This window comes from Notamacropus eugenii, chromosome 2 (assembly GCF_028372415.1).
Source record: "Notamacropus eugenii isolate mMacEug1 chromosome 2, mMacEug1.pri_v2, whole genome shotgun sequence".
NCBI lineage: Eukaryota > Metazoa > Chordata > Mammalia > Diprotodontia > Macropodidae > Notamacropus > Notamacropus eugenii.
This window is the reverse complement of record NC_092873.1, coordinates 10,974,233-11,046,321: the sequence shown is the minus strand read 5'-3', so window position 1 is coordinate 11,046,321 and position 72,089 is coordinate 10,974,233. Positions and strand designations below refer to the sequence as shown.

The 72,089-nt window shown below is 35.9% G+C and overlaps 2 protein-coding genes across 2 annotated transcripts; both read left to right on the top strand.

Moving 5' to 3' along the window:
* The first annotated feature begins 24,738 nt into the window (after positions 1-24,738).
* On the top strand, positions 24,739-44,821 carry LOC140522496 (ankyrin repeat domain-containing protein 26-like). The gene is made up of 12 exons (XM_072637920.1): positions 24,739-24,814; positions 25,456-25,484; positions 25,569-25,650; positions 25,755-25,799; positions 27,918-27,967; positions 28,663-28,801; positions 30,735-30,948; positions 32,489-32,669; positions 34,283-34,426; positions 36,742-36,963; positions 40,023-40,172; positions 43,671-44,821. Exons 1-12 carry the CDS (start codon positions 24,739-24,741, stop codon positions 44,619-44,621), a joined length of 2,283 nt encoding a protein of 760 aa, XP_072494021.1. The 3' UTR covers positions 44,622-44,821.
* A 1,465-nt stretch (positions 44,822-46,286) lies between these two features.
* LOC140522494 (uncharacterized) lies at positions 46,287-67,793 on the top strand. The gene is made up of 7 exons (XM_072637919.1): positions 46,287-46,380; positions 46,936-47,117; positions 50,769-51,575; positions 54,089-54,238; positions 57,705-58,502; positions 61,023-61,172; positions 67,638-67,793. Exons 1-7 carry the CDS (start codon positions 46,287-46,289, stop codon positions 67,752-67,754), a joined length of 2,298 nt encoding a protein of 765 aa, XP_072494020.1. The 3' UTR covers positions 67,755-67,793.
* The last annotated feature ends 4,296 nt before the right edge of the window (positions 67,794-72,089 follow it).

The window sequence follows — 72,089 nt, the reverse complement described above, 5'->3', positions numbered from 1 at the left end:
AGGAAATCATGTGGTATGAGATGAAAAGTGGAATTCAGAAGACTGTGAAATCAATAGGACTGAAAAGTCCAAAAAAGCATGTAGCAAAAGAATCATTCTTTTGGAATTCAAAAGGATCTTGGAGGTGAAAGAGGTATTCGTGCATCAGGGTGCTGAGGAACAGATAGATTATGGATAGGTAGCAGAAATGGGGAAGTATAATTAAGCAAGAAGAAGAGCATGACTGAAGTTGTGGAGATGCAAAGCAACACGGTGAGATCATTACGAATAAATTAGAGAATATTAATAAGATTATTCATCTAATTAATTTAATTCTCAATGTCCGTTGGCATGCACAAGTTATATATTTACAAATTATGAAGAAATATCATTTTTCTCTTATTCAAGTGGTTTGATTAGAAGTAAGCAACTTCCACTTCACAGAACTGTTATGGGGATTAAATGAGAAAATAAAGATTAAGGAATTTCCAAATATAAAGTGATGGAAATGACTTAGTCAGTACTGTTACTTGGAAAACCACCTCATTCTTTGCATAAGGATAGAAAAACAAAACTGTCAAACACCTAAAGAGTGAATATAATTATCCCAATTGAAGAGTAGAAATGGTGGAGTTTATCAATCTTGTTTTATGTCCATTTGAACGACAGACGCAGTGTTCAGATAATAATGGTAAAAACTGAAGTTACATTGAAAACACTTTCCATTAATCAATGAGCAACTATTGACTTTTTGAATACATACGTTGCATTTATTTTGATGTATTTCCTTCTGCAGTTTTGTTTCATATCTCCCAAATTATTTCCAAAAAGTGATTTACCCTCTAGTTAAGCTTCTGTCCTGGATGTTTTTTTGAATGAGTAAGTTCTAGTTGAAGCTTTCTTACTGTAACCTAATAGAAATATGTTCGCATTGTTTCTATTAATTAGTTCATAAATTCATATCAGCTTATATAAGAAGAATAAACCTTAAAAATTAACAGATATAAATATTATGACATGCAACATAATTTCATTAATGTATTCACACTTTTGGTAGATTTAGAACTAGAAATATTCTCAGGGACTAGTGAATACAACCACCTCATTTTGCAGATGAGAAAAGCTACACCACAGAGGCCAAATGAGTTACGCACGGCCATAACGGTTGCAATTAATAGAGAAATGAAGTGCAATTTGGCTCCTGAGATTACAAAGCTCTTTTGACTATACCACCCATCCTTCATTCAGCATGGATCAAAGGCTATCTTCCTACATTCTCGGTATACTCCTCATAAAGTCATGCATTCAGCCCTATTTCCCCATTACCACTTTCTGAGATTTACAACACCTCCAGGGCCACCTAGGGGCTAAAATTTGTTTTAGTGCAATTCACAAGGAAGATGGGGCAATGGAAAGGAAGAATTTATAGGTTCCTATTCTACATAGAAACTTTAGGGTTTCCTCTTTCCATTTTTCAAAAAAGTAGAGTACTTTATTTGAATAAGGACATCTATTGTAAAAATTGCGTTTTCTTTACTCCCATAGTTTTCCCTGAAGGATGAACATGTGCACTGATATGCTAGTCAAGCTTGGTAAAAACACATGAACAGATTGATTTGGATTTCTGGAAGCCAAAAGAAAAAAAAAAGAAAAAAGAAAAGAAAAACAGAAAAAAAGATCATTCGCTATCATTCACATCTTGAACTGTCCTTGGCAAACATACAATTCAATTCCTTTTTCTGCTAGAATAGGAAGTACGCTCTTGGCTGCAGTCAATAGGCAGAAAAAGGGGAAAATATGTTAATTCCACCACTTAAGTAAAGGGAAATCATTTCATTTCATTTCATGCCCTAATGTAGCAAAACTGCATACATACGTGTGTGTATTTACACACAACACAAATACACAGTTGTATTTTTATAGATATATACAGATATGCTATAAAATCCTATTTATTTCACTATAGAATAAATTATTGTACATATTATTAATAGCAAATAAAACTGAAAAGCAAAAGAAATTAATATTTTTCCATCATTAGATAAAATTAAGTATCATGTAAAAAAAAATTTAACTAAAGTCTAGGAAGTTTTAGAAAGGAAACATAAACTAAAGGAAGCCAATATAAAATTGTGAAAGGAAAAATTGGCATAATGAATTGAATGCCTAAAAACAAATTAAGTTCTAGCATGAAATCATGAGATTCAATCACATGATCGTATATATTAAAATTAAATATATATATTATTATACGAAACTTTTTTTACCCAGCACAATTTGTTGTAGTCTGGCCTCCCACTGCATGTGCGAAGAAATCTCAAATAATAAGAACTGCTATCATACCACAAAAGACTAACCATCTTCAAAAAATAAAAGGCAATCATCCAAGAAACTACAATTGTGTGCATTTAGCAAGAAGTGTTAGTAAAACAGAGAAAAAATAGTGAGATAAAAATATGGAGTGGCAATGCAAAGAACATTTTTTAATTGGAAATATTAATGTAGAAAAAATACTTATCCTTAATGCAGAATCATAATATCTTTGAACAGCATCACCGTCCAAAATTTTAAAGGGACATAGTGGACAGCATTTGGAATAACATTAAAAATATGATCCAGGGATTAATATTTCTAAAATTATTTCCAAGTGTTTGGAATTAAACATAGATCGACTGATAAATATTTTCAAGTAATTATGAAAAGTGTAACTATATTATTCCACACAATCAAAATTCAGATGTACCATTTCAATTATTCCATAATTGCTAGCATAATTTTTCAGGATTTTCTTCAGGTATAGCATTTCATGTAATTTATTCCATGGCAGAATTAAAATGGAAAAGTAGGCATATTATTAGAGACATCAATTCATCAGTATTTATGCACAAGGGATTAACCCTACGTGTATTTATGAAAGCCACATTTCATGGGCTACATAATTTCATTATCAAAAAGAGTCATCTTATTTGAAAGATGATTTTTAAATTTTATTTTCATACTTTTCTTTTTAATTTTATTTTTATTCTATCAGTTTCATATTTGAAATTATTTCCATTTAGTTATTTAAATATCTATATTCTATTACATTCTGTTTAATTATTTTTTTCTTATAATGATTAGGTTCATATTTTATTACACAGTGCTACATTATTATTTTAGTAGCATATTCATCGTATTATTGTTTCTCATTCTCCTTTCCTACATATCAGTATTTTTTCCATGAAAGGTAGTATCATCTGCAGACTGAAAATTCAAATCTTCTTTTATCTTGATCAAAATTACTTTGATTTTCATTTTAAAAAGAAAATGCTTATCAAACTATGACAAATAAGGAGCTATCTCTTTTTCTGCTTTCCCATTTTCATATTTGCACATTTGTTCTCTTAAGGGATTATATTCACTGATTACCTCTTTATTTCTCTCTTCTACCATAAAAATTTGTTTTTCAGTATCAACACGAACTTTGCTGAAGACATCAATACATTCTACCTGGTCATCACTCCATACCTTTTCTTGAATGATGCCTTTGTTTTGCGTATCTTCAAGCTGTTGTTGAAGTAATATATTTTCACTCCAGATGTAAGCTAATCTTTCTTGGATAGATTTATGTTTGACAATATATTTGTTCAGTTTTTCTTTTTACACTTGCTTTGTGTGTTCAAGTTTCTTTGCGTTTATGTTGGGCCTGTTTTACTTCTCTCTGTGTGCTTTCCAAAATGGCTATCGTTTCTCTAAGGTAGTCATGTACATGGTACAGCTCATTTTTTTACACTGTTGCCTTTACTTTTAGGTGTAGAGAGCTCTTGACAAAGGACACAATTGCCTTTCCCTAACCTAGACAAGTTATGGTTTAGTTTGTCCTGTAAATGAAGTCACTCATCTCTTTCTCCCTGAAAGGTATGTCCAAAGGCTAGTTTCGATGTCTCACTTTGTTCATGACCTCAATAGTAGAAGGGGTGGTATGATTTCATTTCTGTCTCTAGCCTTTCCTATTTTTCTTTGTTGCATTCTCTACCTTAGTGTTCAACACTACATTCTCAGCTGTCCGAACATTTACTTGTCCACTCTACTGGGATATGATTTTTGTTACTGCTCCTTCATTCAGTTGTAATTCCTCTTGAAGCCCATATTTCTTTTCTTTTCAAACCTCAGTTTCTTCTGGATCTTGATTTTCTTTTGCATGATCTTTAATTTTTACTGTATTTAGCTCCAGTTTGAGCATAGCAACTTTGTACTGTAGGGTTCCAATTTTGTCCAGCAGATATTTTTCTTTTTCATTACTATCATTCGGGACCTGAATACAATTAAAAGGGGAAAAAATGCTATTCAAGATTAAATTGTATATTCTGAGTTTTCCTTAGTAATTCAAAACAAACTCCAAGGGGCCAAGAAGCATACGGAGAAAAAGTAAATCGAGGGAGTTGCACGTATTTCACATTTCGGTCAGACTCAGGTTTCCCAAAGAATAGGTCTTCAAGGTGCTTCATCAATCTGAAGATGTGGGTTGGATTTTTAGGCCTGTAAAACTGTCTGCCTTTCAGCATATTTCATTTCCTTTGCTCTATCGATGGGACACCACACTGATTCATCCTACAGTAATGACAAAGGTAACAATACCTACTATTTGCACAGGCATAGTAGGGTTCTGTGCAAATGACTTTCATTGCATTATCTCACTTCAGACTGGCAACACACTTATGAGGGCAATATTCATATTGTTCAATTCATTTTACAGAATCGAACTTAGGTGAGGAGAACTTGTTAAATGTTCCCCCCCCCCCGCCCATATCATCACACTCAGTAGGTTTTAGTAGCAGTATTTCAATCTAGGGCTCTTCATACTCGAAGTCTAACACTCTTTTGCAAAAGTTATTTTCCTCTTAGGTGTTGAAGATAAGAATTTGTCCTATATTTAGAGTCATTATTCTGGTACAATCATCTTAGCTGCAAACCAATGAAATGATGACTGTCTTAAACTTTCCTAATACACGTCTTGAGAAACAGCTCTTTTCTGGGAGAACTGTAGCATTTTCATTTTATCATTGATTTAAAACTTTTAGAAGTTTTCTAGTCTGAACATCTCTTTTAAGGATGGGAAAAGTGAGACCCGCAGTGTGGTCAGTAGATTGTAACCTAAACTTCCTTTACCATCAAATTTCAAAAGAATAGTGGAAGAATTATTGAGTTCAAAGTATAAAAATTTGATGTTGCAGTGCCATCAGTTCAAGCAAACTGGGCCCCATTCAGGATAGGTGGAAAAGCTATCTCAAAATGCTTAGAAGATCCATTCTATGAGATTCCTTCTATAAAGTCACGAGGAGAGCATGAATAGGGAGCACTCCAGTACCCAGGCGGCAAAGGACTACTAAGGGCTAAATGATTTACTTGCTAAATGATTTACTTCCAATCGATTTTGGATAAAAGAAATGCAAAATCCTAAATCTGGCATTTGAGGAACTTGATTTTTTATCATACAGAGCAATGATGAATGTCAATTACTGAATCATTGTAATGGAAGGAGCCTTATTTTAGAAATCTAACTGAAAGTTATTCCTGTTACAAATCCTTATGTTCCTTCTCTTTCATGGAACATGTGTGAGACAACATCGTGAAATCGATCAAATTATTATCATGCATTTTATCACTCTTTCCCTCTGCCTATGAAAGCAGAAACGGATGAAATCAATTAATGAAGGAAGGAAAGAAATTTGTTTGAGATATCACCTTCTATTGGTTGCATTCCTTCCTCCCTGTAGGTATTAGTGACACTGATGAGCTGCCCCTTTCTGATTCTCAGAAAGGGCAGAGGTGCTCCTTTTGTCTTCCTTCCCTTCTAAAGACCCCGTCCTTTTTCTTTCCCCTTCCTCTTCTTACTGCTTCTGAGCCTAGTTAGGTTCCATACTTAACTGAGTATGTTCTTCCTTTCTTGAATCATATCTAATGAGAGCAAAGTAAAAACAATGCTCATCTCCCTCCCTTCTTTCCCTTTACAGTCATATATTTTTGTGTCTCTTTAAGTGGAGTAATTTACAGTTTTCTGCGTCCTCCTTTGCCCTTCTCCCATTGCAATCTTTTTGTGATACTTAATTCCTTTTTTTGTCACATCTGTTAGTTTATACCCACAGCCTCTGTCTATGTCATTATAAAGATAAAATTTTCAAGATTTTTAAATGTCAGAATAAAGATAAAATGGTCAAGATTGTGAAGAGTATTGTTGTCCCACATAGGTATGTCAACAGTTTTCTCTTATTGAATAAGCTGATATTTTTTTAAAATGTGTTTTTCTTGTTTATTTTTTCATACTTCCCTTGAGTCTTGTATTTGAAGGTCAAATTTCCCATCAATCTCTGCCCTTTCATCAGGAAGATCTGGAAGTCCCTTCTTTCATTTAATATCCATCTCCTTTACTGAAAGATCACCCTCATTTTTGCTGGGTACCTGACCCTTGGATATAGTCCAACCTTCTTTGCCTTACAGAATAGCATATCCCAAAGCCTCTGACCTTTTAATGTAGAAGTTCCAAGGACCTTCGTGATCCTGACTGTAATTCCATGGTATTTGAACTGCTTCTTTCTGAATGCATGCAGTATGTTCTCATTCACCTGATAATTCTGGAATTTGACTACAATGTTCCTTGCAGTTTCAAATTTGAGATCTCTTTTAGGAAGTGATGGGTGGATATTTTTGATGACTAGGAGAAGGAAGTGGAAGAGGAGGTGGAGGAGGAGGAGGAGACAAAGAAGAATGTGACCTCAGCAGATCATATTAAGGAATGGGAAAGATGTTTACATTTAAATTACCATTACCGAAGGAGGAGAATAAAAAGGAGGAGAGCAAAGAGAAGAAGGAGGGGGAGGAGAGAGAGAGAGGGAAAGGGAAAGTGAGCGAAAAAGTTAAAGGTAAAGGAAGAGGGAGAGGGATAAGAAAAGGGGAAAAGAAGTAGAAGAAACAGAAGAAGAAGAAGAAGAAGAAGAAGAAGAAGAAGAAGAAGATGATGATGATGATGTTGATGATGAAGAAGTAGAAGAAGAAGAAGAAGAAGAAGAAGAAGAAGAAGAAGAAGAAGAACAAAAAGGAGAAAAAGGAGGAGGAGGAGGAGTAGAAGGAGGCAAAGTAGAAGGGAGAGGAGGAGGAGGAGGAGAAAAGGACATCATCTTGTGAGTATCCGTTATTGTTGTATTCAGAAGTCCAGTGATCATGGACCTGAATGAACAGAATGAATGTTAGTAGTGCAGAGTACAAATTTCACATCATGAATGGAAAGCTGCAGAGGAAAAAAAGGGGAAAAGCCAAAGACCATGTGGTCATAGCTGTTTGTATTCCCCTTTGCAAGTACTTCCTGAGGTAACATCAATAAAGATCGCCAATCTGCTCTGCATTATATGTACCTTCAAAACCAAGGCAGCTTTCATGATCTATTCTAATGGAAGTCTGCAACAGGACGATACAAACAAATACAGAGAATGAAAATATCCCTGTCGGAAGAGACATTATAAATTCCAGAGTCCAACCTTGCAGTCAATGTAAGAATTGTGTCTGTAGTAGTCACACATAGTCAGACAGTGTCTCCTGAAGGAACTTGTCTCACAACCAATCCATTCCATTGCCATAAATTTTCATTTTTCTTATAAAAGTCACAACTAGGCACCTTTCATCACTGATTTGACCAATCTGTTCTAGAGATACCCAAGTCAGCACAGCAGCTCTTCACGGATCTGAAATTAGACATCATGCCGTCCCTCAACTGTCTTATTCATTCTTAGTTCATCCATATCACTTGTCTCTGAATTGAGTTCAGCCTTCTCCAGTCATCCTGATTCATATATGGCCAAAGAACCCTGGTGGTTCTGGAGGAGAAAGTGAAGCTGGTGACTTTGCACAGCCATTCCTTATTGAAATCCAATTCAGTGGTAAGCCGTGTCATCATCTTCTTCAAGTTCTATTGCTCCTCAAGAATAAAGGAGATACCAAAGCCTGTGAGTAGCTCACTTTAGCTCAATAGGGACCCAGCTGAGCAGTTCTAGTTGGGCTACTCAGCTCGTCCTGTCCTCTCTCCTCTTTTTCTCCCCGACATAGGGTATCACCTCTTTCCTGTAGGGGGTTCTGCCCAAAGAAAGGTGAGATTTCATGACTCAAACCTACATAGTTACCGGACATTTACTGGTTGGATTCGCTTCTTAACGATAATGCCTTCAACTCAATTCACTCTGCCTCTGATTAAGTGAACTATAGGTCGCTGACGAAGTACCACTTAATGAGTATTTTTTGGCCATCCTGGCTTCAGAGTGAATGTAAATAATAATTGTTTCTCTTCAGGAGAGAAGAGAGTTGAATTTTTTTTTTTAATTTCCATTAAAGGAGATATCCTTTGATTTACCTTTTAAACAGGCTTCTTCACTGAACTGGCATTGCCTCACTCAAAGTGAGAATTTGAAAAGACATTTATTTCAAACGAACAAGTTTCCTCGGCACACGCTGGGTCATCTCCAGTCATGCTGATCGATATGTAGCCAGTGGACTCAGATGGCTCCAGAGGAGAAAATCAAGCTGGTGGCTTTGCACAGCCCTCCCTCCAATCCAGTTGAAGTATAAGTCATGTTGTCTTCTTACTGAGGTCAAGGTCCTCTATCAGAAGGAAGGACAAACCATAATCACAACTCTTAACTTATCAATATTCCTCTTAATATGTAGCCCCCATTATTATCATAGTCTTGTGGATGGGGACCCTGCAGCCCAGAGGTGAATGGAACTGTTAACTTGCGAGATTTAAACTGTATTATTCTATTACCGTAGCCTTTCTTATGATCAGCTAAAACGAACATCACTTTTTCCAAGAAACTGCTGCAACCCACTCTTCCCCTACCCTTACTTAGGACATATCTAGGGCAATGATAATTTTGCAGAAGCTAGGCTTGAACCCAGGGCTTCCTGTCTAAGGCCAGCTCCACCCTCCCCGTGCCAGGCAGCCTGTCCCTGAGGAATCATTGCCCTCCTCTCCTGAAGGTCAGAAGGGAAAAGGAAGAATGAGAGCAAAGAGGAACCTAGGCTACCAGACATCAGAGTAGTAACATGCTACTCGTTTTCAGTCGGGGCGTCAACGAATTCTTAAAGCCTTGTAGACCCTTGGCGGGCTATGGAGAATCACCTCTTCCTTTTACAGACGCAGAAACTGAGGCTGGGAGAGGAGGTGCTTTCCCAAGTGAAACAACAGAGCCAGTCCGGAGTTCGACATTCGAATCCAAGTCCTCTGAATCCAGCTGCTCCAGCTTTCCCATTAGGTCTCCTCCACCCCTTCACAGCCCCGCCCCTATGCATCCTGTCCCAGCGCGAGACCCGGCAGAACCTCTAGCAGGGGAAGCAGCCAGCCTTGGGCCCAGCCACCCTCGCGATCATGACCTTTGGAGCCTTCCAGCAGAGAGTTAATGGACCTGGCACGTGAGCACTCGTGCAGGCTTAATCTTTCCCGTTGGGCGCGTGCGCATGCCTTGAGCGTCTGTCAAGCTCACGCGCACTTCGGTCTCCCTCGAGGCGTTGCTAGGGCTCCAAGCATCTCCAGGATCGATTCCTTTCTAACTGTTGCCCTGTTTGGACGCAGTTTCCTTGGAGTCTCTGACTATCGAAGTGTTTTGGAGAGTAAGCGAGCTCCCGGAGAAGGCTGAGGGTCTCCAAGTGAGTTCTCCAGACCATCTCTGAAGCCCGCCCTCAGGATGAGGAAGATTTTCAAAATCTTGAGAAGGAGAGAGCGGTCTCCATCTGGCTCCTCCTCTCCCAGGAGAGACAGCGAGGTCCGACCCTTGGTCCCAGGTGCCGGTTATGTCATCAGAATGAAGGACCTCGGGAAGATCCATAAAGCTGCCTCCTTCGGGGATGTGGCCAGGGTGCAGCACCTGCTGCTGCTGGGCCAGGCACACGTGGACGATCTGGATAAAGAGAAGCGGTGAGAGGGCGCTGGGGGTGAGAGAAGGGATGGCCCCCCCCAGGAACAGTGTAAGACACCCCCTCCTTCACCCTCCCTCCACGAGTCTGCATGTGCCTTGGCTAATCCTTGGAAAACTTGTCCTTTGAGCACCTGGGCCAGAGCAGGCGCAGGCTCTGCCTCCTGGAGATTGGATCCCAAGTTCTGAGTGCTGGTGACCCCTGACCCTCCTGCCTGCCCATTTTTAATGGAGGGGAAACTCCTTCCTTTTACTTGTAGTCTGCTTCCAGCTGACTTACTCTTTCTCAGTGACGTGGTGGGAGCAAATGCTGCTCTCTTCCAGTGAAATGTTCTTCTGAGTCTGCTATTTATTTCCCAGACGTTTTTGTTCATCATATCCGGTCAGAAGAACTAATGCACATTGTAGATGTCCTCGGGTGAGAAGGGTGGCCACTTATATTTATTTGGGCAGCGATTTCGATTTCAGGCGGAGTAACAATAATGCATTTTATGTTACAAGTATAGTACCTAATAAGAGTACAATTTTGATTTTCGTAATTACCAAGCATTGACTTAGCTCTCATTTTCATAGCACACCTCTACACCTGGCTTCTGCAAATGGCCATCCAGATGTTGTGTCTCTCTTAGTAGAGAGAAAATGCAAAATAAACCTGCGTGACAAGAACTATCAGACATCTTTAATGAAGGTATGCCCTAGTTAACCTTGCTGGTCTATAGAATGCGTTTGGAGTAAGAAAATGTGCTTTACTAAATTATTTAAATATCACTAATGATGTTTTAGTATACTAAATACTTTTTAGAGTATTGATTGTCTCTTTCTCTACATTCCATTCACAGGCAGTACAGTGTCAGCAGGAGGAGTGTGCAAGGATCCTGCTGGATTATGGTGCAGACCCTGCTCTGATGGATACCCATGACAACACTGCACTTCACTATGCTGCCTCTGGACTTAACACAGCCATAGCAGCAAAGCTGCTTAGACATACAATAGACATGGAAGCAAAAAACAAGGTAGAAGTCTACCTCTTGTGTGAGAAAATATTTTCTGAGATCAAATGTGTAAATCAGGTATTTTCCAATGCACATTATATTCTTGGAAGCATTTCTTTAATGCAAGTATCTTAAAATCCATCTCTAGTCAAAGTTCATTGGCCTTGGGAATTTTCTGATGGCCAGGCAAAACGGGGAGGAGACTCCATTCACAACGGAACTCTTAATGAGGAACTTCCCTCGACTGCTTTGGACCAGGGCCTGTTCTAAGATTTAATCTTCGAGTAGGGTTGTTAACCTGGGATCCATTAATTTCAAAAAAAATCACCATTTATTTTATAGTTCTTTCAATGTTATTGGCTTCCTTTGCATTCTCTGTATTTTAGGTATTTAAAAGCATTATTCTGGAAAGGGGTGCATGACACACACACACAAAAAGTTATGAAAACGTGACTTAGGGAATGGTTTGTAATGGTGAAATGTGAAGTGACTTCCCAGGCTCACCTAGCCACTCTAAGTGTCTCAGCAGCAGGCCTTGAATCTCTGTTTCACTGATTTTGAGTTTGGCTCTCCATTCAGTCCACCACATCTATCTCTCTAGAATTTTCTTTGCATGCTATATTAGGTCTGGTACCCAGAATTCAAAGGTTCCATCAAATATCTGTCTGCAATACTTTACATATAAACCTTTACCTATGATAGTACAATGTTAATTGGTCAAGAAGAAATGTCATAATGTTTTAAAAAATATTCTGTTAAAAATTTGTTCAGCATAAAACTGCAGACAGACATTTTACAAGAACAAATTCTTAAGTGTATGTAGGTGTGTTTTTTTTTTTCTATTTCCTACACGCTATGCCGTTTCCTTTCTAGACTTATTGAGTATCTCCTGATTTTTAAGAAAAGGTTTGACTCTTCGTCACTGCTGCTCAAGAAAGAAAATAAAAATCAAAATATACATTAGGAGGGTTGTGAAGGGAGGGAAAATATCAAGAGAATGACTTTCTTCAAGGTTCAGCCACCTTAAGGCAAGATTTTCTTGAGTTTTGAGGCTGGTTGTAACACACTTCAGGGGAAAGGATGAAGAGAACTAGGCAACTTGAAAACTGACCAGAACTTAGTTGTAGCTTGGCCAAGTACTGGGGAAATAAGGGTGACTGCACGCAGACGATCATTGATCATGACATGAAGACAGAGGAAAGGAAGGTACCCCTAAAAGATTAGGAAAATCTCTTACACATCCTGGTTTTCTACGTCCTGATCACAAATTAATAACTGGAAGCAATCCCAGAGGCTATCTAACTTCATTCCCTCATTTTACATGTGAGGAAATTAAGGCCCAAAGAAGTGAAATAATTTACTTACGGTCACATGGAAATTAACTAACAGAAGCTGGATTTATGCCCTGCTCTTCTCATTCCAGAGTTCCATTGTAGCCTACTTCCTTAGCATGTCATTAGCAAGTTCACAGGATGTTCACAACATGCCTTCAACTGAATTCTATCATATAAACAATTCTTGCATACCTTAACTTGATCTTTAATATGATTTTGCAGGAAGGCTGCACACCACTTTTGCTTGCAGTTAAAGAAAATAACCGAGATATGGTAGATCTTTTCTTAAAGAATGGAGCAAATGTGAATACATCGGATAGGCTTGACAGGTACGGTAATTAAAGCTTCCAAGAAAAAAAGAGGTAACTGTTATTAGAGGAATAAGAACAACTTCAATCAGGGAACTCTTAGTGAGCAACAATAATTGAAATTGTTCATCACTGAGAAAGGGTGACAATGTGCACAAACATCAATTATGAAAAGGGCTACTATTTATGCTTCTGCAGCAGAGAAAGCCATTCATGTGGGCATGCCATCCACCATCAATTAGTGATTTATTTTCTCAGGTTTCATTGTTTGATTTTCAATGACTTAAGATCATCACATAGCTGTTTTGTGTACTCGTGATGCAATTGATTCTCTACATGAAATAATCTTCATGTCAATCATGAGAATTGATGTGTGTAATTTTTCCTTCTTCTTCCTTTCATTGTTCTTAAGGATATGTGCACTGACAAATACAAATCAATACAATAATAAGATGACTGACTTTCATGATCCTGTGACCTTATCACTGTGAATATTTATGCCACTGGCTGAGATTTTAGTCCTTCCATACTTTCTTATGCTACAGGATTTTTGTCCTAATACCAGAAATTCCACATAGAGGATCCAAGAAAGGCATTGAAGCCTTCTCCTGGTTCTTTTAATATTTGAGGACGATGGAAGCACTTACATTGTCACATTTTCTCTCTTTTATTCTTTTAAAATTTATTTATTTTTACTTTTCAATTTTTTGCAGTTTTCAAATTTTGAGTTCAAATTGCTCTTCTTCCTGGGCCTCCCCCTTTCCCAGGATGTTATGCAAACTGATATAGGCTGTACATGTACAATCATATTCAACCTATTTCTACACTGCTCATGTTTGACAGAAGTAGCAGAATAAAAGAGGAAAATCTGAAGACAGAAAAAACAAAAAACCAAAAGGGAGAGAAAATAGTATGCTTCCACCTCCATTCAGACTCCATAATTGTTTCTCTGGATGTGAATAACATTTTCTGTCATGAGACTTTTTCCCCCGGTTTTCTCAGCATTTTTTGTCAACTAGTGAATTCAGAAGCTGGAATCTTTGGATTTCTCATATAGAAGATTACTGTAGTCATTGACCCTGGTTCTTTGATACCAAACATATTCCACTAATCCTACACTCTGTTTCTCAGCCTGTCCCAAGTGGCTTTGATGATTGTCGATTTATACAATAGAATTTTATATATGGTAGAGATAGATCACCTTCACTTGTATTATTTTTGATTAATTCCCTTGGTATTCTGGACCTTTTGTTCATCCCGATGAATTTTATTTTTTAATTTCTATACAATAATTTTGGTAGTTTGATTGGTATGGCACTGAGTAAGATATTACTTTTGGTAGAATTGTCATTTGTATCATATTAACTTGGCCTACCAATGAATAACTGATATTTTTTAGATTATTCAGATCTGACTTGATTTGAGTGAAAAACGTTTTGTAATTGTGTTCATTGTTGGTTGGTTTGTATTGGAAGAGAGATTCCCAAGTATTTTATATTGTCACAATTCTCTTTCATCGCTCAATTCTTTGCACACTTTTCCTTCTACCTCTCTTATATGATTTTAATTTCCTTTCTGAGCTCTTCCATGAGCTCTCTCTGGGATTGAGCTCACTTCTCTTTTTGCTTTGCGATTTTGCCTATACGTGTTTTGGCGTCATTCTCCTTCTCTGAATTTTTTTCCTCCACATTCTTTGTGGCCACAATAACTTCCTATGGTCATTTTTTCCAATGACTTTTTGCTCGTCTTTTTTCCCCCTTTCTTTTCAATTTGAGCTCTGCTCACAATGTGGAAAGGGCACTGTTTCAGAATTTTGTAGCAGGGTCTCCAGGTCCTGGCTGTTTACCTGGTGCTGCAATGTTTTGCTGACTCGTGTGGGAGCCCTCTTTTACGGTGGTTTGCTCGGGGGATGGGAGTGGGAATGAAAGGCACTGCTGCAGATAGTAGGGTTCTGGCAGCTTACCTGATGCTGTCCCGGAGTTCTACTGCTGATGTTTGTCATGTGCTACGACTGGTGGAGTGTTCTTGAGTTTCCCTAGATGTACCCTGAAGTTCTTGGCATTGTAACCATTGGTGGCTGCCTGTTTCCTTAATCACCTGTAGGGATAGACCCTACCTGTTTGGCTGAGTCTATTCTGAGGCATGTCAGTTCTTAGAACTGGAGTCTGCCCACTCCCTATACTGGGACTCCGAATCTACCATTGCTTTGTTGAGATGAGGCTTGCTGCTGCCCTGTTGGGATACTTCCTGTCCTGGAGTATGCTCCCTTTTACCTAAGTGAGAAAGAACTTCCCTGTCAATCTTCCAAGGTTTGGGGGCTCTAAGATTGTTTCACCCTATACCTTTGATGGTTCTGCTGTGGCAGGATTTGTTTGAGGGCAGTATTTTATGGTTGTTTCGAGGTGAATATTGGAGAGTTATGGCGATTTACTGCTTACTCCATCATCTTGGATCGCAAAACTAAAAATAATCTTTTAAAAAACAAACCTAATATTTTAAAAGATAGGATAATATTAAGAGCTAATACTATATTTCATAACTCCATCAGTTTCAATCTTTCCCATAATCCTTTATTCCGCGCCACCCCCAAATATATTGTACTCGTTCCTTTTGCTATGTTTGGTATTGAGATTTTGGATCAGAGAAAAACATTTAAACAGAATCAACATTTCTACCTGCCATAAAGAGTTTATTAACACTTGAATATACCTTAAAATATCCATAATTTCCCCATATAATATATTTACATTACATGGATATTTTTGACACTACTTCCACCTTCCACAGAGTTAGCCTATTATATCGGTTATCACTGCGTGAGTGTTCACCCTTCCTTGCAGAGGAAGACCATGCCATCAGGGCAATACTGCCATGACTTGCAATTGACTTTATTTTGAGCGAGGGAGGGCTGTGCAGGTTGCCAGCCTCACATCTCCTCCAGAACCATCTGAATCCAGTGACCAGATATTCATCAGGATGACTGGAGATGACCCAGGATGAGACAATTAGGGTTAAGTGACTAGGCCAAGGTCACACACCTAGTGAGTGTCAAGTATCTGAGGTGAGATTTGAGCTCAGGTCCTCCTGACTCCTGCACTCGTGCTCTATGCACTGCACCACCTCGCTGCCCCATGAGTTATCACGAAGTAATCAAGGAACAGCACACCTCTACGTGACATTACTGATATACCTACAATACTGCCTTAGGCAGAAAGACAGTGAATTATTCAACATAACACAAACTCGGAACTTCAGAAGATCTCTGTTTTCACGATTTTGGATATTTTCTCTACTAGTGCAGCTTGTAATCACACTAACTCTTTATCAACTGCCTTCATGGGTTAATGGGCCTTCCTGAAATCCAATGGTCCTAGCTATCTGGTGATGAACCTTTCTTCAGTTACATGAGCTTGTCCATAAACATTACTTTCAAAGAGCCTCCACTTTCCTTTCAAGGCTAGTAAACAAGTGGAAACTTGGTGTAGGCTCCCTTGAAAGTTCTTCACTTTTGTACACAAGTTACTCTGATGCACTACCTTCTTGTTGTCATGAAAATCTTGAATTGGACAGTTCCTGCTAGAACTCTAAGAGGACAAAAAATACCCCTCTCAATCCTGTCTTTCCTTCTTTTCCTAACTGCCATTTTTCATGCTGCATATAAGCACAAAAAGTACTCATCCCTCACGAAGTATTCATGTTGCACATGCGTATAACCTCATATATGAGATATCCTCTTGTTGCAACATATCGAGAGAAATCTAATTACGTGTGACTCCTTTAAATTCTGAAATGTCGATGGTTTCTTTGTTATTCTAGAACAGCCCTGATGATTGCTGCCCGTTGTAAACCAACAGGTGTAGTCAGTCTTCTTCTTCAATATGATATTGATCTCTCTTGCCGAGATGCATTTGGACAGACAGCTGAGGAACATGCTGCTTTCAGTGGTCATTCCATGTAAGTATCAACGTTTTAATTCTAATAATTTGTATGGAATTGCATTTAAAATCATTTCTCCTCTATACAAAGGAGACTGTCTGGGACTTTCATAGTTGCATAATATGGCAAGCATCTGGCAAGCATACTTCAAGGCACTGTGAAGAAGTTGGTCCAAAGGCCAATTTCGGTTATCCAAGTTCAGGAGGACATAAGCATGAGACGAGTTACAAAGTAGAGTCAGGGTATGTGAGATCAGATTTTTCAGAAGTAAGGATAACGAGGATGATAGGTGCCATTTTTATAGTTCTATAAGGTTTTCCAATGTTTTCCATACATTTTAGTATTTGATCATCCCAAAAGTTCACTTCACAAAAATTTATTTATAAAGTCTGCTTTAAAGACACGGTTTTTTTTTCCTGTTTGTTTCTTAATCTTTGCTGATACCTCCAGTTATAGTAGATTTAAAGTTAGTTTTAGGAAAAGCCACATGATATGTTGGACACCTGAAAGTGAGTGACAGCTAAAGAGAATAAGTAATAAATATAATAATCAACATCAAAATTTACAATGAGGCAGTTTGGTCAGGGGAAAGAGTGCTCTAATTGGAATCAGAGGACCTGAGGAAAAATGATGCCTCTCACTTTATGGATCACCCTGGAGAACTGTTAACCTTTTCTGGAACTCAGTTACTTAATCTAGAAAATAAAGTGTTTGGAGTAGATGATCTAAAGCTCTGAATCTATACTTCTCTATTACTGTGACTCTGAGTACATGTATACTAGGTTTAGGCTGAATAATTAGCTATACCCTACAGACTTTATCAAAAGAATAACAACAATTTTGCTGATAATCTGATTATTAAAGTCTAAGGTATGCAGAGACCCGGTACGTATAATTTTATCTTGGTTGATGTAGAAATATTTTGTTTTATCTTTTACTTTGTACATAGTCATTACGAACTAATTTATCAATATGGACAACAGAAGGCACTTAATCAGCCCCTTTCACTCCAAATCAGCAGTTTGGAAAGGGCTGCTGATTCCAGATTTACCGTGACTGGACCTGCCAACGATCAGGAAGGTAAGAGTGACAAATTAAAAAAAATAGCTAATTTTAAAAAATAATGAAAGAGCAATCTTTAATTTCATATATATTAAATATTTATGTATATAAATATATGTATATATGTTCTATTTCCATTTTATACTTTTAAAGGGTAGGAATTGGTCTATTTTTGGTTATTTACTTAATTATCCTTGTAGGTTGATTATCCTGAACAAAACAGCCTCAAGGTATTTTGTGTTATTAATGTCTGCTTTCTCCAAAAATTTCTTTAAGCAAGTTACAATAACAATTATCAGATTTCTCCATTGTTCTAAATGTAATTAATGAAATCATGTGAAAAATTTTGAACATATTTCACATGTATTATATGTAGTGATATTAGTTATTTTTGATGCTAAAACATGGGAAAAATAAGTACGTAAACGTCTCCTGTAACTGTAGCATGTTCACACACAGAGGCACACCGACACAGATGGGCTCATCTAATATTTGGACATATAAAGGCAGAACGGTAAAACAGCTGGAGAGCAAAGCCTTCTTCCTTTTTGGAAGTCTATGAAAATCACTTATCCAAGCTTTGGAAATGGATACATTTTAAACGTTTCCAACATTTCTAAATGTTCATAAAGCTTTCAGTTCAGAGATACCAAAGAGGATGCAAAAGACACAGAAGTTAGGGGGAACAGGGGACAAAGGTTTGAAAGGTAATACATATATGTTCCTAGATTTTTGGTAGATATTTGCACATGTGCCCACTTCCAACATCATCCTAGGAACACTTCCAATCTCCTGATTCAGGCCGTTAAACTTTCAAAGAGAAGAGATTTTTCTGAGTGGTTGCCTAATATTGAATCCTGCCAGCTGGGCCATTGGGAATCTCAATGACCTGGGCTTGCAATAATAACTTCATCCCGTATTTATGAGTTTTCTGTTTCAAATCAATTTACCCTTTACCTTGTGAGAAAAGCAGTGTGGGTATTCTGTTTACTTCCATTTGAATGGTGATGAAACTAAGGAGCAGTTAGCTTAGATGCCTTGCTCATGCCAACAGAGCTCAAAAGAAAGTGTGATCATGCGCATATTACACTACAGATCTGAAAGAGATGAGCTATGTAAATCGTTCCTTAAAAGAAATAAGAAATCACAATGGCACAAGAAACAGTATTTAATTTTAAGTATATCTAGTACAGTCTAAAATCACATCCTTTTCAGAAAACATTCCTTGCTTATAGCTTGTCAGGTGATGAATGAACTTCATTTTTCTTCGTTTTCTTCGTTTGTAAAATAGTATATCTCTAGCTACATACATGCAAATAGAATGAACTTTTAAGATTAAAAATGTCAAGTTGTATTCCTCAATTTCTATTATGTTATCTAGAGAAAGAAATTTAATCAAATTTTTTGAAATTCCAAATCAAATTGTAATAAAAATAATTGTACTTAGGAAACTCAATGAAGGTGGAATGTCTATGAATTTCATCAAACAAGAAAATTTATAGTCTACAAGACGGAAATAAATATAGGGAAAACTGAAAGGATTGTTACTGATAGAACTATTCATAAGTAGGTTTGTGACAGATATCTGAATGCAGACACTGACTTTATGAAATATATAATAACCAGAATCATTTTCTATAGAAACCCAAATCAGAGTGTAAGCGCAACCATAGTAAGGTTAGAATTTTAAAAGCTTCAAACAACTAGGGATAGGAATAGGAAGAAAAAAATTTCTTTTTTTAAATATATTTTTATTAAATATGTATGCTTTCCTTGAAATTCTGTACCATAAGACATTTATTTGTTCTATCTCATTTATGTTCATCCAAGAATTAGTAAAATTTGTTATCTGATACACGAGTGTGGCAGTACAGCATAGCTTCATGCAGCATTAGACAAAATTGGTGATGACTTTTTTGAACTTGAGGAGTCACTGAGCTGTGACCATGAACCTCAAATCTTCATTGTTTTGAGGGGAAGATGAGAGTAGTAATAAAGTGAGGACATATTTTCTTGAGTTTTATTAGTAGTGAACCCTTTGCGTACACATTTTCTTATAAATCATATTGGCAAAGGAAACCAGGCTCTTATCATGAAGTATGAGTGTGATAGAGTTCCGATCCTGGGGCCTGGTAGTCATTTTTCGTTCCCTGAAGCAACATCTTCCTTCCTTGTAATTATTTCTTGTTTTCTTTTGTTCACATTAATTGAGAATAAGCCCAAATTATTTGTCAGAGAAATTCGAAATTTTCTGGTTTTCTGGCATTTTGACAAATTATTGTATTCTGGGGTGGAGCATTCCCTAATCAGTAATTCTCATTTCTTTGATATTTTAATTCAGGGTTATGGTAGCAAAGTCACAAATTATCCCAAAACATTGCAATCCAAAAGTCTTTTTTCTCTCTCTCCCTGATGATTGATATTCAGTTTTCTTTTCATGAAGCCATTACTTTAATTGAGTAATGTCATCTTGTTGCACAACTCTTCATGGGTAATACAAATTGGAAATGCTGACAAATAAAAGTTGTCCTTCCCAAGTCAGACAGTGCTGTAGTGTAGCTAGATAAGACAGGCAGGATTTAGGACTAAGTGATCTAGTCCTGGCTCTGCCAGGTATTGTGTTGAATTAAGAAATCCAGTGCTCTTGTTAATTACTTTTCTCTTCTTGTCCTTAGCTTTAGGAAACAATGAGATGAATTTCAGTTTAATGAGTGGGTTATATAAATGTCTGCCTCAGGATACAAGCCCATATCACACAATTCTTTTTGGTGATAAAGACAAGACTTGTATTTCCGTTGGCATGAATTATCTCCTTCTGCAAGTGCAGGTTAGCACCTTCTGTGAAACTTCGGGTGGCAGAGAATTGACTTGAGCACTGAAAGGTGAAGGGATATATTAATTTTCACGTAGGCAATATCACAATCAAAGGTGCAACAATAATCCTATATACAAAAACTTGCACAGTAGTACCTGTTTCTTGATGCATTTACCTTTGTGCTCCCCTCCAGAAGGGCTCTAGAGCACGGCCCCATATTTCAGCGTACCAGAGGACCTGACTTTGACTATACATACATACATATTTATGTATGTGTGTGTATCTATGTATACGTGTACATATACATATATATCAATAATTGAAAATTCCCAAAGTTAATAAAAAGTTTTGCATATGTTCATTGATGCAACCAATTCCTCTTGTCAAACTAATTGTAAATACTTAATAAACAAGAAACCCCTGCTAAAAAAAAGCTTTGAATTTAGTAATATATTGTGGACTGATGAATAGTAAAGGTAATTATATAGTTTTGTATATTAAACAACATCTTAAGACGTTTTTGGACTGATATATAGTAAAGTCATTTAATATTTCAAAATAGACAATGGCTGATGTAGGAATTTAAAGATGTAAAATTTCTTCCTCTAAGGACATGAACGAATTGGGCATGCAGGTGAAAAAGCCAGAACAAGAAAAAATTGAAAATCCCCAAGTAAATCCCCAATCAGAAAGACTGAAAACCAGAAGAGAGATTAATAAAATGGAAATTAAGAAAACTATTGAAGTCATAAATGAAACTCAAAGTTGGTTTTATGAAAAACCACAAAATTGAGAAACCTTTGAGCCATTTGATAAAAAAAAAAAACAAAACCAAAGAAGAAAAGCAAATTACACTATCAAAGATGAAAAGGGTTGAAGTCACCTACAATGAGCCGGAAATTAAAACATTAACTAGAAATTACTTTGCCCAACTGTATGCCCATAAATTCGACAATCTAAAGGAGATGGATGACTATTTTAAAAAATGTGAATTGCCCAGATTAACAAAAGAGGAAGTTGAGTAGTTACATAACCCTGTCTCGGAAAAAAGAAATTGAACAAGCCATCCATGAACTCCCTAGGAAAAAATCTCCAAGGTTGGATGGATTAACAAGTGAATTCTATCACACATTTAAGGAACAGTTACTTCCAATATTATATCGAGTATTTGGGAAAATTGGCAAAGGAGTCCTCTCAAAGTCGTTTTATGATGCAAATATCGTTGTGATACCTAAACCAGGAAGGGCCAAAACAGAAAAAGGAAATCCTGGACCAATTTCTCTAATGAATATTGGTGCAAAAATTTTAAAAAAGATTTTAGCAAAAAAAAAAAAAATACAGCAACTTACCTTGAAAAGAATGGTTCATTATTAGGAAAACTATTAACATTATTGATCATGTCAAAAACTAACAGAAACCACATGATTATCTCAAAAGATGCAGAAAATCCTTGGACAATATACAACACCCATTCCTATTGAAAAGACTGGAGAGCATAGGAGTAGATGGAACTTCCCATAAAATAATAAAACAATAAGTAGTATCTACCGAAAACCTTCAGCAAGCATCATATGCAAGGGAGATAAGCTAGATGTACTTGCAAGAAGACCAGGGGTGAAACAAGGATGTCCATTATCACCCATGTTATACAATATGGTACTAGAAATATTAGTGGTAGCAATAGGAGAAGAAAAAGAAAAGGATGGAATTAGAATAGGCAAAGAAGAAACTAAGCTATCTCACTTTGCAAATGATATGATGATATACTTAGAGAATGCCAGAGGCTCTAGTAAAAAACTACTTGAAATGATAAATCATAAACAACTTGGCAAAGTTTCAGGTTGCAAAATGAACAGATCTTCTGCATTTCTATATATTATTAACAAAGCTCAAGAGCAAGAGATAGAAAGAACAATTCCTTGTAAAGCTAGGTTAGACACTATAAAATATTTAGGAGTCTACCTGCCAAGAGAAATCCAGGGATTATCTGAATACAATTACAAAACCGTTTTTGCACAAATAAAGACAGGTCTAAGTAAGCGGAAAAACACTAGTTGCTCATGGCTAGGCCAAGCCAATGTTAAAAAAACATGACAATTCTACCTAAGTTAATTTACTTATTCAGTGCCATAACAATCAGATTATCAGACAATTATTTTCTATAGCTAGACAAAATAAGATCAAAATTCGTCGGGAAGAGAAAAAGGCCCAGAATATCAAGCGAACTAATGAAGAGAAATACCAGGGAAGGTGACCTTGATCTACCAGATCCCAAATTTCATTATAAAGCAACAATCATTAAAACCTCTTGATACGGGCCAAGAAACAGAAGGGCAGACCGGTCGTATAGCTTACATCCTTCCGACGCAGTGGTCAAAGAATATAGCAATCTACACTTCGAGAAAGCCAAGGAACCCAGTTTCTGGGATAAGGACTCACTACTGGACAATAATTGCTGTGACAACTGGATAACATTGTGGTGGAAACTAGGGTTAGAGCATTGCCCAAAACCGTACACAGGAATAAATTCCAAATGGATACATGCTATAGGAATAAAGATTGATACTATAAATAAATTAATGGAGCAAGGAATAGTCTATTTTTCAGATTTATGAAGAAGGGAAGAATTTTTGACTAAACAGGAGGTGGAAAGCATTATGAAATTCAAAATGGAAAATGTTGATTCCATTAAACTGAAAAGCTTTCTACAACCAAACCCAATGCAACGAAGATTAGGAGGAAAGGAGAAACCTGGGAAACAATTTTTGCAATTAGCGTCTGTGATAAAGGCCTCATTTCTAAAGTAGATGGAGAAGTGAGTCAAATGTACAAGAATAGAAGTCAATCCCCAGCCCATTACCGGTCAAAGGTTATGAATAGGCAGTTTTCAGAGGAAGAAATAAAAGCTGTCTAGAGTGATATAAAAAAAAGCTCTCAAGAACTTTTGATTAGAGAGATGAAATTCAAACCAACTCTGAGATACCACATCACAGCCATCAGGTTGGGTAACATGAGAAAATAGGAAGATGATGCATGTTGGAGAAGATGTGGGAGAGTTGGAACACTAATCTCTTGTGGGTGGAGCTGGGACCTGATCCAACCATTCTGGAGAACATTTTGGAACTATGTCCAGAGAGCTAAAAAATGTGCACAGCCCTTGACCTAGAACTACCGCTTCTAACACTGTATCCCCAAGAGATCACAAAAATGAGAAAGAGTCCCAAATGTACAAAAATATTTATAGCAGCTCTCCTTTGGGTGGTCAAAACCTGAAACTCTACGGGATGCATATCATTTAAGGAATAGCTGAATAAAGTGTGGCACAGGAATGTAATGGAATACTGTTTTGCTATAAGAAATGATGAACAGGAAGATTAATGAGAGGCCTGGAAATAGTAATGTGAAAAGATTGTGAGTGAAAGGAACAGAACCAGGAGACCTTTGTACACAGCAACAACCGCTATATGGGAGGAATTTTTCTGCTAGGCGTAGCACTTCATTGCAATGCAGGGATTTACATAATTTCCAGTGGTCTCTTAAGGCAAAATGCCTTCCACATGCAGGGAAAGAACTACGAAATTTCATCACATAATGAAGCAGATCATTTTCTTTTATATTCTGTTTTGATTTGTTTTAGGATTTCTCTCATTCGTTTTAACTCTTCTATGTAACATGACCAAGGTGAAAATATATTGAATTGGAATGTAAGTGTAGAATCTATAACAAACGGTATGCTGTCTCAGCATGGACATGGGGAGATACGGGGTTACAGGGAGGGGGGAATCTAAGATATATGGAAATGACTGTTGAATACTGAAAACAAATGATATTTTAAAAGTATACAATAGTTTCAAAGCTTCAAATTTTGATTTCTGAGATATATCTCCAACATGTACATAGATTTCTTTTTCATTAATGGTAAAATACATATGTGGAAAGGGTGTTTATATATTAATAACTTTGAATTACTAAAGGAGATGACTAAAACAATTTTTCTTTCTTGAAATAACTCTCCAAATGGCAAAAGTTTTTCCATCATGTCTTAAAAATATTTTATATACGTTCTTTCCTATATGGATAAACTAAACTTAAAAAGTAGCTTTTATATTTTTATAGTTTTGAACATACACTTCCATTAATTTTACATTTTCTCCCCCTCCTTCCCTTTCCCCCTCCTCAAGACATTCTGCAATCAGATATAGGCTGTACATGTATTTTCCTATCAAACGTTTTTTCACATTAGTCATGTTATATAGAAGAACTGGAGTGAATGGGAAGAGCCATGACAAAGAAAATAAAACGAAAGGAAAATTGTCTGCTTGACTCTGAATTCACACTCCTTAGTACTTTCTCTGGCTGTGGACGGCACTTTCCGTCATGAGTAAAGAAAAACCTTTTAAGACTGATAAATTAATGGATACCAGAGGTGTAAAGATGCCAGTAGGCAGCACTGGTAAGGAAAGAAATGAAACTGTATTATTAACTGTTATTCTACAAGTGTGCATCGAAGTGGATGTATTCAAAACATAATTCTAGCTCTTTATTTCTGAGATAAGAATATCATTTATACATTGTTTGAAAGTACCTTATTGTGACTGCTTACATATTACGCGAATTTCCAAATTATACAACTAATTAAGGAATCATCCACACTGGGGTCCCTTGTGATATAATTGCATCAATCACTGCCATTGTTTGGAAGATATGATGCTGTGTTGCAGCATCAACTTCATAAGAGCCCCCTGGGAATCTTGAGTATCCATCCCTTCAAAAGAATCACCTTTACATGTGTCACTGTGGAGCATGTTATGTACTGCTCCATATACAAATATGTAAAACCCTTGAAGTAGGGTCTATTTGAAATGTGCGTTGCATGTTGTGTTAACACTATATTCTTGTTTTATTTCAAGAACTGATAATTGATTCTAATTGCTGTGATGCAAACGCCATAACCGGAAGTACACCAAATTATGGCTTTCATTCTTTAATTTACATACTGGGATCCAACAAGCCTATTCGTTTTGTGGGAAGTTGTGATGGTATTATATTGCTGAAATACACTTGTTGATAAACCTTTCATTCTTTTTCTTTCAGATTCTCTTGAGAGACATCAAAATGTGAAGGTAATAAAAATGATACTGTTAATTTACATCTGATATTTATTCAAAGCTTTCAATATAACTATCTTCTTCTTATTGGTTTCATAGTCCATTCAACCCACTACAGAAACGCATGTTTATTACACGAATGATAACCTGGGAAATGGAGTTCAGGAAAAACGAAAGTCATGTAAGTGTCCTAATTCTATAATTTAGGAAGAAAGAAAGTATATTTTTAAAAACGTAAATATTCATATCCTTTTCTCCTTCCCTTTCTCCCTACTTATCTTACAGATTTAGTGGAAGAAAGGAACTTAGATGACTCAGATGATATTGACGGTATTGTCTCATTTTCCCCTTTTTTACAAGTAGGAGATTAAATGATTTTTATTTTCAAAAAATCACACCTAATAGGAGATGTGCCCTGCAGTTTTCAGGTTTTTGCTATTGTGTTATGAGTACCGTATTTCAAGTGGCATTTTTGTACTTGCTGCCTCCTTTCTACATTTCCCAAAGCCACATAAATTGAGTTATGTATGTATTATCGCAATTCAAGTTAGTATTTATTAAGGAACGATTATTTATCATGTGAATATCACATTCTTGCTGCTTTATTGGACGATGGAAAGATAAAAACAAACAGTTTTTTTGCCTCAAGAAATTTACTTTCTCTGAAGGGGTACAACGTACAAACTGTGTTAAAATGTCAGCAGTATGGAAGGTAAGGGAGAAGAATTACACTGCTCCAGGAAAATTGAGGGGTGAGAGATCAGGAGAAAGGGTATTGGTTGTGGAAGAAAGGTTTCATAGCCCCGAGAACTGCAGCAATAAGGTACCACAGAAGGATTGAGAGCAAGAGAATGGCCAGTTCAGTGTCTTAAAGAGATTACTTGATGACTTTGTGTAGAAGGAAGCAGAGAAGGTAGAATTCAGAAATATGAAGACTGCTTAGTAAGCTATGGCAAAAATCCAGGTAAAAGTTGAGGAGTTCGTGAAATGGGGGTTCTTTGATACTGATGAAAAGGGAGAGGATGACAGATGTGATGGAGGTAGAATCAACAGGGACTTAGCAGCTTTTGCATGTGTATGTTTCTTCATACACACACATACATATATGGATGAGAGGAGTATCAAAGATACGGGCCCATATTCCTGAGAAGATGGCATGCGTTTACCAAAGATAAAAAGTATTAAAGACTGTAGATTTAAGAGCTGGAATGGAGAGAAAAGAAAATGATGAGTTCAGACTTGTTCATGTTGAATTTGAAGCTCCAGGAGGACATACAGGCTGAGAGATCCAGGAGCCAGTCCCAAAAGATGGTGCCCAAAACACAGAACAGTATTTAGGTGTGGTCTGACGAAGGCAGGGGTCAGCTGGATTTATATCTCCCTTCCTCTGAACGTGATTTCTATTTTGATGAAATCTAAAATTGCTTTGTCTCTCACGGCTATTATATTGATTCAGAGAAAGCACATCATCCAAAAAACTCCCAAGAAATTCTGACAACCATTTCTATGTAATTCTCTATCCTGTTCTTGTACTTGCGTTTGTTATTCTGTCCAGAAAGATGACTTGTAGGAATTTGTCAAATGCTTTTCTGAAAGGGAGGCAAAGTATAATGACAATAATACCCTGTTCCGTCAGTCTAGTAAGATTGTCAAAATGTGAATATAGTCTGCTATGACGTGTTCTGACCCTATCTCAAGAAATCATGAGAGTTGCTAACAAATAGCATCAGAGGAGGTTATCCATGAAGCATAGAACTTGAACAGTATGTGATCACGACCATGTAAGGTCAAGAAAGAGTAAGAACGAGGATAAAGGCTATCAGATTTAGCCTTTAGAGACCATTGCTAATCTTGGAATCAGCAGTTTCTGTAGAAGGTTAGATCCAGGGCAGACAAAAGGGTTTGACAAATGAATATAAATAACTCTACTACTTGGACAGTGAAAAGGAGGGCAGATATCAGATAATATATTCCCCACATTCCGTGAAGGCTAGCAAGCCTCTCTCCTGCTCTTTCATCATTGAGAAAAACAAGTAACCCAATGGATTGATTACTCCTGGCCTAACTACCAAAATGATCACACATGACCATTGTTCATTAGTTTACCTTTAATTTTCAAATTTTACAATTTCATCTGGAATGAATACGTAAATCAATCCTCACAGCTTCCTGTGATTTGGTATAAAATGAACATCTCACAAGCTACTTAAAATGCAGCAGTTGATTGAGATTACAGAATAATTTGATGAATGCATGATTAGTGAAATCGAATTTTCTTATATTCATTCCTTTCTTGAAAAGAGAATACAATGGATAACTTATAGCTGTCCTGATTGCCACTGCTGATAAGAGGGGGAGGTTTCATTTCTATGAGAAAAATGCTTCTGAATAAAATCACCTCTTACTTAGACATTAATGCCCATTTAACCCAATAATTGGAATTTAAAGGATCATCAGAGGAAAGTCAAGAAAGTTTTGATAAAAGTGACCTGGAACAGGTATGTAATAATAATATTCCAATTTCTGATATTTTGTATTATGCAAAGTGCCTTTCATGCTAGTTTGCTTGCAAGACTTTCATAACTTGGTTTACTTTTCAATGCTTTTTGCAATAACTTTAGAAAATAATGCATGTTTCAGTGACAACGAATAGGAATAGTTAATCTGAAAATGAATAATTTTAGAAATTGTCTCCTAGTCAAATATGTCCATTGTGAATGCTAGAAATTTGATGATAAAGCTGGAATTTACTTCATTTCTCCCTATATATTAAAGAAGAATGTTTATAATCAGGAAGATGTGATTATATATATTATACATATGATATAATAATATATGCTTATATATCGTTATTTTATATACGTTATATGATATCATACATGATATCATATATATATGATAATTTTCACAAGATTCCTAAATAATGTAGCTTCTAATTGGGTTAGGTGGCATACTAGGTAGGGTCAATAAGACCTAATTGTGAATCCATCCTTGGATTCCTAGCTAAGTCTATGATACTGGACAAGCCACCTTACATTTGTAAAATGATTATGAATATTGCTTGTCTCACAAAATGGTTGTGAGAATGCCACGAAGTTTTGTGAAAATCTGAAAGTGCGACAGAAATGTTAGCCATTGTTGTTCTTTAAATATTTGTTTTTTTAATTTTCCCCTGCTGTCATGTATTTTACAGGACACAGTACAGATGGATGCAAACAATTGTGATGACCTCACTCAGTCTTCTGACACAGCTACAGAGGGTGATGATTTACCTGCCTTAAACTATAAGAATGTTTTGTTAGTGATGGAACAACTTAGTGTTGGTTGTGATGGTACGAACGTTTTACAATTTCCTAAGAAAATAACAATGTTCAACAGAAACCAAAGATGTGTGTGTATGCAAGAAGATACCACTGAAGTCCTAACCCATTTTCTCATAGCAAAGTAGAGGTCAGCTTAATCTCTGGCAGACCTTCACCAAAGAATCACTAAGTACCTATTGTGTGCTAAATATTCAAAGTTTAGATAAGTTTCCTCATTCAATGTGCAATCTAGTACGGAATATAGCCTACATAGATAACTCAAAAATTAATATGTATATTCATATATATATGTATATGTACATATACGTATATATGTACTATATATGTGTGCATATATATGCATATATATATATATGTATGTTTGAGAAGCACAGTCATATTGCTGTTTGAGGTTCAGTGGGGGAAAGACTATCAACATTACAAAATAAATAACCTGTGTGTGAAGGTAGCATTTGAGTTGACTTTTAAAGAATGAGTATGAATTCAGTAGGTAGAGATCATGGGAAAATAATGAGATGAAATGAACATTTTCAACCATGGAAACTCTGAGTAGAAAGGTAAAAAAGTGACACTGAAAAATCCAGTTTTTCTGGACAATATATACCTGTAAGAATTAAATATGGAAAGTTAGGATATTACACATTTGCACAGGGCCTTGATTTTGTCTGTAGTGCACACACTTAAACGTGGAACTTCAGTTTCATAACGTATAAAATGTCATACTTCACAGGATTGTTGTTGGAGGAGGTGTATTTTGTAAGCCTCTAAGTGCTATATTATATAATCTGTGTTAGTAATATTGGTTGATAATAGGAGAACCATTGAAGAGACTGAACTGACTACGAGTATAAAGATCTCAAGGAGTGAACTCTTTCATGTAAAGAATAGTCAAAATATGATAATCTTTCATAAAATGGCCCCAAATATCAAACATCTTGTAAATATTCTGCCTAGTTTTTATAATTCTTCTCTCAGCATGGCATATAGGATAGTGCACTGGACACGATGCCGTGAATAGCTAGGTTCAGATTCTGCCTTTAACACGTTCCAGTTGTGCGAATCTTAACAAGTCTTTTAACTTCTCGGTGCCTCAGTACCTTCTTTTCTTTGAATCGGTGAGCTAACCAGTTCCCTCAGTGTCAGCTTCTCTTCTACTCCAGTATGTCTACATCCAGCAATTGGGTTCTCTCTTGTTGCCTCACTTCAGTTCAACAGTGAATGAATATATGAAGAATTGGAAGTTCCCAAGGAAAACCCAATAATCAAGTTCGTTGAAACTGTAACGACATAACGAACATTTCTAACTCTGGATTAGGTCTCAATTTGACTCCATATGTCTCTCAAGAATAAAGGGGCAGCTATTTTCTTTAGTGCTCAGAACCATTTTTGACCTTCCTCTGGTGTTTCAAGTTACCAGAGGTTTCGCCAATGAATAAATGAGGATGGATATTTCAATGTGTGAATATTACATACTTGTTGATATTATAAATCTCTAAAGAGGAAACAGTGTTTCCATACAATTATGTAAAGCAAAACATGTTTATATTTCTAAAATAATTCACTATATTTTCATTATGTAGATATTAAGTATATAATCCCTTGGATGAATCTTATTTGTCCCACCCAGAATACACCTCAAAATACTTCCTTTTCACAAATATTTTTCTTTCATTGTGAAGAATTCTGAGCTTTCAGATTTTTTTATATCAATTAATTTGTCACTTAGAGATTGTGTTTCATTGCCTACAGTGCACACATAGAAATAGGTTATTGTCATCTTCAATGTAAATTTTTGACAACGCATTATTTTGCAATATGTGAGGATTTATACGTGGATATGATTTTGTCATTGCCAGAGTATTTGAATTCTAAGTATACTGCTACGGTTCAGCGGATTTTAAAATACTCATGTTTTTATTGACTTGCGTTTTTCTCTGTACAGATTTTATTAAACTTGTGAAAAATGAAGATGCAATACTTAGATATGATCGATCAGTGGTACGTAAAAAAGGACATTGTCCATTACTCACCAGGAAAGTGAAGAGTTTAGAAAACAAGATTTGTGGACTGCGGGAAGAATTATCAGAAACAAGGCAAATGGTGTCTGACTTAGAGCAACAAAAAGCAGAATGGAAAAGAGAACTCCGTAGCACGAGGTATGGAACTCATGATTTTAAACAAATCCTTGGAAGCTTTTTTCTTACCGTTGAAGAAATGTGATAGAGGATTTGAGGTTAGGAAGGCCAAAATACCACCTCATTCAAACAGTATTATGAATGAACCCTACTTACTCATTTTTACTCTGTGGATATCAGGTAGAGATGCATTTGTAGTGAATTTTGAAAACTGTAACACAAGTAGCTGTGTTTCATTTTTTTCAACATGAAGTAAAAAATCACTTCACTAATCAATAGTAATGGAAAAATGGATGTAATTTCATATGCATCCCCCTCTACACTTTTCACCGGCGAATTTGAAATGTATCAGAACTCGGGAATTTGGAAATAATCTTTTGTTCCAGCTCCATACAATTTATGGAATTTCTCTTCATTGAATACAAGAAACAAAAGCATCCAAGTGAATATATGATACAGTTTTGATAGAATTAAAATGCCCTGGAGCAGCCTGGATAAAAAAAATGGGTTCCCCTCTGATTTTGATGACAACTGGCAGAGGGGCAATAAGTGCCACGCAAAGACCAGAGTACCACGGGCAGGTCACCTGGAATGAATTCACAAACTCAAACATTTTTGACATCAAGGTAAAGCTTTCTGACACTTTTCAGCAGCAAGGGTTCTTAGGGAAACTGCAACCCTAGCTGGGTACAGGTAAAGTTTATATACGATAGTCTATAGGAAAACATGTGCCAAATATGCTAAGCAGATGACTCAAGGTGAGACTAGGCAATGGTTAAGCAGAGGTTATTTGTTAAAGGAACATGCAATTTTGGTATCTACCTGGCAGGTATTATACGCAGAGTTCACAGGGAAATAGCATAAGGAGGAGTGGCAACTGCATAGAGATGCGGTTTTAGGACTGAAACATCCCTAAGTCCACTAGTGGTCAGGACAGACTAACGGATGCCAGATTGGTCTCACGAATATCTTGTTGGACAAGAAAAATGTAAGGGAGTGTTCCTATATCTAAATCGAGGAAACATATGATGGGTCAATGAGTAGTCAATGTCGTTCTGGTCATGTTCACAGACTGTTCAGCCAGCACACAGCTGTTCAAACTTCTGAATTCTATGGTTGTAACTGGCTATTGTATCAGGTAAGGAGATAATAGTTGTTGCTGTGACAGGCTGTTTTCTTGCACTGGGGAGAAACTGCCTGAGATAATGTTTTGAGGCTAGGGAGAAATGCGATTTTGAAAGAGAAACGTGATTTTAGAATTGTGTCCAAGCACAGGCACCCAAGAACTCCATCAGTTTCTGACACATCCTGACTTTGTGAGCCTGTGCAAGTTACGTTTATTCTCAGTGTAATAGGGAACAGAAACAGGTCAACTCAAAAGTGTAGAGCACGGACCACTCTGCATGAACAGAGGGAGTTCCTTGACAGGGAGTTCTCTACATAGATCGAGTTCCCAATAAATTAATCTTCTTTTCCTTTAGAAATCCAGATGAGTATATTCAATGGTATTTCTTCCTTATTTCTACTGCATTGTCATTGAAAAAGGACAATTTTCTTCTAGGGTTCCCGGGAAGCAAGAAGAAATTGAGCAAGACGCTGAAGAAAAGCTAGTTCTAAAAATGAGTCACCAGTTCAGAAAAAAAGAACGATGTGGTGAAAAAGTGGAGCTAAGACAGGAATTTCAATACCCTCTCAGAACTCTGGACCTGGAATTGAGAACAGAAACAAATCATTCGAAACAGGTAAATTGGAATTTTAAAGTCACTATTTCCATCTGTTCTTGGTAAGAAAACTTGTGGGTTCCCTGGGAGTGGGGAAGTGAACATCATACTCTTTTTAATCTTGAGAAAGGACTAGGATTTTTATGTCTAGTGTAAGTAAGTTGGGTCTAATCATTTGTAGATATGTACTCATGAATATAAAAAAATATATATCCCATGCAGTAGCATTAGAATGTAAAATTGCAGTCTAAAGAGCCATGAAAGAGTAAAGTGAAATTAGTACTTTTTAAAGTATATCTCACAGTAGAGGATCACTATGGCGTAGTGAATAGAACTAACCTGATATCCAGAGAAACCTGGGTTCAAATGTTGCCACGGAGTTCATCTCACCTAACCCTGAGCCAAAGGTTTCAAAGTCCCCCAGATCTGTCCATAGAACTCAGTACTGGAGGATCTGTTTGACACCACTGCTCTATCCTCAACTTTGATAGCAACATAAGTTCCAGAGGATTCCTCTCCATTTTTAGAGAGAGTCTCCTTATCTGAAAATACTTTGGGCAATGCAAGTGCAAGTTCGTTCTCTTTTTCTCTTCCTTTCACTACACTTTAGCACACATCCTTCAGGCTTTCAGAAGAGTTTATTGGTCTCTAGGGTCTTTATGTTTTACTTATTTACGTGTTGATTTACTTAAAATTATTGCAGACTTTCTACATGGAGGAAATGCAAATTCTCAGTAAGTCAGAGTACTGGACTGAGCCTATTCATAACATGATATTTAGTGAGGATTACTGTCAAATTATACAATTAGTTACAAAATTAGGTTCATACGTATGAGTTGGGGGAAATAGGTTTAGATAGCATTTTGCCTGAAAAGATATAAGAATCGTGGCCAGTTCTAAACTAAAGTTGATTTATTGATGTTATTTGAGAACCCAAAAGCTAGCGTAATTTTGCATCTTATTCAGAAAAGTATAGCTACCAAAATAGAGAAGGTGAAAAGCACTCTCTACTCTGAAGTGAATAAGTAGATAGGCTTATGTTGTTTAACTCATTTGTGGCTTCCTCAGAATTATGCTCGCTAATAAGCAGAATGGCAAACAGGATGAGGAAGGCCCTTGGGGACCATGACTTTTGAGGATCTGTTCAAGAAAATAGAGCTATTGATCCTTTTATGTTCAAGTTTTTGAAGGAGAGTCATGTGGAAGAAGGACGAAGCTTGCTCTGCTTCAGTGTAAGGATAAGAGCTAAGAGCCATGGATAAGAGTTGCACAAATGTACATTTTTAAGATTAATGAGAAAAAACTTGCCAACAAAGAGAACCATCCACAAATCGAATGAGTTCACTTGAGATATGGTATCTATCCTCACCTGTGAAGACTTCAAGCTGAGGCTTGTAAGAGTTAAGGACTTAACCCTGGGTGTGGATCGCCCTGAGGAGTGATTGAGGTTCCTTTCCAACTTTGAAATGCTTTCCTTCTTGTTGCTTTTCCTTTTCAGTAGCCTGTTTTTCTTTGAGTTTTTAAAGTTAGTTTCCGTGCTTTGTCCGATTCTGTATTCCATTTAAAGGTAAAATGTTGTTGCTGACTGTTGAAGGAAAATGGTGATGAAAATTTTATGAACTTCTTGTCCGCAGGACGAAGAAGAGCTAAAGGAAACTCAAGGACCACTTTTTCCGGAGCTAAATGTTACAGCTTTGCAAAGTGGGATTCTGAACAATCCTCTTTCGAAGCAGAAAGAAAACAAAACAACTGCTTCCAAAATCACTCAGACTTCTGAGGTATTTACTTTGGTCATTTTCAAATCTAACTACATATTTTGAAAGTTCAGATTTCGGTTCTTCATTTTGGGACATCTTTGTTATCCTCAGTCCCGTCCATCTGTCTGCAACAGATAGTTCAGGACACAGCTAGTGACCAAAATCAGCACAATGCTGTTTGTCTTGCTTGACCGTTTCTTTTTCTTTTAATTGAATGATCTCTCCCGAGACCCAACTTTACGTCTACTGAAAAAAGTTCCTGGTGCACAACAGTGCCTCTTCCTTTCTGGACATAGGAAAGGGGCAGCACATCAGTGTCACTAACTCCTAGCTTAGAGAGAGAAAGGAATGCAACTAGGTAGAAGGTGACACCTCAAACACAAACCATTTTTCTTCCTTGATTAAGGGATATCATCTGCTTGTACTTTTCAGGGAAGAGAGTGAGGGTTCTGAAATATATGTTAATAGATTGCTCTATTTCACCTTCTTGTCTCCCTCATCTTTCATTAAAGAAAAGGAATAAAAGTATTTGCCACAGAAATAAATTTCACTTAGGTTTCTGACATAAGGCTCTATCCGGGCCATGAATTCCTCCATTCGCTCACATTCATCATTGCTCAGCATGATAGAAACACAAGTTTCTCAAATGCCAAAATTAGAAATTTTCATTTTCTTCTGTTTTTCAACAGTTGTTTGAAGTAAACCATTTGGGTTGTTGGCCCTTAGTAGTCCTTTGGTGCTTGCACACTGGAGTGCTTCATTGAACTCACCTGTGACCAATTCATGCTCTCCTTCTGGCTTTTTAGAAAAGATATCATAGAATGCAGCTTCTAAGCTATTGGACAAAACTCTGTTCTCTGGTCCTGAACGGGATCCAACGCTCCTGGAGGAGTTTGGTTGTGATGGGAGTGCAATACTCATATTTTATTATTTGGCCCCAATAATTCTTTCATCATTTCTTTAACATGTCATGGTTAAGACTAGGTTACCATCAGTAGGGGACCACATTCTAGGCCTGACTTTTCCCTTCCCTAAAATGAGAGATTTCAACTTGATAACTTCTAAAAGTTTTAAATCAATGATGCTATGAAAATGCGACACATCCATGAGAAAATCGATTATTCGTAAGACTTCTACTAAGAAACATAAGACTTATGAGTTCATTGTTCTGGAGTGAAGTTCATTGTACCAGGGCAAGGAGTCTCCATTTAGGACAAATTCTTAATATCAACTGCTGAAAGGAAATAAGCTATTGAAAAAAGTGTGCTAGATTTGGAGTCTGAAGAGACCTGGATTGAGATATTGCTGCTGATACTTACTGAGTGTGATAATGGACAGGTTGTTCAATAATGTATCCTAACCTAAGTTCTAATCTGTAAAACGGGGAGGAGAATATCAATATTTCCCGCATCAGGGTGTGGCAAGGCTTAGGTGAGACAATGTATGGGAAGTACTTTGCTGAATACCACCAAAGGCAATGTGTCACGAAGACTTTAGAGAGGCCTGGAAGGACTTATGTGAACTGATGATGAGTGACAGGAGCAGCACCAGGAAAATATTGTATGCAGGAACAACCAGAGTGTGTGAGGAAATATTCTTGTAGATGTAGTACCTCGTTGCATTGCAAGGACTTAAAAAATTCCCTTTGGCTTCTTGAAGCAAAATGCCTTCCACATGCTGAGAAACAACTATGAAATCTGATCGCAGAATGTAGCACAGCATTGTCTTTTCTGTTACATTTTGTTTTATGGTTTCCCCCGTTCATTTTAATTCTTCTAGGGAGTATAACTAAGGTAAAAATGCACTTAATAGGAATGTATGTATAGATACAAGATACTAGATAAGATATAAGACAAGATATTGATGCTCTATAAGATCGTACACCGTGTAAGGCAGTAAGTGGAGAGAGAAGAAGAAAGGAGGTGGGGGAAAGGGAAAAGAATCTAAGATATACAGAAGAGATTGCACAACACTGAAAATGAGTAAAATAACTCAACATAGAAGAGGCAGTTTGAAAATATTAAGTATTTTAATTCTATTAACAATATGACTTATCAGCGTGGAATAGAATGGACAGAGCAAAGGAAATAAAATATAAGCTTTCTAGGCCTAAAAGTACACTCCATGCCTTTTGATTAATGAAGCACTTTTAAAATGTGTTCTTTGTGAAAACTGACTCTGAGAGAAATGTGAAATAGGGCAAACTCCCTCATTTTAATTTTGTTTTACTAAAGTATGCTTCTTGGTACCTTGGCGTTTATTTGGAATTGCTAGGGAATAATCAGCATCCATAACTTTATTTTGAGTAGCACTTTTTTTCTGTTTATTATGTTTAGATTCCTGACAGCCATGAGAAAGAAAAATATCTGTTCGACAAAAATCAAATCTTAGAGGATGAAAATGCCATGCTCAAACTCGAAGTAGATACACTAAAAATTAAGAATCGAGACAAAGAAAACCATATAGAAATTTTAAAGGAAAAGAATGATTATCTTCATCAGAAATTACAGTTGAATGCAGAAATACTAACAGCAATCAGAGTACAGTACAGTGAAGAAGTAAATGTTGTGACAGCTGAGAATGCAGTGCTGAATTCTAAATTGGACACTGCAAAACAAAACACAGAGAGACTAGAGGGCGAAATTGAATCATACAGGTCTCGTCTGATGTCTGTTATTGACGATTATGAGCAAAGTGAGGCGTCCAAGCTAGCCCTTGAACATTCCTTTCAGGAAGCAAGAGATGAGTGGCTTCATGTACAGGACAAGTTATACAGTGACTTGTCTAGTTTAAGAGAGAACCATGCTTTGCTTTCTGAAGAACTCTCTCAGGCTGAAAGTGGAGCCAGGAGTTTAGAAAATGAGCTAGGCCATGTCTATGAATCCCTCAGACAAAAGACATATATTGTAGAAAACACACAGAGAGAACTGAACCATGCTGAAGAGAAGGCAAAGGAACTTGAAGAAACAAATCGAGTGTTAAAGGAAAAACTCAGCAGATGTAGTTTGGAAAATGAATCTCTCCAAGAAAGATTAGGGCAAATCCAGAGTGAAAATATGGTGCTTCAGCAAGCGCTTGAAGACACACAGAAGAAAGTCACGATGAAAGAAAAGCAACTGCGTGATGCCCAGGTACAGTTTATTGATCTCTTCAACAAAATTTATGCTGATAGTGAAAAACAACTTCTTCTAGTAGAAGACAGCAAGAAAGTGTTAGTCAGTGAATGTAACCACTTAGGAGAACAAATGTGTAAATATGAAATTGAGAAGGCTGAAAGAGGGTTCGGTCATTAAATGTCTTGGACAAAGATAAAGCTTTTTGAAATGAAAGTCAAAGTAATTTTAATCAAGATAATTTAGGAATTTGAATTCTCAACAGGCTGGTGAGGTTATCAACTTTCACTGGGAAAATGCTGATATGTAAGAATTGAGAATGAGAATCCATAATATGATAAATAGAACAAGTAATATCGTGATTTTGAAGATAATATGATTGCAATAATAAGTAAATATCCTGTAATAAAATATAAGTAATTAACTTAAATGAAAATAATGTGACATATAAAATAATAATTTAAAAACTATATAAAACTAAAATTAGAAAACGCTTTTGTAGATAAGATGACTCATTTTGATTGAAGAAATTCTAGAGGCCATGACATTTTGGTTTCATAAATATTTGTAGGGGAAATCGCTAGTGTATAAACACAAATAATTTTTTATATTATTAATTTTCCTAATATTCTATTTGAATATTGAAATGGAATAAATTAATTCCAACGCTGAAGTTTAAGAGAAGTCTTACCAAAAAATGCTAGGAATAATGTAACAGTTGAAAGATAACATTTCTTTTGAGATACTCTGGAATATTCCCATTAGACATCTCATTAACATTTAAACATGCTCAACATTCTGACGAGTTTCAATTCAGATTCCTCTGAACTACTCTTTGCAACGCTAACGAGAGAATGATAGTTGTAGTGAAAATCCAGAGTCTAGACACTCCTTTTCTTTTCAATTTAGGACGGTAATTCTATTCAAAAAGAGGTTAATTTTGGGGTTACTAATATTATTTTTTATTGTGCTTCACTACCAATTTTTTTTTAATCTCTGTACTTTTTATTGTTTTACTAATAATTCTTGCTCGGTGTGCAAAATTGCAAGTTCTGGTATCACTGCCTTTTAGTTGTTGAGTAAGAACAGCTTTACACAGTCTAATAGCAGCTCTCATTTTCTGTGATTTGTCATATATACAATGAGCGTCCATTGTACCATATATTGTACTGGGTAATAATTTCATCTAAAAAATATGAAAATTTTATCTTGTCATTCAATGGTAGAATTTAGTTAACATGTAAGAATTCAGTGAATTGCGCCCATTTTACTTTCTCAACTTTACATTGTCTTCTTTTAGCCTTACGTTTTCTTCAAAACAACTTACCAGACTTTAGTTAAATTTAGTTTCACAAAGTATTTCAACTTGTCTAATAGGAGAAAACATTTTGATTTCTTTTGATTTGGGGCTTCATTTGGTATTCATAATTTATGCAATAACTTGCCTGGCACTATGATGAAAGCAGAGATGAATTTCTGCAGTATAACAGTCCATAAACACACGACTTTGTATCTCTGTGTGTATATTTGCTTATACACATATGTGAATGAATGAATACGTCTGCAGGTACAAAACTCTGATTTTGTAATGTGCTATATATGCATAAGCGGGAGAGCTAGCATGTTTTCCGCAGTTTCCTTTTTTTTTGCCGATGGACTGAAACCAGGCGTGTAATTCCTATCAGAACAGGAAAAGGAATTCTTTGAAGGCTTAGCAAAGACTCTTGAAGATGGGAACAGCAGCTAGTGACCATATGTGTGGTTCTCATTGTGGCTTTGAGCAAAGCACATCATTCATGTGAAGTGCTTTTACCAAGCCTGACATGCGTACCAGTACCTACGTTCCTTCCCCCGAGTTAAACAATGAGAGGAAGGAAAATTCAAACGTTTCTTGTAGATGTCCTCTTCTTTCTAAAGGTTGGTGCATAGAAATGAGGCAGTTAACTTTTCTGAAAAACGGAATGGGAAACCATTAATGTGGCTATCAAGTACAAAAAAGTATACATTCCTCCCCCCTCATTCCATTACCTTCCATGTGAGTCTCACCTATCATATTTTAGTCCCTAGATAACTTTTGAGGTGATACAATTATGCTCAAAAAACAGGTAATGGGAAATCAGGCTGAATGTTTGAGCAAGTAGAAAGATCTCATTTGACCCATGCTAAATGAAGGTTGAGTAGAATAATCAAAAGAGCTTTCTCGTGTCAGGAGCCAAGTGTCAATCTTTGTCCCTAGAAACGACTAACGTTAGGAGCTTGGGTAACTCAACTAACCTCTTTGGAGTTTCGTTTTTCTCATGTGCAACATGCGGGAATTTTGTTAAATAACATCTAAGATATTAATACCGCAAATCTATGAAAATTATGAATATGTTGATGAAATTAAATTGCATGCAGAACTATAATGACTTTTGATGTGAATTTTGACATGATATTTATTTCATATGAGCTAATTCTGCTTTCTGAAATCAGCAATAGAAATAATTTGGACATATATCTCTCAGGCCAGAGAAAGAAATCTTCAGCGAGAAGTTCCTGTTTCTGGCAACTACCAAGCCATGAGAATAGTTTCGCAACAAGTTACATCATTTTATCGAAGGAATTATGAAGAGAAGGAAAAACTACCGAAGCAAGTAGATGAAACCAAAAGTAAAGTATGTATGCAAAAAGATCAATAATTTGTTCCTGATGAATGGAAATTGTGTGCAGTGTGACATTTCCCTTTTTCTCGTCAACAGTATAAATTTTCTGAACGCTCTGTCAATTAAGTCGAATTAAATTAGACCTACAAACTCCACAATGTGTGCACACTAATTTCAATACAAATATTCACTCATGATGTCCTTGACAATTTGGTTTATCTGTCTTTACAGAAAGAGTGAGGTGTTTTCCCAAGGACCCATAATGCCTAAATCATTTCTATGATTCCTTATGTTTAGAAAGATCTTTACCATTATTTTCTCTTTTAATCCCGAAGCAATACTGTGAAGTAGAAATTACTTGTTTACTTACGTTGAAACTTCTCCTTGAACAACAGGAAAAGGTTGTTTCTTCACAATTTGTAAATATGTAAATTGTACCTGCAAAATGCAATTGAGAATTCAAGTAATGAGATGGATGATTTCATTAATATTCTCTAACTTCATCGATCTGATCTCACCATGTAGATTTCTGGTTCCATACCTTCTTCACACTCTTCTTCTGGCTTACACACAGTTACACGTCCTCATCTGCACTACCCGTCAAAAACCTATCGACTCTTTACCTCCAGCATGCTTGTGCCTTCCAAAAGCATGATTCGTTTGCCATAATGCCATTGGGACTTTTCACCCATATGGATTTCTGAATCTCCTGAAATCCACTTTTCATTTGATATGACCTCATTGGGTATTTATTGCTTTATGCTGTTCACATCTGTTAACAAACTATTACTTCCGTGTTCTACCTCTTGTTTGCCCAACTATCATAGATTTCCTTGAGGACAGTGATCATTTAGACTTCGTTATTTTTGATAGAACGTTGTTTTCAAAGCATGCTGTCATGAGAAGTAATTGTTATTATTTTTTCAGTACAAGTAGTACTAGTAGTAGTTCTAGTACTAGTAGTTCTAGTGATAGTAGTACTTGTAGTGGTAGCACTAGCAGTAGAAAAACAGGAACAAGGAAACTCAATGTTTTCTGTTGATTTTGCCAGGAGTTGCAAGTTTACCTAAAATTAAATTTGTTCTAAGGTAATGGTTGGGCTAAAGTACTTTGAGTTTCTGTAGTCTGATTTTATATAAAGTTTCAATTTCCCAGACGCCAAAAGTAGAAATTCAATACGAAAGTATTGTAGTTTCTATGATCATTCTTCGAAATTATTAAAATGAAAGTGCAGTTAAGCGTACAATAGCATGACAGTTAAATTCTTCTAGCCCCTTCCCTTTAATACTATCAAATAGCTTTCTCCATTGTCAGTTGCTTTCCCACATTTCCATGTATTTCTGCATGCTATTCATCATGGTGGAAGGCACAAAGTAAAGTAAGGGAGATTTCTGAGATTCTTCCAACCGCAATTTCACCCTGGTAGTCACCATAACTTGAAAAGTAAGTAAGTAACTCTGCCAAAGCAGGTTAAAAAAGAACTTTGGATGATGAGATATTTCTCCACTTAGACGTATGTTGGGGGAATTAGCGATAGAAATTTGGGTCTGGGGTTAGAAAAATCTGACTTCAAATGTGTCCGGAGATTCTGTCTGTGTGATCCTAGGCAAGTCACTTAGTTTTTCTCAGTTTCCTCAGCCACAAAATGGGGATAATACTAGTACATACTTCTCAGGGTTGTTGTGAGAATCAAATGAGATCATTATTGTAAATCTCTTATGTTTATGGCCTTTATTGTTGGCACATATTGGACACGTAGGAAATGCTAGTTTCCCTGCTCCAAAAGCATAAAGACCAACGTCCACTATATATAAATAATACTGCCTCCCACATTTGGATAATCATCTCCTAATATTGCAAAAGAGTTTTCTTAACCTGGCCAATTTCAGTGTACTCAGCTTAGTTAAGAAACTATTATGAATTCCAATCTCATTCTTCTGAAAATGACTTTTCTTTTCAATGTCCATGCTTGAGAAATTTTTCAAGGTGTCAGAAATGAGCACTGGAATGAAATAAGTTCTGTTTCCCAAGTAACGCCCCTATCACTTCTTGTCTTCATTTCTCTCAACTTCTTTCTGAAAGACTTGGATTAAAATATGAACCTTCATAAGCTTTTGGCTTCAGGTTGCAGTCAAGAAACGAGGTGTGAACTGACTCCTGGAAGGTATACCAAGCAAGCAGTAACTTAGAGTCCATCGTTGGCAGCAAGAAGTAGGTCATTTTATTGGCATTCTGGCCAAACTGGCACCATTTCTTGTGTAATTTCCCTGATCGTGTAAGTTTTCAGTATGTAAGAATTTAGTGAAATTACAGTTTCTTCCTTGTTCAAACGTTATTTCATCAACTAGTGAATATTGTCTATGTGAACAACACTGTGATAGATCCTGAGCAGGATAAAAGACTGTGTGTCAGACGTGCACTGTCTCCTTGAAGAATTTTCACTCTCTGTGGAAGTTAACACAAAATAGAGAAACTTCATTTATAACAAACGGTAGAATTTAAACAACTACGAAGTGAAGAATTTTCCGGTAAGCATTTATAAAGGAGATATCACTAAAGTTGCACGTTAGAGCAGATGGTAGTAATCCATTCATGTTTTTCCTAATGCAAACATTACTTGATGCAATTTGGTTGAGTTAGCAGCCCTCCTGGAAGAGCAATTGCTGAATACCTACCTATTGTATATCTATATATATCTATCTATCTGTCTATCTGTCTGTCTGTCTATGTATCTATCTATCTATGTTAACATGTACATTTATATTTATATATTTATTTATATTGATATATTTGTTCCTGTGTGCATGTGTATATGCACACACAAAAATATACATGTACACATACGTTGATACATGCACATATATGTGTGTGTTTTTACAAATATGTGTCTGAAGTTTGTTAAAACTCTGCATCTAAGGATGACTTTTCCAAGATTTTGTGTTCTGCTTCAGTCCATTGCCATCCAGATGGCTTTCGACAAATGATTTTCTGTCTTTAGGCTTCTGGTTCTTGATTTGTAAAATGAAGTACTAACTCATCAGTAGTGTCCATTATTGCTCGAACAGTCTATAGTTTTACGTGCGTGAAGTGCACTTCTGTTACACAATTAGCAATATGAAGGAATATAAATATTTCCCTCACAAGGGTGGTGCAAATTTTAGGTGAGATAATGTACTGAAAGTCCTTTCCAAAAACCTTGACATGTCTCAGATAGAATCATCAGTGTGAGACAGAATGTATGGAGAAAAGGAAACCAAATCTACTGAAAGACAGACAGCTTTGTGAGTTCAAAAATGGTGCCCAAATCTTCTGGTTGATGAAGCAGTTTTCAGTCGTATTCTTTCAGCAAATTGATAGAAATGGGAAAGAGGTGAAAGTCCCTCAGTGAACTTTTTCTCTAAATACACTATGCTTCTTGGCCCCTTGGCGTTTCCTTTGAATTTTGAAGGAAATATCAGAATAAGTCATTTTATTTTGAATAACACTTTCTTTTCTTTTTCTTATGTTTAGGTTCCTGTTAGGAATGTAAAGGAAAAATACTTGCAGGAGAAAAAGGAAATCATCCAGTATGAAGTTGCCATGCACAAAGTGGAATTAAAAACAGTAAAAATTAAGGATCAGCGAACCAGAAAGCACCACAGAGAAGAAACTGAAGCTTTGAAAGAGAAGAATGAGGAGCTTCAACAGGAATTAAAATGGAATAGAGAAGCATTAAGAAAAATCCGATTTCAATACAGTGGCCAAGTAAAGGTTCTGAAAGCTGAGAATGCAGCGCTGAACTCTCAATTGGAGAATGCAAAAGAAAACACAGAGAGACTAGAGAGCGAAATTGAATCATACAGGTCTCGTCTGATGTCTGTTATTGACGATTATGAGCAAAGTGAGGCGTCCAAACTAGCCCTTGAACATTCCTTTCAGGAAGCAAGAGATGAGTGGCTTCATGTACAGGACAAGTTAAACAGTGACTTGTCTAGTTTAAGAGAGAACCATGCTTTCCTTTCTGAAGAACTCTCTCAGGCTGAAAGTGGAGCCAAGAGTTTAGAAAATGAGCTAGGCCATGTCCATGAATCCCTCAGAGAAAAGACATATATTGTAGAAAACACACAGAGAGAACTGAACCATGCTGAAGAGAAGGCAAAGGAACTTGAAGAAACAAATCGAGTGTTGAAGGAAAAACTCAACAGATGTAGTTTGGAAAATGAATCTCTCCAAGAAAGATTAGGGCAAATCCAGAGTGAAAATATGGTGCTTCAGCAAGCGCTTGAAGACACACAGAAGAAAGTCACGATGAAAGAAAAGCAACTGCGTGATGCCCAGGTACAGTTTATTGATCTCTTCAAAAAACTTTATGCTGATAGTGAAAAACAAGTTCTTCTAGTAGAGGAGAGCAAGAAAGTGTTAGTCAGTGAATGTAACCACTTTGGAGAAGAAATGTGTAAATATGAAATTGAGAAGGCTTAAAGAGGATTGGGTCATTAAATGTCATACTTGGACAAAGATAAAGCTTTTTGAAATGAAAGTCAAAGTAATTGTAATCAAAATAATTTAGGAATTTTAATTTTCAACAGGCTGGTGAGGTTATCAACTTTCATTGTGGAAATGCTGATATGTAAGAATTGAGAATGAGAATCCATAATATGATAAATAGAACAAGTAATATCATGATTTTGAAGATAATATGATTGCAATAATAAGTAAATATCCTGTAATAAAATATAAGTAATTAACTTAAATGAAAATAATGTGACATATAAAATAATAATTTAAAAACCAAATAAAACTAAAATTAGAAAATGCTTTTGTAGATAAGATGACTCATTTTGATTGAAGAAATTCTAGAGGCCATGACATTTTGGTTTCATAAATATTTGTAAGGGAAATCGCTAGTGTATAAACACAAATAATTTTTTATATTATTAATTTTCCTAATATTCTATTTGAATATTGAAATGGAATAAATTAATTCCAACGCTGAAGTTTAAGAGAAGTCTTACCAAAAAATGCTAGGAATAATGTAACAGTTGAAAGATAACATTTCTTTTGAGATACTCTGGAATATTCCCATTAGACATCTCATTAACATTTAAACATGCTCAACATTCTGACGAGTTTCAATTCAGATTCCTCTGAACTACTCTTTGCAACGCTAACGAGAGAATGATAGTTGTAGTGAAAATCCAGAGTCTAGACACTCCTTTTCTTTTCAATTTAGGACGGTAATTCTATTCAAAAAGAAGTTAATTTTGGGGTTACTAATATTATTTTTTATTGTGCTTCACTACCAATTTTTTTTTAATCTCAGTACTTTTTATTGTTTTACTAATAATTCTTGCTCGGTGTGCAAAATTGCAAGTTCTGGTATCACTGCCTTTTAGTTGTTGAATAAGAACAGCTTTACACAGTCTAATAGCAGCTCTCATTTTCTGTGATTTGTCATATATACAATGAGCGTCCATTGTACCATATATTGTACTGGGTAATAATTTCATCTAAAAAATATGAAAATTTTATCTTGTCATTCAATGGTAGAATTTAGTTAACATGTAAGAATTCAGTGAATTGCGCCCATTTTACTTTCTCAACTTTACATTGTCTTCTTTTAGCCTTACGTTTTCTTCAAAACAACTTACCAGACTTTAGTTAAATTTAGTTTCACAAAGTATTTCAACTTGTCTAATAGGAGAAAACATTTTGATTTCTTTTGATTTGGGGCTTCATTTGGTATTCATAATTTATGCAATAACTTGCCTGGCACTACGATGAAAGCAGAGATGAATTTCTGCAGTATAACAGTCCATAAACACACGACTTTGTATCTCTGTGTGTATATTTGCTTATACACATATGTGAATGAATGAATACGTCTGCAGGTACAAAACTCTGATTTTGTAATGTGCTATATATGCATAAGCGGGAGAGCTAGCATGTTTTCCGCAGTTTCCTTTTTTTTTGCCGATGGACTGAAACCAGGCGTGTAATTCCTATCAGAACAGGAAAAGGAATTCTTTGAAGGCTTAGCAAAGACTCTTGAAGATGGGAACAGCAGCTAGTGACCATATGTGTGGTTCTCATTGTGGCTTTGAGCAAAGCACATCATTCATGTGAAGTGCTTTTACCAAGCCTGACATGCGTACCAGTACCTACGTTCCTTCCCCCGAGTTAAACAATGAGAGGAAGGAAAATTCAAACGTTTCTTGTAGATGTCCTCTTCTTTCTAAAGGTTGGTGCATAGAAATGAGGCAGTTAACTTTTCTGAAAAACGGAATGGGAAACCATTAATGTGGCTATCAAGTACAAAAAAGTATCCATTCCTCCCCGCTCATTCCATTCCCTTCCATGTGAGTCTCACCTATAATATTTTAGTCCCTAGATAACTTTTGAGGTGATACAATTATGCTAAAAAAACAGGCAATGGGAAATCAGGCTGAATGTTTGAGCAAGTAGAAAGATTTCATTTGACCCATGCTAAATGAAGGTTGAGTAGAATAATCAAAAGAGCTTTCTCGTGTCAGGAGCCAAGTGTCAATCTTTGTCCCTAGAAACGACTAACGTTAGGAGCTTGGGTAACTCAACTAACCTCTTTGGAGTTTCGTTTTTCTCATGTGCAACATGCGGGAATTTTGTTAAATAACATCTAAGATATTAATACCGCAAATCTATGAAAATTATGAATATGTTGATGAAATTAAATTGCATGCAGAACTATAATGACTTTTGATGTGAATTTTGACATGATATTTATTTCATATGAGCTAATTCTGCTTTCTGAAATCAGCAATAGAAATAATTTGGACATATATCTCTCAGGCCAGAGAAAGAAATCTTCAGCGAGAAGTTCCTGTTTCTGGCAACTACCAAGCCATGAGAATAGTTTCGCAACAAGTTACATCATTTTATCGAAGGAATTATGAAGAGAAGGAAAAACTACCGAAGCAAGTAGATGAAACTAAAAGTAAAGTATGTATGCAAAAAGATCAATAATTTGTTCCTGATGAATGGAAATTGTGTGCAGTGTGACATTTCCCTTTTTCTCGTCAACAGTATAAATTTTCTGAACGCTCTGTCTGTCAATTAAGTCGAATTAAATTAGACCTACAAACTCCACAATGTGTGCACACGAATTTCAATACAAATATTCACTCATGATGTCCTTGACAATTTGGTTTATCTGTCTTTACAGAAAGAGTGAGGTGTTTTCCCAAGGACCCATAATGCCTAAATCATTTCTATGATTCCTTATGTTTAGAAAGACCTTTACCATTATTTTCTCTTTTAATCCCGAAGCAATACTGTGAAGTAGAAATTACTTGTTTACTTACGTTGAAACTTCTCCTTGAACAACAGGAAAAGGTTGTCTCTTCACAATTTGTAAATATGTAAATTGTACCTGCAAAATGCAATTGAGAATTCAAGTAATGAGATGGATGATTTCATTAATATCCTCTAACTTCATCGATCTGATCTCACCATGTAGATTTCTGGCTCCATACCTTCTTCACACTCTTCTTCTGGCTTACACACAGTTACACGTCCTCATCCGCACTACCCGTCAAAAACCTATCGACTCTTTACCTCCAGCATGCTTGTGCCTTCCAAAAGCATGATTCGTTTGCCATAAGGCCATTGGGACTTATCACCCATATGGATTTCTGAATCTCCTGAAATCCACTTTTCATTTGATATGACCTCATTGGGTATTTATTGCTTTATGCTGTTCACATCTGTTAACAAACTATTACTTCCGTGTTCTACCTCTTGTTTGCCCAACTATCATAGATTTCCTTGAGGACAGTGATCATTTAGACTACGTTATTTTTGATAGAACGTTGTTTTCAAAGCATGCTGTCATGAGAAGTAATTGTTATTATTTTTTCAGTACAAGTAGTACTAGTAGTAGTTCTAGTACTAGTAGTTCTAGTGATAGTAGTACTTGTAGTGGTAGCACTAGCAGTAGAAAAACAGGAACAAGGAAACTCAATGTTTTCTGTTGATTTTGCCAGGAGTTGCAACTTTACCTAAAATTAAATTTGTTCTAAGGTAATGGTTGGGCTAGAGTACTTTGAGTTTCTGTAGTCTGATTTTATATAAAGTTTCAATTTCCCAGACGCCAAAAGTAGAAATTCAATACGAAAGTATTGTAGTTTCTGTGATCATTCTTCGAAATTATTAAAATGAAAGTGCAGTTAAGCGTACAATAGCATGACAGTTAAATTCTTCTAGCCCCTTCCCTTTAATACTATCAAATAGCCTTCTCCATTGTCAGTTGCTTTCCCACATTTCCATGTATTTCTGCATGCTATTCATCATGGTGGAAGGCACAAAGTATAGTAAGGGAGATTTCTGAGATTCTTCCAACCGCAATTTCACCCTGGTAGTCACCATAACTTGAAAAGTAAGTAAGTAACTCTGCCAAAGCAGGTTAAAAAAGAACTTTGGATGATGAGATATTTCTCCACTTAGACGTATGTTGGGGGAATTAGCGAGAGAAATTTGGGTCTGGGGTTAGAAAAATCTGACTTCAAATGTGTCCGGAGATTCTGTCTGTGTGATCCTAGGCAAGTCACTTAGTTTTTCTCAGTTTCCTCAGCCACAAAATGGGGATAATACTAGTACATACTTCTCAGGGTTGTTGTGAGAATCAAATGAGATCATTATTGTAAATCTCTTATGTTTATGGCCTTTATTGTTGGCACATATTGGACACGTAGGAAATGCTAGTTTCCCTGCTCCAAAAGCATAAAGACCAACGTCCACTATATATAAATAATACTGCCTCCCACATTTGGATAATCATCTCCTAATATTGCAAAAGAGTTTTCTTAACCTGGCCAATTTCAGTGTACTCAGCTTAGTTAAGAAACTATTATGAATTCCAATCTCATTCTTCTGAAAATGACTTTTCTTTTCAATGTCCATGCTTGAGAAATTTTTCAAGGTGTCAGAAATGAGCACTGGAATGAAATAAGTTCTGTTTCCCAAGTAACGCCCCTATCACTTCTTGTCTTCATTTCTCTCAACTTCTTTCTGAAAGACTTGGATTAAAATATGAACCTTCATAAGCTTTTGGCTTCAGGTTGCAGTCAAGAAACGAGGTGTGAACTGACTCCTGGAAGGTATACCAAGCAAGCAGTAACTTAGAGTCCATCGTTGGCAGCAAGAAGTAGGTCATTTTATTGGCATTCTGGCCAAACTGGCACCATTTCTTGTGTAATTTCCCTGATCGTGTAAGTTTTCAGTATGTAAGAATTTAGTGAAATTACAGTTTCTTCCTTGTTCAAACGTTATTTCATCAACTAGTGAATACTGTCTATGTGAACAACACTGTGATAGATCCTGAGCAGGATAAAAGACTGTGTGTCAGACGTGCACTGTCTCCTTGAAGAATTTTCACTCTCTGTGGAAGTTAACACAAAATAGAGAAACTTCATTTATAACAAACGGTAGAATTTAAACAACTACGAAGTGAGCGATTTTCCAGTAAGCATTTACAAAAGGGAGATATCACTAAAGTTGCACGTTAGAGCAGATGGTAGTAATCCATTTATGCTTTTCCTAATGCAAACATTACTTGATGCAAATTTTTGAGTTAGCAGCCCTACTGGAAGAACAATTGCTGAAAACCTACCTATTGTATATCTATATCTATCTATCTATCTGTCTATCTGTCTGTCTGTCTATCTATCTATCTATCTATCTATCTATCTATCTATCTATCTATCATCTATCTATCTATCTATCTATCATCTATCTATCTATCTATCTATCTATCTATCTATCTATCTATCTATCTATCATCTATCTATCTATCTATCTATCTATATATCTATATATGTATCTATCTATATTAACATGTACATTTATATTTATATATTTATTTATATTGATATATTTGTTCCTGTGTGCATGTGTATATGCACACACAAAAATATACATGTACACATACGTTGATACATGCACATATATGTGTGTGTTTTTACAAATATGTGTCTGAAGTTTGTTAAAACTCTGCATCTAAGGGTGACTTTTCCAAGATTTTGTGTTCTGCTTCAGTCATTGCCATCCAGTTGGCTTTCGACAAATGATTTTCTGTCTTTAGGCTTCTGGTTCTTGATTTGTAAAATGAAGTACTAACTCATCAGTAGTGTCCATTATTGCTCGAACAATCTATAGTTTTACGTGCGTGAAGTGCACTTCTGTTACACAATTAGCAATATGAAGGAATATAAATATTTCCCTCACAAGGGTGGTGCAAATTTTAGGTGAGATGATGTACTGAAAGTCCTTTCCAAAAACCTTGACATGTCTCAGATAGAATCATCAGTGTGAGACAGAATGTATGGAGAAAAGGAAACCAAATCTACTGAAAGACAGACAGCTTTGTGAGTTCAAAAATGGTGTCCAAATCTTCTGGTTGATGAAGCAGTTTTCAGCCGTATTCTTTCAGCAAATTGATAGAAATGGGAAAGAGGTGAAAGTCCCTCAGTTAACTTTTTCTTTAAATACACTATGCTTCTTGGCCCCTTGGCGTTTCCTTTGAATTTTTAAGGAAATATCCGAATAAGTCATTTTATTTTGAATAACATTTTCTTTTCTTTCCCTTATGTTTAGGTTCCTGTTAGGAATGTAAAGGAAAAATATTTGCAGGAGAAAAAGGACATCATACAGTATGAAGTTGCCATGCACAAAGTGGAATTAAAAACAGTAAAAATTAAGAATCAGCAAACCAGAAAGCACCACAGAGAAGAAACTGAAGCTTTGAAAGAGAAGAATGAGGAGCTTCAACAGGAATTACAGTGGAATAGAGAAGCATTAAGAAAAATCCGATTTCAATACAGTGGCCAAGTAAAGGTTCTGAAAGCTGAGAATGCAGCGCTGAACTCTCAATTGGAGAATGCAAAAGAAAACACAGAGAGACTAGAGAGCGAAATTGAATCATATAGGTCTCGTCTGATGTCTGTTATTGACGATTATAAGCAAAGTGAGGCGTCCAAACTAGCCCTTGAACATTCCTTTCAGGAAGCAAGAGATGAGTGGCTTCATGTACAGGACAAGTTAAACAGTGACTTGTCTAGTTTAAGAGAGAACCTTGCTTTCCTTTCTGAAGAACTCTCTCAGGCTGAAAGTGGAGCCAAGAGTTTAGAAAATGAGCTAGACCATGTTCATGAATCCCTCAGAGAAAAGACATATATTGTAGAAAACACACAGAGAGAACTGAACCATGCTGAAGAGAAGGCAAAGGAACTTGAAGAAACAAATCGAGTGTTAAAGGAAAAACTCAACAGATGTAGTTTGGAAAATGAATCTCTCCAAGAAAGGTTACGGCAAATCCAGAGTGAAAATATGGTGCTTCAGCAAGCGCTTGAAGACACACAGAAGAAAGTCACGATGAAAGAAAAGCAACTGAGTGATGCTCAGGTACAGTTTATTGATCTCTTCAAAAAACTTTATACTGATAGTGAAAAACAAGTTCTTCTAGTAGAAGACAGCAAGAAAGTGTTAGTCAGTGAATGTAACCACTTAGGAGAACAAATGTGTAAATATGAAATTGAGAAGGCTGAAAGAGGGTTCGGTCATTAAATGTCATACTTGGATAACGATATAGCTTTTTGAAATGAAAGTCAAAGTAATTTTAATCAAGATAATTTAGAAATTTGAATTCTCAACAGGCTGGTGAGGTTATCAACTTTCATTGGGGAAATGCTGATATGTAAGAATTGAGAATGAGAATCCATAATATGCTAAATAGAACAAGTAATGTCATGATTTTTAAGATAATATGAATGCAATAATAATTAAACATACTGTAATAAAAAGTAAGCAATGAAATTAAGAAATGAAAATAATGTGATACATAAAAATAATAACATAAAAACGAAATAAAAATAAAAATAAAAAAATGCTTTTTACCTTAAGAAGACTCAGAGTCCATGACATTTTGGTTTCATAAATATTTGTAGGGGAAATCGCTGCCTCATAAATGCAGATAATTTTTTCCATTTTAATAATTTTCCTAATATCCCATTTGAACTCTGAAATGGAATAAATTATTTCAAATGCTGAAGTTGAAGAGAGATCTTACACAAAAATGCTAGGAATTATATAACAGTTGAAAGGTAAAATTTCTTGTTTGATTCTGTGGAATATTCCCATTAGACATCTCATTAGCATTTAAACATATTCCACAATATGATTAGTTTCAATTCAGACTCCTCTCAACTACCTTTTGATGCATTAACAACTGGATTATATTTGTAGTGAAATTCCGTAGTCTAGACACTATTTTTCTTTCCAAGTGAGGACAGCAATTCTATTCCAAAAGATCATTTTTCTGCATTAAACGTTAACTTTTTGGGTTAATAATCTTATTTTTTAATTGTGCTTCACTAGTAATATTTTAATGTCAGTATTTTTTTATTGTTTTACGAATAATTCTTGCTCGATGTGCAAAATTGCAAGTTCTGGAATCACGGCCGTTTAGTTGTTGAATAAGAATAACTTTACACAGTCTAATACCAGCTCTCATTTTCTGTGATTTTTCATATATACAATGAGTGTCCATTATACCATATATTGTACTGAGAAATAATTCATCTAAAAAAGTTGAAAATTTTATCTTATCCTTCCAAAGCAGAATTTAGTAACCTTATGGGAATTCAGTACATTGTGCCCATTTTACTGTCTCAACTTTACATTGTCTCCTTTTAGCCTTATGTTTTCTTCAAAATAACTTCCCAGACTTTAGTTACAGTTAGTTTCACAAATTCCTTCATCGTGCCTAATTAGAGAAAAAATTTTGATCTCTTTTGATTTTTGCTTCATTTGGTATTCATAACTTATGCAATAATTTGCGTTGCACTATGATGAAATTAGAGATGAATTTTTGCAGTGTATCAGTCTATACACACATGACTTTGCATCTTGCGTGTATATGTACACATACACATATGAGAATGGATGAATACGTCTGTATGTACAAATCGCTGAACTTGCAACGTGCTGTGTATAGATTAGTGGGAGAACTAGCACATTCTTTCATAGTTTCCTTTTTTTTGTCGATTGACTGAAACCAGGAGTGTAATTCCTATCTGAACAGGAACAGGAATTCTTTGAAGGCTTAGCAAAGACTCTTGAAGATGTGAACAGTGCCTAGTGACCATATTTGTTGTTTTCATTTTGGCTTTGAGCAAAACAAATCATTCATATCAAACGCTTTTACCAAGCCTGACATGCGTACCGGTACCTACGTTCCTTCTCCCCAGTTAAACAATGAGAGGAAGGAAAATTCAAACGTTTCTTGTAGATGTCCTCCTCTTTCTAAATGTTGGTGCATAGAAATGAGGCAGTTAATTTCTCTGAAAAAAGGAATGGGAAACGATTAATGTGTCTATCAAGTACAAAAAAGTATACATTCCTCCCCCCTCATTCCAGTATTTTCCATGTGAATTTCACCTATAATATTTCAGTCCCTAGATAGCTTTTGAGGGGCTGTAATTATTCTCAAAAAGGAGTCAATGGGGACACCAGGCTGAATGTTCTGATATCTCAGGATTATACTGAGCAAGTGGAAAGTGCGCATTTGATCCATGCTAAATGAAGGTTGAGTAGAATAATCAAAAGAGCTTTCTTGTGTCAGGAGCCAAGTGTCAATCTTTTTCCCTAGAAACGACTAACGTTAGGACCTTGGGTAACTCAACTAACCTCTTTGGAGTTTCGTTTTTCTCATGTGCCACATGCGGGAATTTTGTTAAATACCATCTAAGATATTTATATCTCAAATCTATGAAAATTATGAATATGTTGATGAAATTAAATTGCATGCAGAACTATAATGACTTTTGATTTGAATTTTGAAACTATATTTATTTTATATGAGCTAATATTGCTTTCTGAAATCAGCAATAGAAATAATTTGAACACATATCTATCAGGCCAGAGAAAGACATCTTCAGCGAGAAGTTCCTGTTTCCGGCAACTATCAATCCATGAGAATAGTTTCACAACAAGTTACATCATTTTATCGAAGGAATTATGAAGAGAAGGAAAAACTACTGAAGCAAGTAGACGAAACCAAAAGTAAAGTATGTATGCAAAAAGATCAATAATTTGTTCCTGATGAATGGAAATTGTGTGCAGTGTGACATTTCCCTTTTGCTCGTCAACAGTATAAATTTTCTGAACGCTCTGTCTGTCATTTAAGTTGAATTAAAGTTAGACCTACAACCGCCACAATTTGTGCACATGAATTTCAATACTAATATTCACTCATGATGTCGTTGACAATTTGGTTTATCTGTCCTTACACAAAGAATGAGTGTTTTTCCAAGGACCCATAATGCCTAAATCATTTCTATGATTCTTTATGTTTAGAAAGACCTTTACCATCATTTTCTCATTTAATCCCCAAACAATGCTGTGAAGTAAAAATTATTTGTATACTTCCATTGAAACTTCTCCTTGAATAACAGGAAAAGGTTGTTTCTTCACAATTCCTAAATATGTAAATTGTACCTGCAAAATACAATTGAGAATTAAAGTAATGAGATGGATGATTTCATTAATATCTTCTAACTTCAGCAATCAGATCTCACCATGTGCATATCTAGCTCCATACCTTCTTCACTTCTTGCTCAGTTACACGTTCTCATCTGCACTCCCCATCAAAAACCTATCTACTCTTCATCTCCAACAGGCTTGTGCATTCCAAACGCACGATATTTTTGCCATAATGCCATTGGGACTTTTCACCCCTAAGGATTTCTGAATCTCCTGAAATCCGCTTTTCATCTGATACCACCTAATTACCTAATACCGAATTGGGTATGTAAGTGAGCATTTATTGCTTTATGGTTTTCACATCTGTTGACAAACTATCACTTCCCTTTTCTAACTGTTTTTTGCCCAACTGTAATAAAGTTTCTTGAGGACAGAACAATGGATACTTCATTCTTTCTCGGTAGAACTTTGCTTTCAAAGCACACTGTCAGTAGAGGCAATTGTTATGATTGTTGTAGTACAAGTAGTACTAGTTGTAGTTCCAGTACTATTAGTTCTAGTGATAGGAGTACTTGTAGTAGTAGTCCTAGTAGTAGGAAAACAGGAACAAGGAAACTAAATGTTTATTTGTTGATTTTGCCAGCAGTTGAAAATGGTTGGACTAAAATACTTGAAGATGTTCTAGTCTGATTTTTATAAATTTTGAATTCTCCAGACCACAAAGAGCAAAGTAGAAATTGAAAACAAAATTATTTTTCAGTTGCTCGTATTATTCTCAGAAATTTTTTAAATGAAGGTACAGTTAAGCGTACAATAGCATGACAGTCAAATTCTTCTAACCTGTTCCCTTTAATGCTAGCAAATACCTTTCTCCATTGTCAGTTGCTTTCCCACATTTCCAAGTATTTAGGTATGGATTCATCATTGTAGAAGGCACAATCTATAGTAAGAGGTATTTCGGATACTCTTGAAAACAAATTTCACCCTAGTCGTCATCATAAATTGCATAGTAAGTACGTATCTCTTCCAAAGCAGGCAAAAAAAGAACTTTTGATGATGGGATATTTCTCCACTTAGACGTATGTTGGGGGAATTAGGGATAGAAATTTGCGTCTGGGGTTAGAAAGATTTGACTTCAAATGTGTCCACAGATTCTATCTGTGTGATCCTAGGCAAGTCACTTAATTCTTCTCCCTTTCCTTAGCCACAAAATGGGGATTATAATAGCACATACTTCTCAGTGTTGTTGGAAGAATCAAATGAGATAATGATTGTAAATCTCTTAAGGTTATGGCCTTTGTTCTTGGCACGTATTAGATACTTAAGAAATATTAGTTTCCCTGCTCCAAGGACATAAAGATCATTGTCCATTTTATACAAATAATACTACATCCCAAATTTTGATAAGCATCTCCAAATATTGCAAAAGACTTTTCTTAACCTGGCTAATTTCAGTAGACTTGGCTTAGTTAAGAAACTATTATGAGTTCCAGTCTCATTCTTCTGAAAATTACTTTTCTTTTGAATTTGTATTCTTGAGAAATTTTTCAAGGTGTCAGAAATCAGCACTGGAATGAAATAAGTTTTGTTTCCCAAGTAGCTCCCCTATCACTCCTTGTCTTCCTTTCCCTCACCTTCTTTCTGGAAGACCTGGATTAAAATATTAACCGTCAAAAGCTTTTTGCATCAGGATGCAGTCAAGAAACTAGGTGTGAACTGACTCCTGGAAGTTACAGCAAGGAAGCAGTAATTTAGAATCCATCTTTGGTAGGAAGAGGTAGGTCAATTAATTGGCATTCTGGCCAAACTGGCACTATGTCTTGTCTAATTTCCCTGATCGCGCAAGTTTTCACTATGGAAGATTTCAGTGAAATTACAGTTTCTCCCTTGTTCAAATGTTATTTCATCAATTAGTGAATAATAATTATGTGAACAACACTGTGATAGACCCTGAGAAGTATACGAAGACTGTGTGTGAGACACGCACTGTCTTCTTGAAGAATTTTCACTCTCTCTGGGAAGTCAATACAAAAGAGAGAAAGTTCATTTGTAGCAAAAAGTAGAATTTAAACAACTACTAAGTGAACGATATTCCTGTAAGTATTTATGAAAGAAGATATCAGTACAGGTGGAAATTAGAGCAGATGGTATTAATCCATTCATGTTTTTATTAATGAGAACATTACTCGATGCAAATTGGTTGAGTTAGCAGCCCTAGTGGAAGAACAATTGCTGAATACCTACGTATTATACATATATATATGTATATATATATATATATATGTATATATATTTATACGTATGTATGTACATTTATATATTTATTTATATTGATATATCTGTTCCTGTGTGGATGTGTATATGTACACACAAAATTATACATGTACACATATGGAATTACACACACATGTGTGTGTTCATATAATTATATGTCTGAAATCTGGTAAAACTGTCAATCTAAGGGGGACTTTTCCAAGATTTTGTGTTCTGCTTCAGTCCATTGCCATCCACACGACTTTCAGCAAATGGTTTTCTGTCGTTAGGCTTCTGGTTCTTGAATTATAAAATGATGTACTAACTCATCAGTAGTGTCCCCTTTTGCTCTAATAATCTATAGTTTCAAATTCGTGAACTGCACTTCTTTTCCACACTTAGCAATATAAATAAATATAAGTATTTCCCTCATAAAGGTTGTGCAAATTGTAGGTGAGATCATGTATTGAAAGTACTTTCCAGAGACCTTGAAATGTCTGAAATAGAATCAGCAGTGTGAGATAAAATGTATGGAGAAAAGGAAATCAAATATACTGAAAGAAAGACAGCTTTGTCGGTCCAAAAACGCGTTCCAAATCTTCGATTTATGATGCAGTTTTAAGTCCTGTTCTTTGCGCAAATTAACAGAATGGGAAATAGGTGAAACTCCCTCAGTTAACTTTTCCTCTGAAGACACTATGCTTCTTGGACCTTTGGCGTTTATTTTGAATTTTTATGGAAATATCAGAATTTATAATTTTATTTTGAATAACATTTTTTTCTTTTTCTTATCTTTAGGTTCCTCTTAGGAACGAAAAGGAAAAATACCTGCAGAAAAAAAAGGAAATCATACAGTATGAAGTTGCCATGCACCAAATGGAATTACACACAGTAAAAAGTAAGGATAAGCGCACCAGAAAGCACCACACAGAAGAAACTGAAGCGTTGAAAGAAAAGATTGAAGAGCTTCAACAGAAATTACAATTAAATAAAGAAGCGTTAAGAAAAATCGGATTTCAGTGCCGTCGACGAATAATCGTTCTGAAAGCTCAGAATGCCATGCTGAACTCTAAACTGCAGAATGCAGAACAAAACATTGAGAAACTAGAGGACGATGGGGCATCATACGCGTCCAGGTTGATCAAAATCGTTGGCAAATATGAGTTATCAAAATTAGCCCTTGAGGATTCCTTTGAGGGTAAAAGAGATGAGTGGCTTCATTTAAAGGACAAACTAAACCATGACTTGTGTAGTCTAAGAGAGGATAACGGTGTCCTTTCTGAAAAACTCTCTAAGACTGCAAGTAGAGCCAAGAGTTTAGAAAATGAGCTAGACCATGTCCATGAATCCCTCAGAGAGAAGACATACATTTTAGAAAACACACAGAGAGAACTGAAGCATGCTGAACAGAAGGCAGAGGAACTTGAAGAACCAAATCAAGTGTTAAAGGAAAAAGTCAAGAGATATAGTTTGGAAAATGAATCTCTCCAAGAAAGATTAGGCCAAATCCAGAGTGAAAATATGGTGCTGCAGCAAGAGCTTGAAGACACACAGAAGAAAATCATAATTCAAGAAAAGCAAATGAGTGATGCCCAGGTGCAATTTATTGATCTCTTCAACAAAGTTTATGCTGATATTGATAAACAAGCTCTTATAGTAGAAGAGAGCAATAAAGTATTAGTTAATGTGTGAATGGAACCACTTCAGAGAGCAAACGTGGAAATATGAAAATGAGAAGGCCGCAAGAGGGTTCGCTTTTGAAGTATTTTGCTTGGATAAGTTTTAGTCGTTTTGAAATGAAATTCAATTTAATTTTTATCAAGATATCTTAGGAATTTGAATATTCGACAGGCTGGTGATGCTATTATCTTTCATTGTACAAATTCTGATATATAAGAATTGAGAGTGAGAATCCATGATATGATAAATAGAACAAGTAATATAATAATTTTTAAGATCAAATGAATATAAAAATGAAAATAACATGTACTGTAATACAATATAAGTAATAAAGCAAACAATCGAAAGCAATTTTAAACATAAAAATAATAATATAAAAGCTAAAAGTATAAAAATAATTTACAAATTCTTCTTTTAGGTAACGACACATTTTGCTTCAAGAAATCATGCAGTCCATGACATTTGGCTTAATAAATATTTGTATAGGAAATCTCTAGTATCCAAATAAAGATAAATTTTTATTTCATTAATTTTTCTATTATTCCATTTGAATACTGAAATATCACAAATTTTTTCAAATGCTGCAATTTAAGAAAAGTCTTCCAACATAATGCTAGGAACAATATTACAGTTGAAGTATAAAATCTCTTTTGAGATAACTGTGCAATATGCCCTTTACGAGTTTCATTAAAATTTAAACATACTCATCTGTCTAACTAGTTTCAATTTAGACACTTTTGAACTAATTTTTGAAACATTAACGATTGGATTCTATTTGTAGTGAAATTCCGTAGTCGAGCCACTACTTTTCTTTGAAATTTAGGACAGTGCTTCTATTCAGAAACATTATGATTCTTCATTAAGCGTTAATTTTTCAGTTACTAATCTTATTTTTTAATTGTACTCCACTATTTTTTCATCTCTTTTTTTATTTTTTTTTTTTGTGGTTGGACTAACAAGTCTTGCTCAGTTTCCAAAGTTGCCGGTTCTGGAATCACTCCTTTTAGTTCCTTAATATGAATAATTTATACAGTCTAATAGCAGATCACATTATCTGTGATTTTTCATATATGCAGTGAGGGTCGATTCTACCACGTATTGTCCTGGGTAATGATTTCATCTAAAAAATTTAAAATTTTATCTAGTCATTCCATAATAGAGTACAGTTTACTTGTAGAAATTCAGTGAATTGAGCCAATTTTACTTTCTGAACTTTACATTGTCTTCTCTTAGCCTTATGTTTTCTTCAAAAAATTTGGCGTGACTCTACTAAAATTGACTTTTACAAAGTACTTCATCTTGTCTAATTAGAAAAAAAACATTTGGCTTCTTTTGATTTTTGGCTTCATTTGGTTTTCATAATTTATGTAATAATTCCCCTTGCTCTGTAGTGAAAGAGGAGAAGAATTGTTGCAGTATATCATTCTATACACATACAGTTATGTTTTTCTGTGTGGATATCTACATATACATATATGTGAACGGATGAATACGTCTGTATGTCCAAAACTCTGTACTTCTAACATGCTATGTACACATAGCGTGTAGAACTAGCATATTTTCCATAGTTTCCTGTTTCTTCTCCATTGACTGAAACCAGGAGTGTAACTCTTATCTGAACAGAGAAAGCAACTTCCTTGAAGGCTTAGCAAGACTGTTGAAGATGTGAATAATACCTAGCTCCCATATTTGTTGTTGACATTTTGACTTTGGGCATGTTAAGTGCTTTTACCAAGCCTGACAAGCATATCAGTGCCTATGTTCATTCTCCAGCGTAAACCATGAGAGGAAAGAAAGCAAAACCTTTTCTTGTAGATGTCTTTCTTCTACGGACTGGCACACAGAAATAAGGTAGTCAACTTTTCCGAAAAATGGAATGGGAAACCTTTACATTTTCTACCAAGCATAAGAAAGTGTACGTTCTTCCCTCCTCTTTCCTTTACTTTGCGTGGGAATTTCACGTAAAATGTTTTAGTGCCTAGATAGCTTTGGAGGTGGTGTCATTCTTGTCAATTAAGACGTAATGGGGAAAGCAGGCTGACTGTACTGATTTCTGAGGAGTATTCTGAGGGAGTAGAAAGATCTCATTTGCTCCATGCTAAATGGAAGTTGAGTGATATGATCTAAACAACTTTGCTGTCTCAGGAGCCAAGTTTTAATCTTTTTCTTTCTAAACGTCTACCTTTAGGACCTTGGTTACTCATTTAACCTCTTTGGAGTTTAGTTTTTCTCACCTGCAAAATGAGGTTGTTTCCTTAATCCCTAAGAGATTTCTGTCTTTCAATCTTTGATAATTATGAACATACTGAAGAAATTAAGTTGTATGCAAAATTATATAGACTTTTGATTTGAATTTTAAAATTATATTTATTTTATACGAGCTAATGTTGCTTTATGAAATCTGTAATATTAGTAATTTGGACATATTTCTATCAGGCTAGAGTAAGAAATCTTCAGCGAGAGCCACCTGTTTCCTGCAATTATCAGTCCCTGACAGGAGTTTCACAACAAGTCACATCATTTAAGGAAATTGATTATGAAGATAAGGAAAAACTACAGAAGGAAGTAGATGAAACCAAAAGTCAAGTACGTATGCAAAAAGATCAGTAATTTGTTCTGGAAACAAATGAGTGGAAAGTATATTCAGTGTGACATTTCACATTTTTAAGCAATATATTTAGTTTTAATATTCTCCAATCACTACGACAAAACTTAGATTTTTTTCCCTCCCCAAGAGCCATACAATTCTATATAGAATCTACATATACATTCCTACTGAGTACATTTTCACTGTAGTCATGCTGTGTAGAGGAATTAAATAGATGGGAGAAATCATATAACAAACCAAAATATAACACACACACACACACACTCACACACACACAGAAATGATCTGTTAAATTCTGCGATTGAATTCCATAGTTCTTTCCCTGCATGTGGAAAGCATTTTGCCTTAGGGCATCATTGGGAATTTTTTTTTTTTCTATGAATATCGAAGTCTACCAGAAAAAGCTCTTGCACACTTTGGTGGTTGCTGTGCACAAAGTTCTCCTGGTGCTGCTCCTCTTGCTCAGCATCAAACCATGTAAATATTTTCAGGCTTCTCTGAAGTCATCTTGCTCATCATTTCTTATAGCGCAATAGTATTCCATTACATTCAGATACCATAATGTCTTCAGCCATTCCTCAATTGATGGGCATCCCCTTGATTTCCAGTTTTTGGCCACTACAAAGAGTGATGCTGTAAATATTTTTGTTCATGTGGGGTCCTTTCTCATTTTTATTATCTCTTGGGGATACAGTCATATTGCTGTATATTGCTGGGTGAAGGGGTATGCACATTTTTGTAGCCCTTTCGGCACAGTTCCAAAGCGCTGTCCAGAATGGGTGGATGAACTCACAGCTCCACAAACAATGAATTAGTGTTCCAACTCTCCCACATCCTCGCCAACATTTATTATTTTCCTGTTCTGTCATGTTTGCCAATCTAATAGGTGTGTTGTGGTACCTCAGAGTTGTTTTGATTTGCATCTCTAATCAAAAGTGGCTGAGAGCATTTCTTCTATGATTATAGGTATCTTTAATTTCTTCCTCTGAAAATTGTTTGTTCATATCCTTTTACCATTTATTAATTGGGGAATGACTTGTATTCTGGTACATTTGACTCAGTTCTCTATATACTCTAGAAATGAGGCCTTTGTCCCCAACATTAACTGTCAAAATTCTTTCCCAATGTACTACATCCCTCTGAATCCTGATTGCATTGGGTCTAGTTGTGCAAAAACTTTTCAGTTTAGTGCAATCACAATTATTCACCTTTCCCTTCATAATGCTTACTGTCTTTTCTTTAGTCAAAAACTCTTCCCTTCTCCATAAATCTGATAAATACACTATTCCTTCCTCCTTCACTTTGTCCATGATATCAATCTTTATCCCTAGATGATGTACCCATTCATTCTTGTGCATGGTGTCATGAATTGGTCTATGCTTAGTTTCCACCACATTGTTATCCAGTTTTCCCCGCAATTTTCTCGAACAGTGAGTTCTTATCCCAGAAGGTAGGGGTCCTTGAGTTTATCAACCCAGAGACTGCTATATTCATTGCCTGCTATCTCTTGAGTACCTAGCCCATTCCACTTCTCTACCCTTCTCTTTCTTAGCTACTACCAAGTGGTTTGGGGAATTGCTGCTTTCTCATTTTACCAGTTTTGTCAATTTTCTGAACACTGTGTCTGTAATTTCCGTTGACTTAGAATTACTCCTCCAACTTCCACAATCTGTACACGTAAATTTTAATACTTATATTCACTCTTTCTGTGGTTGACCATTTGGTTTATCTGTCCTTATGCAAAGAGTGAGGTGTTTGTCCCAGGACCAATAATAGCTCAATCATTCCTATCATACTTGATTTTTAGAAACACCTTGACCTTCATTTTCTCATTTAATCCCCCAAACAGCACTGTCAAGTACAAATTCTTTGTTTCTTTCTGTTCAAACTCCTCCTTGAATAACAAGAAAATGTTATTTCTTCACATTTTGTACATATAGAAATTGTACATGGAAAGGATAAATTGGAGTTGAAGTAATTAGATGGATGCTTTCATTAATATTCCCTAACTTAATCAATCTGATCTCACCCTGTGGATTTCCACCTCCATACCTCCATCTTGTTTAGTTACTCTTCTTGTTTAGTTACACTTCCTCATCTGTGCTACCTATTCAAAACCTTTCTACTCTTCACATTCAAGATGTTTTTGAATTACAAAAGTATGATTCTTTTCTCATAATGCTTTTTGGGCTTTTCACCCCTGTTGATTCCTGAATCTCCTCAAATCCACTTTTCATCTGATACCACAAAATCTGGTATTTAATTACAGATAGATTGTCCTATGGTGATCGCATTTCTTATCAAACTATCAATTGCTTTATCTCATTGTTTTTTACCCAATTATAATGGAGTTCCTTGAGGACAGGGAGTATTCATGCTTCCTTATTTTCCATAGAAATTCCTTTTCCCAGGATGTTGGCAGTAGAGTAATTGTTATTATTGTAGTAGCAAAAGTAGTAGTAGTAGTTGTAATAGATTTGGTAGTAGTACTTCTAGTAGAAGTAGTAGTGGTACTGGTAATAATAGTAGTATTACTAGTGGAAAAACAAGAAGGACAAAACTCTATATTCATTTCTTGGCTTTGCCTAGGTTGAAAATGGAGTTAAAATGAAAATTGGCTCAAGGTGATATTTGGACGAAAGCACCTTGAGTTTGTCTATTCTGGTTTTTTATATATTTTCGGTTTCCCAGAGCCTCCAATGGCCACATATAAATTCAGTAAAAAAAAATATTGTTGTTATTATTATTAGAAATTATTAAAATGAAGGGGAGGTTACGCATAGAATACCAACACAATCAAATTCCCCTAACGGGTTTCCATTATTAGGTCAAGTGCCTTTCTCCTTTTTCATTTGCTTTCCCATATTTATATCTAGTTGTGTGTGCTATTCATCATTATGCCTGCCAAAAAGTATAGAAGTGGATATTTCTGACATTCCTCAAACATATTTTCAAATTAGTACCCATCATAAGTGGTAAAGCAAGGGAAATCTAAGCCAAAGTGATCAAAAAGAGAATTTTGTATGATGAGATGTTTCTCAACTTGAAGGGGATTGGCAGCAATTATGGATAAAATCTTGAGCCTGGGCTGAGAAAGATCTGATTACAGATATAGCCTCAGATGCTCTTGGTGTGATCTTAGGCAAGTCACTTAATCTTTTCAGTATTCTCAAACATGAAATGGGGTTGATAATAGCACCTACCTCCCAGGGTTGTTGTGAGAATCAAATGAGATGATAATTGCAAATCACTCAACTTTATGGCCTTTGTTCCTTGCACACGTTAGACACTGACTAAATGCTAGTTTCTCTACACTGAAAACAAAAGACCATTGTCATTTTCATACAAATAACCACTGCCTCCCCAATTTTCATATCTACCTCCTAATTTTTCAAAAGCCTTATTTTGAACTCGTTAATTTCCGTATACTTCCCTTAGCTATGACATTATTACAAGGTCCAATCTCATTCTTAGAAAAACTTCTTTACTCTGGCATTTGACCCTTGAGACATTTTTCTAGGTTTCAGAACGCAGTACGAGAGTGAAACAACTTTTTTTTTCCCAATTAACTCCCCTATCCCTCATTGTCTTCATTTCGCTCACATTGTTTGTGGAACACATCGATTGAAATATTACCCTTCCAAACCTTTTAGTTTCAGGCTGCAGTCCAGAAACTAGGTGTGGACTGAGACCTTGAAGGTAAAGTAAGGAAGAAAAAAGTCAGAGTCCCTCTTTGTCAGTACGAATTACCTCATGTAATTGGTATTCAGTGCAAACTAGCACCCATTTCTAATCTAATTTCCCAGATCATCCAAGTTTTCGCTCTGTAAAAATTAGTCAAATTACAATTTCTTCCTTGTTCAAAATTTACCTCATCAACTAGTGAAAATCCATATGTGAATTCCACTATGAGAGGTTCTGAGCAGGTAGCAAAAGCTATGTGTAAGACATGCACTCTCTCCTTGAAGAATTTTCAGTCTCTCTAGCATTCCAATGCCAAATAGAGGAATTTCATGTTTAATACAATGTAGCATATAAACAACTACTAAGTGCATGGTAAACATGTAAGCATTTATGAAAAGGAGAGATCACTATAGGTGGAGGTTAGAGCAGATGGTATTATCCAGTCCTGTTCTCAGTACAAGAAGTTCCCAGAGCAAATTTGCTGAGGTAGCAACTCTAGTGGAAGAAAAATTGCCGAATATCTGAATTTTATATATGCGTACACACATCTATACATCTGTTCATATGTATATTAATTATTGATAGCATATATAGGAGGGTGAACTTTCAAAATTTTGCGTCCTGGCTCAGCCTCTTGGCATACAACTTGTTTTTATGAATGTTTTTCTCTCTCAAACCTTGGATTCTTCATTTATAAAAAAATCTGTACTAACTCATGACTTGTCCATTTTTGCTCTGCTTATAGTTCTAAATGAGTATAGTGCAGTTGATTATCCTGAAAATATTTAGTGAATTCCTGATAGGTCCCTATACAATATATCACCAGTAGACACTGAAATAATAAAGAACTAAAATGAGAGGTGATTCTCAATGTAGGCATTAACCCGAATAGCATACTCACTCAATGCTGCAGACAAAAATCTCAAAGAATGTAGTGAAGGCAAGGTTCATTGAAGCAAAATAGTAAGGAAAGCATTGAAGAAAAGTGAGAACTTTGAGTTGCCTTCGAGATTTGGGAAGGGATCAGCAGTACAGGAGAGCAATGGAGTCCAATAGGCTAAGAAAGTGATGGATTAGTAGGATAGGGAGCGATAGGAAAATACGAAAAGCATAGGAGTGTGAGGAGGGGAGCCGTAAAGCAATTAGAATTAAAAGTTGGAAAAATGTGATGAAGTGAGATATAAGAGAAAAGAAGACGGAGAATTTAAGCCTCAATCTGATAGCCCATAGAAGTTCCTGTACATGGCAGTAACATGATCTCAACGATGTTTGATAGTACTTGGCTTAGCATTTTGTAGGAAAGATTGGTGTGCGGGCAAAATTAGAACAGAAAGACTCTGTAGCCCTTTTGTTTTTAATTAAACTGTATGCAACTGATTTAACACCAGTGTGATTGCTTCCTCCTTTGTAAAATGAGAAGGTGGGATTAAATGCTCACCTCCCTCACTCTTTGATCCTCGGCTTGAAGTCATGATCCAGGACCAAAGGGGTCTCCATGAGATAGAAGAGGAAAGAGAAACAGGGTGAAAGGATAATTTATAGGGAAAATAAATTACCAATCACAGAAGAGAAAGAGGATCTATGTTTCAGTGAAGTCAGAGACTAAGAAGAAAAGTTTTTGGATACCAGTATGACTTCTACCTCTTGAGAATGCAGTTGTAGTAGACTAGTAAGGAGGGAATAACTGATTTTATGGCAATGAAGAAAGGCACTATGTTTTAGGAATAGAGATCTTGCCTCAGACGTATGCATAGGTTGAAATCCCAATGTTGACACAAATGGCTTCATGATCCTGGGCCAGTTTTGCATAATTTTGGTGCCCTAAGTTATTCAGTAAAACTCTGAGAGTTGCAGATTCTGAGACGTCGGTTGAGGGCAGGACCTCTTTGTACTGATACGTTATAAACGTTATGACTGGGCATTTCCTATACCAATTAAGTCACAGATAAATAGAAAATAAATAAGGGAAGAGTTACAGATAAATAGATGAATGAAATGGAAATAGGAAGTGAAGAAATTGCAGCTGTGGTAAAAATTCATTGGAGAAATGTGGAAGCAAAGAGGAGAAATAGCAGTGAGTCTACAATACAATCATGCAGTATTCACCACAATGAGCAGGCTTCTGTCTTTCTTTGCAAGAGAGTAAAGAGCACCTGGCTCATAATCTGGAACAACAGATAACCACTCAAAGAGAAAAAGAAAACGTCAATTTACTCACGTTGCATCTCTCTTATTTCAGTACAAAGAGATTAGCAGAACTGTTTTACACCCTTACTTACAAAGACATACATTGTCATTTCAACATAGGAATGTGTGGAACATGGGTCAGGTGTGCCAACGCAAAGGGGAAGTGGAGCTGAACGGATAATTATCATGGGCTCTAGAGAAATAGGAAAGGCCAATGTTCCTCCAAGGTGTGGTGTGTTGGGAAACTTGGCCCACTTTCTATTCATTCCTATTCATTTCAATCATTTCTAAATTTATGAATATTGTCAGTAAAAGTAATACCTATATTGAATCAAATCAGAACTTTCATTGATTTAAATTTCAAAAGAAAAGAAATAGTTTGTAGTGAAATCACAGGAAAGGTATGTCATGTCAAGGAAGATCAATCATTTTCAAATCTTTCCATATTTGTTTTGGTTTAACAATCTATGCTTAAATTGATATTTACAGTTGCAGCTAGAGTTAATGAAGAGAATCAATTTGAGAAATGCCAGTTCAATTGTGATATTTTTCATTGTAAAATTTTTTTAAAGCTTCGTATTGAAAGGGAAAAATTCACGAGACTCAATGAGTGGAAGCAATGTCTGGAAGATTCTCTAGAACTACAAATGAAGAGAAATGATGAATTAGAGGAAGATTTAAATCGGTAAGACCCCTTTTGGCAGGCCTTTCAAAGGAAACATTAAGTAAGCAAGGATTTCACTCTTTTGTTAAATACTGAGTACAAATTCATTTTGTATATTAACACTTAAAGAATTCCACCATGGATGATTCTAAGTGAACAAAGGGTTTTTTTTTTTTATTTTCATTTTCTTCACTAACCTACCGCTGACAAATATACCTTGTGTCCTGCATCTCTGAAGCTATAGTAAAATGCTGCATAGCACCTGTACCTTAAAGTATGTTTGGTGGAATGATACTATACAGCATTTGACAGTCGCTTGTTCTGTATACTATTTCTGGACACAAATGCTTCTCTAAGGTAAATTTCTATGTTTTCTGTCCTAATTTATTTCCTTCATTATTTATCTAATTTGTTCAATTGTCATTCAGTCAAAAAGTATTATCAAACATCCATTCTATATAAAATACTGTGCTGGTCCTGGAGTGACAGGGGTCCATTACTAATGTGCAGTCCCTGCTTTGACAGTGAGTGATTGTAGGCTATTCAAAGAGGTAATGTAGGGACCCAAATAAGCTGTGCAAATGAGAATGTATTAAGTGCTTTAGAATGGTCGAAATGAAATGCAGTCAGAGACTGAAGGAGTAAAAGGCATCTTCTAATTTTGTGGGATCAGCCAAACTAAGTTAAGTATATGACTTTTGAGCTAGACCCCACAGCATTTCTTGACCTGGGATATAAGGCTCTTCACGATGTGCCGGCAGCGTGCCTTTTCTCTCTTCAATTATATTATTCTGTCTTCTATACTTTACACTCCTGTTCAACTGGACTATTCTCTGTGCTTCAAAACATGCCTTGGGCTTTCCCAAATCTGTCCTGTGCCTGTGATATTTACCCATGGTATCTACACTCATCCTCACCCAAATGCAGTTCCTCACTGAGGCCTACTCTGATCTCTGTTTTTGGTAATGAATGACCTTCCCCATCAGAGTTGACATTGAAATTTCGATTACACTCCCCTAAAGCTCTTACACGTGGTTGTATATTGTCATTATCTGCACATTTATTTCATATCCCACTTGGATGAGAGCATCGACCATAGTCTGTCTAAATTCTGTATTCTGTCACACTTTTGAAAGGTAAGCATTTAATGCTTTCAAATTGCATTGTAACTGAATTCCAGTGGATGACTTCTAATTGAATGTGGCAAGAAGTTATCACCGCTGAGGTATCAGATCTTCTTACCACAGGAGAGAGGTTGCCGTATTAGTGGGAGAGGAGAATCTCCAAATGGTCCTGCATTTTCCAGGACTTTAATTTAGCAGTGTTATGATAGAATTAGTTTTTGCGGGGCTTTTATTGAACTGCTTTTAAGAGTACTACCTCTGAGTGGGAGGGAGAAATGCCTCCCCTGTTCCACAAAGTCAGTTTGCAAAGGAGCGTTTGAGATCCATCTGATTTTTCAAGTTAGAGACTACCTGTAATTCCATCCACTAAAGCAACATTTTAAATGCAACTTGGTATTCCAATAGCATTAAATGAGATCATTTGTGTTTTGTAGCCTAGGACCTTTAAACACTTGCCCAGCCAATTTACATGGATCGACAATGAAAATAACGAAGAAACAACACAGCACTGTAAAACTTTTTTTATTCAAAATGAATTTCCTTATCCTTTAATTGTTGTATTATATTATTTGGAAGGCATCCTTCGTTCTACAAATATGACAGCATAACGAGAAATCATGTGGGCAGTGTTCTAAAATGAAGTGACATTAATGTAGAGCTGATGACGAATATATATCTTTTGAAAGAGAGATGAAATCATTGGTGAGGCTACTGTTTCTCTGGTTTTATTTCCCAAAATATCGTCAGATGTGTTGAGTAATGACAACAACTCTTTTTATATTTATTTTCTTCTCTATGATTGAGGATAATTTAAGGTAGTGGTTCAAAAATTACCCTTTTGAAATGTATAATATGTAAGCTATGAAGACATTGACTTAATTATTCTGTTCATTGTCACAGATGTTTCAACGCGTTGCAAACAGCCATGACGGCATTAAAAGAATATGAAAATGGAGATGTTGTTGACCAGGGTGGGAGTGAAGTGAACTCATTCTGAAATGGATAGAGAAATTAATGCTTTAAAAAATCAGGTAATTCTGAATATTGAATTGTGTCAAATGACTTCCCTTGATATACCTTTTGAAATAGTTACAATATGCACCAGGCCATTGGACACCAATGTCCTTGAGATTTACATCTTCCCCATGCTAGGAAGACAACAATTACTATTTCAGGCCTAGTCTCCTCTTGCTGTTCTTAGCAACTCAGTAAACAAGCTTGGGACTTGATAATCTCCCTGAAAATTCTGGGCTCTACTAACTTTCTTTCTAGATTTTTATGCTAGAAGGTTTTCCTCTTCTGCCGTCTTGGAACTTATATCAAATAGAATGTATTTAAATATATTGTGTTAATGGTACTTCTCAAGGATTAAAAAGCTTTCTCAGGTGAGAGAAATATTAGACTTGTTCTACTCATCAATGGAAGTGTGCAAAGACAGAAATTTAGATTGGACCTCAAGAAAAACTTTCCAGCAATCAGAGTGCTACCAGAGGGAGATAAGCTATTTGAAGAAACACATGATAGAAAGTCTTTTAGGGGCACTGATTGCAGGATCTCTTAGAACTTCTGAACTTCTTCTGACACTTCTTCTGGATTTCTAAAGATCCAAATCATATCTCCCCCAAAAAGATGACTACTAAGCAGAAACAATTTGAAAAGCACTCGCTCTTTAAGAGCTTTTAAAATGGCAAAAACACCCTCCCCCCACAAAAAAAACAACAACGAAAGCAATTTGATTGCAAGGTGATTACCGCTGATTAAGAACCTTCATAATACAAGGTAATTGAGTTAAAAGATTTAAAAGTGAAAACAGGACTTGAGTTGTTTTAAGAGGAGAAAGGAGTGGAATACTTAGAAGATTTTCATATCATTCCACCAGGACGTGGGTGAAACCGACTTCCTTGCAGTATGGCCTATACATTGCTCTTCTGTTTTAGGGAAGCAAAGATTTTCTCGAACTTGAGGAATAATAAGTTGAGTAATTCATCTTGAACTATTTCTTAATTTGTAAGGATTCTAGTATTTGGTAATATTGAGCCATTTCCCCAACTCCCAGCAGGAGTTGGGGGAAATTCCTAGCAAGGTTTTGAAAAACAAGTGTTCAAATGTGATCCCACTGATAATGCTTAAAGTGCTATTTAAATGCTAACTAATAGTAATACTCTTTTTTTCTATGTCAAGTGACTCCTTAGAAACATTTTATCTTAACTCTCATTAATGTTCGTAGATGATATCTCTTGTCTTGCAGTTCTCATCAATATTTATCATAAAGAATTAACTTCTTAACATTTATTGAGGATTGGTCCTCTGGAAGGCAGTGGTAGCATATGTTTTATTGATCACTTATTTCATTCTGTCCTCTAACCCCTGGGTCTGAAGGAATAACGACCGAGTCCTGTTTAGCGTGTTGGTTTATTCCCTTAAAGCACTTGGGGAGCAGGAAGACGGCCATTTCACAACAGACGCTCTGAGAAACAATGTGATGTCCCTGGGTACTGTCACCTGAGTTTTGAGAAAGACCTCTCTGCTTTTCTCTGGCTCTGTAACCCAAAATCCTACCATGTCGCCTTCAAATGGCTATAAATGTATTTGCTTTCTCAGTGAAGTTTCTGAACATAGAATCAGTGTTCTCATTAGAATGAGAAAGGAAATTGCATGTCTTTCCAAATTCCTTTTGAGATGTCTTGATGCCTTAGGCCTGGCATAAGTGAAGAATTTATTGATCTCCTTCGAGTATGAATTTTATTGATATCTGCGCACTGTATTAAGAGCTGGAAAAAAGATGCATGAGAAAATTAGAGATCACAGAAGAAAATATGGGATGAAATATGAAATGTGGATTACACAGAGTATCAGAGCTAATCAAAGAAATTCTTGGTTTATCATTTCAGTCTTAATTTTGTTTTTGATTTGTCACTTTACCTGAATAATCATTTCAGGAAATACAATTTGTAGCTGTAATATGTAGAGAATGATGCATTTAATTACAACTGAATTCCAAATAATTTAATGTTATCAGTTTAAAATTAGTCTTTAGTTTGAAAGACCTAAATTGAATTGGTGTAACTTGATAATGTTCTTTTATACAGATTAAATACCTTACACAGCAATTGGAAGCAGCATTTTCATTTTATAAACACTTGGCATCAATTAATCAAAATCTTCAAGAAGAGGTTTTTTTTCACGAAAACCTTGCAGAAGAAATGTGACCAGTCGGAAGCAGACAGCAAACACCT

Bases quoted from the DNA above. Each gene is read 5' to 3' on its own strand.
- LOC140522496 (XM_072637920.1), top strand. From the start codon at position 24,739: ATGAGTAAAGAAAAACCTTTTAAGACTGATAAATTAATGGATACCAGA. The intron at 27,968-28,662 runs GTATGTAATAAT...TGTATTTTACAG, and splicing joins ATAAAAGTGACCTGGAACAG to GACACAGTACAGATGGATGC. The intron at 34,427-36,741 runs GTATTTACTTTG...TATTATGTTTAG, and splicing joins AAATCACTCAGACTTCTGAG to ATTCCTGACAGCCATGAGAA.
- LOC140522494 (XM_072637919.1), top strand. From the start codon at position 46,287: ATGCGTACCAGTACCTACGTTCCTTCCCCCGAGTTAAACAATGAGAGG. The intron at 46,381-46,935 runs GTTGGTGCATAG...TTCTGAAATCAG, and splicing joins ATGTCCTCTTCTTTCTAAAG to CAATAGAAATAATTTGGACA. The intron at 47,118-50,768 runs GTATGTATGCAA...CCTTATGTTTAG, and splicing joins TAGATGAAACTAAAAGTAAA to GTTCCTGTTAGGAATGTAAA.